Below are 60,948 nucleotides of genomic sequence, written 5' to 3'. Positions count from 1 at the left end.
TTAAATAATTTTTAACTGATTAAACTCCCACCAGTGAATGATACAAAGGCATCCTATGTAGCAAGGAAGCCAGCCAGCCTGGGGTTCAAAAGTGGCCTGGGATTATATACAAAGTGAACGATGAATATATTTATAGCGCTAAGTTAACAAGAAAAGCCATCGTTGTGTGCATTTTTTTTTTCCATATGCTGTAACGTATAATGTATTTTATGGGGAGACTGGAGGAGACAGAGGGGAGAGAGAGAGAGAATGAGAAGAGGGTTGTGAGTTGGGTGGCTACTGAAATACCTCTTTGCTTTTTTCCTACATTCTCTGAAGTGGCCTGTCTTAGTCCCAACCAAGCCTGAACTATTGGCCTCCTTCAGCCATTATGCTGTCTGTAAAAGCACTGATTTACAGTAAGCAACAAAAAACTGGCTACACAGGAAAAAGAGTTTTAGGGAGACTATCCTTTGCTCCTCTCTGCCCTTAAGCCTCAGCAGGTTGGAATCACTGGTGTAGGTTCATTCTGCTTTCATTGGCATACCACCAATGCCTGCTGCAAATCTGCTAAGGACTTCTCCTCAAGAGTTTATGACATTATTTCTACCTTCAGGGCTGAGAATCAGGCTGAATTATCTCCAATTTAGGGCTTACCATAGTTTAGGAATTTAATAGATTCAAGTATCACAGAATTTATAACCCAGGGAATGATTTGACATAGAATGTGCTTTGCAGAATTATAAATATATTTTATAGATAAGATTAGAATATATTATAGAGAATTATAAATACATAAAATATGTATTTTAAGAATGATGCTATATAAAATATGCTCCCTGTTCACTTCATTGTTGTGATGTGTGTTCTGGTTTGTTCATTTACTTTTTTTTTAAATCACTGTCTCAACTGTGTTTCAGTGTTTCCTTTTCCCTTTAGACCATATCAACCTGTTCATTTCTATATGCCAGAAGAGAGACGAGACACAGAGAGAAAAAAAACTAAGTAAGTTCATAGAGTTTCATGTATGCTCTAATATTGAAAGTGAGTGGGCTTAATAGAAGCTTGAACAAACTTTCCAGTTTAGTATATTTTTTCTCTCTAGGTTCAAAATCAGGTTGACCTCTACTTATGTTTTGTTAGATTTTATAGTTATTATATTATCAATATAATACCTTCAAATACCTGGTATTTTACTATTGTTTGCCTCCCTAATTTTTAAAGAAAAATTCCATTCCTGTAGGAAATTAATACATTTATAAAATATCAATATCCAAAACTAGTTTCCAAGATAACTTTTTCAATGTGACCTATTGCATAAAGTGTAATAAAAACACTGAGTTTTTTTAGAGATTTGAGCTGTGGTTCACACTTAAAAGTTAGACATTCATTTTATGGAGCTGCTCATCAAATTAAATTTTATTTGATCCATCAACATTTTATACTATTAAATTGTTATTAGTTGAAATGAATACGTTATTAGCACATAAAACTTGTTCCCCGGCAAGAAAGATTCATTTGTATCACTTTTAATTTCAGGACACTTAGAAAAGTATGGATTAACTAGAACTGTACAGGACTGGATTCCTCCAGAAAGAAAGTATGGTATCTTTTCCCAAGAGCTTAGAATGTATACTTTTTGCCCTTTTCTCCCCCACTGTGGGGGGCTGGGGAGAAGTATAGATTATTAGCTAAAAAACAAACAAACAAACAAAAATGACAAACTCTGTCAAGTAGCTGTGTGTCTTGGTAATTTGCTCAGCCTGTTATATAGTGGTAAACACCCTACTTTGAGGTGCTTACTTGAGGGGGATATTTAGACTTTGACTTACTACCTTCCAGGGTTCCAATGGGTATTAAATAAAAATAGTACTCATTCTGTATTATGACTCCTCCGATATCAGCCTACTTTTACTCACAATTTTCATGGTGATAACTTTCCAAAGGATTAAAAGCATCATCTGTACGATAAGTTTATAAGACAGTTTAAAACAAAGAGAGTAAAAACCATTTATTTAAATGTGAAAAAAAGGGCATAAAAGACAGACACTAGGGGACTCTGGAGAAAATGGTTGTAGCAATTGAGGGGCAACTGATTTGCTTCCTTAAATATCCATTTAATCTGTATTTCCTGGCCACACTGCTCAGTTCCCAAAATGGATTCTAGTAATGACTGTTAGGGAAATACAATACACACACACACACACACACACACACACACACACACACACACAGAGGTTACAATTTTTGATATATCAATGTCTCCTCCACATCTTTGGGGCTGTTACTCTACTTGTAGGTACATTCTATAAAACACTTTGTTAGAGCTATGCCTTGGCTTTAGATGCAGTAGAGCTGAGTTTCTAAGCTTTTTGTAGATAATCTGAGTGTCCTAATATTTTCATGAATTGTTTAATATCCTGACACTATCAATTACTTTATGTCTACTCACGTAGAGATCTGTCACTCTCCTTAATTTTAACTTTTAGTAGATGAGAAACAGCTTTGATAACGCAAACATTTCTTTTTCCCTGAATTAGTTGGTAAAACATATACTTTTCACATCTCATTTTGTATGCCTGTGTATTTCATCCGTGAATAACATTTATTCCTTACCTTGAAACAGGTCAGACTGAAATTGGGCCTTCTACCACTAGACTGAAAAGACCTAGAATTCATCGACAGCACAGATACAATAGCCTTCATGGAATACAAAAACTCCAATTTTCATAGGATATCTTTGACCTCAGTGATGAATCATGAGGGCGTAGAGGGTTGAGAAAAAAGTAGGCACATCACTACTGTTTCTAACCAGATATCTCAAAGCTATTTCAGTTCCAGGAATTCTGTCTGCTCCTGTTTTTACTTCATTAGCAATTCAACATGTCTGATTTGCCCACACAATACTTTCCAGCTACTCTACCCATTTGACCTGGAACAAAGTGAAAGCACATTTTGCCCAGTTGAAAGGTCTCCTGGCAAGTTGGTTAGCAACAGGCTTGCCAGTCTGGGTTCTGTTAGCAAAGAATAAACACAGTGCATTAGACAATGACTAGTGGACTGACTTCCTCACTATGAAGTTGTTTTTTTTTTTTCTATTTTATTTTTTTCAGCCATTCCCCCTCGCCCACTTGTTATTCAACTTTTACTTGTAATTCTTGCCTCAACACGATTTCCAATTTCTTGACGGCAGACATTTCCACATGTCTTTGTGGCTGTGATTAAAGCAGTTTAATTGCCAAGAACAGGTATCGAGTAAAAGTCTATTTGAAGGAAAGAAAAGCGACACAGCAGTCTTACATCGTCCCTCGGTAGTTTAAAGTTGTGGCTACATACGTATCAATTAACGAATCAAGCTGAGGCATCTGCAAGTACCAATTTTACTGTAATGCTCTAAAATTTGGTCACTTGGGGAAGTCTTTACTTGTAACAGTGTAAGTACACAAGGGACAGGAGAGTTTTGCGAGAAAGACAGGCGCTCTGCCCTGTTCCGCCCGTGACATGATGACGTAAGAACGACTCCCAGAAACTGCCTGAATTGCTCGCGTCCCCAGTTCCCCGATGTGCACCTGGGCGCGGGACGCCGCAGGACGGAGCGAGAGCGCTCCTCGGTCCCGCTCCCCTGCGCACGGGCCGGCGAGGACCCGGGCGTCTTCACCCCCACAGGAAGGAGCAGAGAGAGACACCCCAAGTCGGCCTCGAGTCATCCGTGTCCCCGGGTGCCCTGCCTCTCCAGGATACCTGCGTTAACTCGCAGCAGCCAAGCCCCACTACGTTCAAAAGTGTGTTTGTGGTTGTCACAGTGCACACCGAAAAGCTCGCTCCGCACCCGCAGAGTGCGCGGGGCCTCTGAGCCTGGAAACAAGCCCCTCCCAGCGCAGCTGTCGCCGCCGCCTGCGGGCTCCTTTCACTTTCTCACGGCCAAGTCACCCAGAGGGGCGCCGCTGCTGCCACCACCGCTGCGCCCGAGGACTCCGCCCCGCCCCGCTTCGCTCCGGGCCCCCGCCCGCCCGAGCCCCGCCCACCCCAACAGTTGCTGCCTGCGATTGGAACGCGCGGGAGGGCAGCTACGGCTCGCCACCCCCATTGGCTGGGCCCTCTTGTCAGTCCGACGACTGCCCGCCACCCCCTCCGCCTTCCCGAAGAGCCGCCTTCCCATTGGAGGAGTCTGAGGGCTGGGGGCGGGCGGGGAGCGCCGGTCCAGCCGCTTTCGGTCAATCGCAGAAGCCCAACGCCCGGAGGGAGGGAGGCAGGGGAAGGAGAGGGGCGGACTGAGGGTGGGGGGAACATCTGGCCGGCGCCGCCGCGTGCGTGCGTGGTGCGTCCTCCCGCCCCCTCCCCTCCCCCTCCCCCGCGCCCGCCCCCCCCGCCCCCGCCCCCCCACCCGGCCCGGTGGCTCCGCGCTCGCTCCCTCGCTCGCTCCCTCGCTGTGTCTGGCAGGCTGCGGCCGCCGCTGGGCTGCTGCCATGGGGAGCCGTTGAGAGTGGGGCCCTCTTCGCTCCGCCGCGCTCCTCCGGCTGCCAGCGGGGGTGGGCGGGAGGGAGGGGCGGGGGGGAGCGGGCGACGGAGCCGGGATTGGGGGGTGGGGGGGCCGGGAGGGAGGGGGGCAAGAGCCAGAGGAAGCCCACCAAGTCCGGCGGCGGCGGCGGCGGCCGGGAGGAGGAGGAGGAGGAGGCGGAGGACGCGGCGGCGGCGGCGGGGACGCGGTGACTTAGGGCCGCTCCGTGTGAGTCCCGGTGCCGGCCCCTGGCCCCTGACCCGGCGCCCCCTCCGCGCCCCGGCACCCCGGCGGGCGGGGTGCGCCAGCTGTGCGGCCCCGGCCCGCTGGGCGGCTGGGCGGCGCGGGCGGAGGGCCGGCCGGGCCGGGGACGCCCCCGCGAGTGGAGTTAGTTTGTGTGGTTGGAGCTGTTGGGGCGGCGGGGGGCGGCGCAGCTGCGGGAGGCCCGGGCGCGGGGACGGGGCCGCTGCAGCTGCGGGGTCGGGCGGGGTGCGGGTTCCCGGCTCCGCGCCGCGCCCCCGCGGGCCGGTGCAGCTGCGGCGCGGGGCGGGCTCCCGGCCGGTGCAGCTGCGGTGGCGCCTCTCGGGTGCGGAGGGCGGCGGGCTGGGGGAGGGGGCTTGGGAGCCGCCGCAGCTGCAGTGGCGCCCGGGACGGCCGCGGCTCCGGGGACCGGTGCAGCTGCAGTGGCGCCCGGGGGAGGGGGCCGGCGGGGGAGGGGGCCCTCCCGGGCTGGTGCAGTTGCCCGGAGGCCCCGGGGGCTCGCGCGTCGCGGCGTCGGGGAAGCGGTAGCAACCACTCTCCTCCCGCTGGCTGCTTCTTATGACTTTTCTTTTGTTGTTGCTGTGACCCGGGTCTGTTTTCTCCTCTGTTGTTTAAGGTGTTTTCCTGCTGCACCGGCTCTACGCCCTCCACCTCCTTCCCTGTGGTTTTAACCTTCCTCTTTCCCCGTGTGTTTTATGCACGGCGAACTACGTAAAGATTTGCATTGCTTCCCCACTCGGCACCCCCGCCCCCACCTCTCTGAAAAACCAAACCCCAACCTCACAAAACCTCTATGGATCCGCGGTAGCGAGACGTGAAGGGGTTGATTTGTGGAGTGGGAGTCGCTGGCCCATTGCGGTGCTTGGGACTCATTAAACTGTCACTCACCCCCCACCCCACTGGGTAAATGGGGTGATTAATGTCTGATATATTGGAATGGGTCGAGGGCATTTGTGGAGAATAGGTGGTGTGGCTGGGAGGAAATTGATCTCCCAAAGATGTCTCCTGGACTAAGCGTTCATAATTATGTCACTCACCGCGAAGTTGGAGAAAGTTAGGTTTGTGACTTTGGGAAAGCGAGAAGGACAGGACGGAGTCGTCGGGTTTTGTTACTCTTTAACTCTCCGCCACGGCTTTCTAATGGGAACGAAGTGGTTATCACCAGGGCTGGGACGCTGGCACCTCAGGCCCGAGTTCCTTTTCTACCCCTCGCCCTCCCAAGAGTCTGAGGAGATGTATTTGACATTCAGAGATGTCGCAGCACCCTGCCCGGCACCGGTCAGCCCAGCCTGGGTCGCATTACAGTTTCATCAGCTATTAGAAAAGACCCACAAACTGGCTGAAAAGTTCTCAAACTTACTAGACCTGGCTTCCCCCCACACACAGATTTTCTTGTGATCATAAACATTACAGAGTGACCCCCCCCCCCCAAAAAAAAGATTGTTAAGGGACACAGATCAAGGGGAAGGCAAGGTTCTGCTTTTTCTGAGCAGAAAGATCAGATATGCAGGTGCAGCATTCATTTTAAGTGACTGTAGCAGGTTGTATCAGTTTATTAATTGGTCTCGTTGAACTGAAGTACTTTCCAGGATTTCAGAAAGTGCAGTTTCAGCTTGTTGGTACCGAGAATTGAAATTTGCATTGACTGTGGCAGTGTAAGAAATTTTTCTGAGAAGGTAGTTGTAGATAAGTAATTAAATAAGAGTGAAATAATAAGGTGAACCAGTCTGAAGTAATAGTTTTGAACAAGTCTGCCAACATTTGAGACATGTATACCATTATCTCAGCAGAAAAAAATTAAAAAGTGCGGTAATAATGTTGAAATGGGACTGGAGATGTCAAATGGGTTGGTTTAAAAATATCCCTAAACTGCCTTAGAAACTAAACGTTGGAGTTGAATAAAAGTGAATCTGGATTTCCTGAATAGCACCGTGGCTTGAGTGTGCTGTCAGTATGTAAGCCAGTCCACCAACTTAAGACAGAAGTGTTGCTATTCCATAAATACAGTAGAACTCCATATGCTGAGTTTTTCAATTTCTTCTGTTAGAAAGTTTGGAAAAAAAGGAAGACTTTGAAGTATTTTGTTTATACTAACAGAAGAGAAAAGTTCTCCTAAGAAAAAGCTGGTGGCAGGAGTGTAGAGGAGTAGCATATGGCATTAAAAGGAGCACAGCTGGAGGTAGCATTTCCATCTGAACATGATGTCAGAGCAGCTGACAGCCTGCCATCCCTCAGCCTTTTATTCTAACACACAGACAGGGAGTTAGTGTGTGCGGATCTGTGGTGGAGAAGGTATCTCATTCCTCTCTAACATCATCTCCACTTTGCATCTGTCTCTCTTAGTCTGCTTTTTTTCCACCGATGTAACAGACCTGGAGCCAGCAGGACTCAGAGGAAAGGACTTAATCAGGTTTATGTGTCCTAAAGGTAGGAGTAGCAAGAGATTAGATTGAGCATATTTCTGTTTTGGTGTTTTGTTTATTTAATTTTAAAAATCACATTACTTTTCTAACCCAGTTAAGGAATAATATATGAAATTGAGTATTAAATGAACATCTTACTGGAGTTGAAAGTCTTGAGCTTGTTTAGTTTTAATTTTTTATCCCTTTTATTTGAGCGAGTAAATAACTTTAATACACAGAAATATTTCAAGTTTTGAAACGTTAAAAAAGGCTTTAAAATGCTGCTTTTGGAAATCACGTTGGATTAAAATGCTTTTTTGTTGTTCACTGCTATTTAGATTTGATTGGGGTGGTGGTGGTGGGGAAATAGTAAACTGGAATCCAGCATTCAAACTTATATGAGAAGATTATTCTAGTTAAGAAGCTAGATTGTTGTGTAATTAATTCCACTGTGAAACTTTATTCTTCAAAACATTGAGCAGCACTACTGAAACATACAGCTGTAGTGCTTTTGAAACTGCAGGTTTTTAAGAAGAAAAAAAAAACCAAACTTTTGTCCCCAGGAGAATAGTTTGACTGGTTTCCTCATTTCTCTTTCAAATATATATTTAAGAGATCTTTTATTTCAGCATAACAATAATTATTTGCAGGAGTTTTTGTGTTAGCGACTAATTTAGAACTTGTAGATTTGAGCTGCCTGAATTGGCCAGACAGCTGTAATCGCACTCCTCTATTCTTAATCTCTTTATCTGGGCAGCAGCTGCCATATGGCCACAGTCAGCTGGATCAGATGTTTATAAGCTTCCTTCTTCGTCCCTCTCTGTCCTCTCAGCCTCCTAATTTGATCACGGCTACCTTGTGAGCTGCCCTCCAATCTTTATTTTTAGCCTTCTCAAGGATTAGGATTGATGTTAGCTGTGGGGCACTTAAAGTGATTGTATTGTAAATCTTAGTTTATTCTAGCAGTGGCATCTTGCAGAATGTGTTTGGGGTTAGGATAAAGTTTTAGTCTGTCTTGGGCAAAGTGTAGAAGAACAAGAAGAAGGGAAGTAATTTCTGAATATTAAATTAAGTGTATCTATTCCCAAAATGCACTTGCTGAGATGGGTGGTGTGGAGCCTTGCTTCTGGTCACAAGTAAGGGGAAGTCGGGTCTTCTTTATTTTTCAGGAGTTTACCCACTGCAGTTGAATTCTGACCCTTTGTACATCTTTGCCTTTCCCCTCCCTCCATTTCACTTTCCCTCATCAGAAAACAAGGGCAATGATGAATATTTGCAAGAATAGAAGCTAGTGGGAAAACAAAAATATATCAAATTATATTGAAACAAAGTATTTTCTGTTGGCTGAGGTAAGGCAGAACCAGGAAAAAAAAAAAGTTTCTCTTTTTCTAAAAAGGCTTAAAAAAAATGTTGAACCTGTAAAGCTTTTGAGTTTTATTTAAGCGTTGTATGCCTTTATTTTTAAAAGTTTCAATTAATTTTAATATGAAACTCATTTTGCCTTGCAACGGATCAAACTTTAGATGAGAATTTTCAGAGTTAAATAAAGCCCCTCTGGTTCCTAATATTCTAAAAGTACAGTTTCTACAAAGAAATATAACTATTTTTTTCTCAGTTCGTTTTGAAAAATCTTTGGATTTGTTCATAGTAAAGATGATCTTTTCCATCTGTTGGTGCAGCTCCTTCTGATCTCGTACATGTGTGCTATACCTGCAAATCTGAAGGCATTAACATCTGTTTTTATACACAGGGCTTTTGTTGTAACACCCTGACTTTAAAAGTAAGTTGTTTGCTAATTTCTGGACTAATTATGCAATTTCATTTTTTTTTCTTGATTCAGCCAAATGTGTGTGTGTGTGTTTAAACTGTGCTTTCTAAGTACAGTCAAGTAGCAAAAGTAATAAAAAGGATGGTTGAACAAGTTTTCTTGTATGTTCCAGGATATGTTTGGGATTTTTCTTTGTTTATTATATGAGTTATTCCCTTTGAAATTAAAGCTATTTTGTAGGTTTTGTGGGACGTAATTTGATAAGTAGAGTTAATTAAATTTCTTCTGAAAGAGATCTAAATTCTTATTCTTAGTGAGAGACTGTAGTTAAAGGAAGGCTTTTAGAACTTGGGTTCAAGGAAGATGGAGATGCGTCGGAAACTGTTTGGCGGGGATGAGGAAGTTCAGAAAGTGTGCATTTTCCTTCTGGCATTTAGGTCTTGTCCGTGTGATTTGGTGGTGCTTGGGTCATAAGCCTGATTAAAATTCAGGGACATGTACCATGGCGGCCAAAGCGGAATTAATTTTTTTATATGGGGACTAGAGCGCTGAAAAGTTGTTCCTGACCAGGCTCTAATGAGAAATTCCTCTCTCCCCAGGTTATGAAGACAGTATGGAGTTTCCAGACCATAGTAGACATTTGCTGCAGTGTCTGAGCGAGCAGAGACACCAGGGTTTTCTTTGTGACTGCACTGTTCTGGTGGGAGATGCCCAGTTCCGAGCGCACCGAGCTGTACTGGCTTCATGCAGCATGTATTTCCACCTCTTTTACAAGGACCAGCTGGACAAAAGAGACATTGTTCATCTGAACAGCGACATTGTTACAGCCCCCGCTTTCGCTCTCCTGCTTGAATTCATGTATGAAGGGAAACTCCAGTTCAAAGACTTGCCCATTGAAGACGTGCTAGCAGCTGCCAGTTATCTCCACATGTATGACATTGTCAAAGTCTGCAAAAAGAAGCTGAAAGAGAAAGCCAGCACGGAGGCAGACAGCACCAAAAAGGAAGAAGATGCTTCAAGTTGTTCGGACAAAGTCGAGAGTCTGTCCGATGGCAGCAGCCACATGGCAGGCGATCTGCCCAGTGATGAAGATGAAGGAGAAGATGAAAAATTGAACATCCTGCCCAGCAAAAGGGACTTGGCGGCCGAGCCTGGGAACATGTGGATGCGATTGCCCTCAGACTCAGCAGGCATCCCCCAGGCTGGCGGAGAGGCAGAGCCACACGCCACAGCAGCTGGAAAAACAGTAGCCAGCCCCTGCAGCTCAACAGAGTCTTTGTCCCAGAGGTCTGTCACCTCCGTGAGGGATTCGGCAGATGTTGACTGTGTGCTGGACCTGTCTGTCAAGTCCAGCCTTTCAGGAGTTGAAAATCTGAACAGCTCTTATTTCTCTTCACAGGACGTGCTGAGAAGCAAGCTGGTGCAGGTGAAGGTGGAGAAAGAGGCTTCCTGTGATGAGAGTGATGTTGGCACTAATGACTATGACATGGAACATAGCACTGTGAAAGAAAGTGTGAGCACTAATAACAGGGTACAGTATGAGCCGGCCCATCTGGCTCCCCTGAGGGAGGACTCGGTCTTGAGGGAGCTGGACCGGGAGGACAAAGCCAGCGATGATGAGATGATGACCCCAGAAAGCGAGCGTGTCCAGGTGGAGGGAGGCATGGAGAGCAGTCTGCTCCCCTACGTCTCCAATATCCTGAGCCCCGCGGGCCAGATCTTCATGTGCCCCCTGTGCAACAAGGTCTTCCCCAGCCCCCACATCCTGCAGATCCACCTGAGCACGCACTTCCGCGAGCAGGACGGCATCCGCAGCAAGCCTGCCGCCGATGTCAACGTGCCCACGTGCTCGCTGTGTGGGAAGACTTTCTCTTGCATGTACACCCTCAAGCGCCACGAGAGGACTCACTCGGGGGAGAAGCCCTACACATGCACCCAGTGCGGCAAGAGCTTCCAGTACTCGCACAACCTGAGCCGCCACGCCGTGGTGCACACCCGCGAGAAGCCGCACGCCTGCAAGTGGTGCGAGCGCAGGTTCACGCAGTCCGGGGACCTGTACAGACACATCCGCAAGTTCCACTGTGAGTTGGTGAACTCCTTGTCGGTCAAAAGCGAAGCACTGAGCTTGCCTACTGTCAGAGACTGGACCTTAGAAGATAGCTCTCAAGAACTTTGGAAATAATTTTATATATATATAAATAATATATATATATATATATATACATATATATAAATAGATCTCTATATAGTTGTGGTACGGTCTAAAAGCAGTCTTGTTTCCTGGAAATAAAAAGTTGGGATATTAACTTGTTTTTGCACTTTAGAATAGCATGAGAATCTCACTAATTTAGCATTCTGATAAAAGAAACTTTAGAGCAAGTCAGAATAGAGAGGTGTTTTTCCTTTGAGGGGGTAGGGGAAGTAAGCCAATAATAACCTTTTAAACAAATCGTCCTGTCACAAAATGCTTTCATATGGCTTAATTTTGTCAACACTGCATTGTCTTTTGAGCTCTTTTTTTCCCCCCCAACAAAGTTTTTTTTTTTTTTTTAAAGTAGAAATTCCCTCCAGTTTTATTAGCCTCTTTATATGTCTCAAATTGCATGAATTTTTTCTGGCTGTTGGAAACCTGAATGCTTTTAGACCCAAATGGAAAATTTCTGAAATGCTGGATTATCTATTTTTAAACAAGCAGTTGACTTAAAACTTTCTGTGGCAACTTCTGGTTTTCTGACGGTTCCCAGTGAGAGAAATGCTGAAAGTACACTGGGATCACTGGGACACTGTCTTATGAAGGTTTGCTTGGGATGAAAAAGGATATTGCAGCTTCAGCAGTGTTGAACTGTGTTTAAAATGTGAATTACTGTTATTGTATACTGTAATTGATTACATGGGCTGGGGGGGTGTCAAAGAACTTGACAGGTTGTGTTGATGCTCTTAGTTGAGTCTTGAAAAGTAAATATTAACGCTACAGAAATGCATGAGTTTCAATATATTTTTTGTCTTTGTTTGCATTGTATAACTTTAACGAGTGAGTTTAAAATTATTTAATTTCCTTAGAAAAATAGCACCATTTGGAAAAAAAACTGGTGTTATGAAGAACGTAAATGCACTGTTTTTATTTTTATTTTATATAATTTAAATTGACTTTCCCACTGTCTTTAAGTTGAAACTGTTAAGCTGAATAAAAACTTAAGCTGCAAATTGATAACTTCGCTACATAACAAGGAAAATATAAATGTTTACAAACAGCTTAAAGATTGCATGTGCAGTGTGCATTTATAACAAACTTCTAATTGCACAAAACCCATGCCAGCTCAGAGTTTAGGTGTACACATTTACCCAGTTGAGCATTTTTAGAATAACTACTGCACAAGTTGACAATAGGTCATTCTCTCTTTTTTTTTGTTTGCTCCCTTTTTCTTTTTCTCCCCTTCTTCCTTACCCTCCCTCCCTTACTCTCCCCCCCACCACCCTCCACCCCCAACTCATGAAAAGATTCTATGGACTGAAAAAGCCCCAGGCTGAAAGGACTGGACTGCCTTGATTGACATGGGGAAGGGGGTTAGTAGACTATGTGGATTGCGGCAGCAGAGGCTGCAGCCTAACGTGTGGTTTTAATGACCAGCACGCAAGGCAAAAGCATTTTGCACAGTGTTTGTTTTCCTGTCTTGCACTTACAAATAAGGTCTATGGGAGTAGCATGGAAAACGTTTGCTGTTTTTCCCTTTTTTTTTTTTAATTGCTTTTGTTTAAAATTTGATCGCCTTAACTACTGTAAACATAGCCTATTTTTGTGCTTAAGATACTGAATGGAAAACTCCATTGTGTGTTGCTGGACTGTTTTGGAAATATTTGGTTAAATGTGTGTTAATTTGGCTGTAATGGCATTTAAAGCAAACAAACAAACAAAAAAAGCTGTGAAAATGGCCTTGGAGCATTATCTTTAGTTACTTGAAGAGTTTCTAGTTTTTTTAAAATACAGTTTATGTTAAAATAATTTTTATTAATTTAGAGAAGACAATCAATGTCTGTGAGAAAACGGACTTTCTTTTGGATTTTCTTTTTGTGGTCATTGTGAGTGATTGCTTTTTCCTTTTCTTAGTTTCACATTCTTCCTTTGTTCTAAAACTTAGACTGACATCTAGCTTTGACAATCATAGTATGTTTTATTTTCCTGAGGGGGGAATAACTTATAATGCTGTTTAGTTTTGTACTATTGGTGTGTTGGTGAATTTTTAAACTGTGTGCTAACTGCAATAAATTATATGAACTGAGAATTTCTTGTGTGTATTTTTTATTGTGATTATGTAGTGTATAGATTCTAAATGTGTATCGTACCTGGCATCTTTAATATCAATTCTATTCGGAGTTTATGAAATTATTAGAATGCCTTAAATCACTCGAATGGAAAATGTGTAAACATTCTAGTCACTTAAGAAGATACTAAATGCACATTTAAAAACTGACCCGTTTTCACAATCTACATCAAGAATGTTGAGGTAATTCCCTAGAAACTCATGAATCATGAAACTATGTGGCAGCATAGGTTTTTAAAAACACACTGTACAACTACTAATCATATACCGTAAGTCACTTTTCATGTGTAATTTTATCCTAAGTTGATTGGTCAAATCTATTCTCCTGTGTTCTGGTTTAAGTGGAAAATTGAAGGAGACCGGATGTTTTAATTTGGAAGACTGCTTGGCTAATGACTGGAATTCTAGGCAATTGAATTAGCAGGCATGCAATTGTTCACGATTAGCTATATACATCCTTTTTGTTGCTGGGAGAACTCAAAAGTTTCCAGGTTTTAATTCTCAAATTTTAATTTAAACACGTAATTAAATACATGGACCATTAAAAGAACTGTGTTCCCTACTTTTTGTGATTGTCCCAACTTTATGCTATCTAGTTGGGTACACGTCAGGGTGAGAAACATTGCTGGTTGACCTGGGTAGGGAATTGACAACACTCACACACGCGGATGATACTGTAGAGGAATTGTCACGAACGACCCTGAGCTCAAGCAGTCAGGTGCAGGCACGGAGAGGTTTTGTAAATCCATGCTTGTCTCTAACTTCCAACCTTAAATAGAAATATGACTATGAAATTTTACATTATTACTGTCAAAAGTAAACTATGTTTATATTCAATGGCCTATAGTAAGGTCACTATTTTTAACCTACAGAAGTGGGATATAAGGTCTGAAGTCTGAAAATGGACCATTTACCAGCTACCTGGTAGCTTTGGGTAGGAGGCCACAGGAGTTTTGTCATGAAGTATAATAACAGAATTTGGAATCCTAATTTCCATCCCCCTGCCTTTTTTTTCTTTTCTAAAACAGAATTTTTAAAGTATGTGACTCACCCTTGGTTTTAACCAGCCAAATACTGTTTCACATGAAAGGGGAATGTACATTTGACCCCCATAGAATAATTTCTTGAGCAGTTACAAGCTTATAAAAAAGGGAGGGAGGGGGACTTCTTATTTTCAGTTCCTATAGTAACTGGTCAAAGTATCTCAAAGCTTCCTGAAGATGTTGAGCGTTTACTTGACAATTTAGTTCTGTGGACTAACATCTAATTTTAAGTGAGGAACATTATCTTAACAATCTTAACTGGATATACTTATAAAAATAATATTTTGACATGATTTGGAAGAAATAACCTCTTAAAACATTCTTTGCAAAACTAGAACAGAATATTAATTACCCAAACTGCCACATTTGATAAGTGAAATGAAGGAATCATTTATTTGCCACATTTAAAAAAGGAAATTAATTTGTCATGTGATCATGTTGGAAACCATTAAAACTGATCCCTTCTTTGACATCTGGCTGATACATAAGTATATTTTAAATATGTAGTTTTATTTACTTTTGAAAACTTCTTTAGATAATCAGTTATGCACTGGATTGATGTGGGTTCAGCATTGTGTGCTAGGGGTACCCTAGGGAAGATCCAAGAAGTATAAAGTGTTAAGGATACTAGTTTTGGATTTCCTTTCTGGTTAATCATGCTATCAGATTAATAGGTGAATCAAATAGAGTTTTTCTTTAACATTTGTTATGAATATCTACAAATAGGTTATTGAAAGTTTGGAAAAAAGGGAATACTATATTAACATTTTAGAACGGTTAAAATGGCAAAAATAATCATTTTCCAAGTAAATCTTTTAAACTACCATCAAAATTTTTTTTTTTTTTTTTTTTTTTTTACCAAGAAGTGGCACTACTTAAAAAATCTCGAACTTCCAAGTGTTACGTATAAAACACACACCGACTCACTGACTCCGTGAAGCCTTGACTCAAGAAATCCCATTGTACAGATAAGATTTTTTTTTTTTAATGGTCTTAAGACCTCAAAATTTCCTACATGGCATGACTATTTTATTCCTATAAAGCTTAAAACATTCTTTGATTTCCACTATAACGAGGGAAAGTTTCACATGCTCTGACTAGGAAACTGAGATAATTTTATATTTTAATTTGTAGACACTGACCTAAATTTTTGTTATAATTGTTTGTTGCAATGCTTGAATTTGCTGATAAGGGACAGTGAATTGAGTGTGAATTTGAAATGCAGCAAAGAAAAGCTCCGTCCTTTTCACTGAAATTACTTGACATTAAAATGCTAAAGATACCATCTTTAAAAATAAAGGAATAGTTTTATTTTTTAAAAGCGAATAGCTTTTAGGAGTTTCATTTTGGCTGTAGTCCAAGTTTATTATACTGACAGGATTTTGTCCCTTATGTTAAAATTTTTGTACCTTTGCCTACAAAAACACGGTAAAATATCTTTGTATATAATCCCTTGGTTTAAAATGTAGAACCACTTATCTTTTGACTCCGAGTAGGTTTACTTCCATAAAAAAGAAACATTTTATGTTTCTAGGATCTCCACCCTTGCTTACATTTCCTTATTATTATAAAAGGATAGCTAAAGTAATCAGATCTCATTGATGACACGGGAGGTTTTTAGAAATATTCACTTTCAGAGGCGCTTTAGAAATTAGACTTTCAGTATTTTTGCGAACCAACCCCTTAAAAAAATCTTTACTAATTAACTTTTGTAATTTCTTGTGAAAGAAGCTAAACTCCAAATTTAAAACACTGTAATCAGAAAGGATGAGGTCATATAAATGAAACAATGGCATGAAAAGTTGGTTTTTTTAAGTCTAAATACTTTATAATGTATCTGCTTACACTAAATAAATTGTTGAATTAATCATCCAGGTAATTCAGGCTTATAGGATAGTATTTGTCTAAAAATATTCAAGTACTTGAAATAAATCAGCGTTTTTTTTGAGAGGGATGAATTATCCAGGTAACTTTCCTGATTCGATTCTAACATTTACTAATTTACGGTGCATCATAATTCCTGGGTTTATGTGATCATGGTACTTTTCTTAACTGTAGGTACTTCACAAAAAATGTATATATATATTCTTTGAAAACCAAAATTTGTCTTGACTTTTGGGGCACATATGGCCAAATAAGGTATCTCCCTTTTCTAATCTTTGGAAATGGGTTTGCAGTTAAGCTTGCAATTTGCTATAGGAGGCATTCTCTAGTTAGTTTGGCAGGAAAGGAGTGAAAACCCAATTTGGCTTTAAAATGTAGCACATTAGTCAGTAACAGTTTCAGTGAGGATATTTAGAGTGGCTTTGAGAGGCCGTGTGACACCCAGAGAGAGTCCATTCACGGAAATGACTTATTTACAGTTTGTTATAATCTCTTTAGTTAATCATTAAATCAAGTAGTTTTTATTAAATGTCAATATGTATGGTTAATATGACTACATAGGAATTTTAAAAAGTCATATTGCCCCAAATATTCATGTTTGTAAAGGGTGTATTTGTAGTTAATATGAAGAGGAGCTTGGAAAATGTATTTGAACATTGGTAAACATTTATAGGACAGATTAAATGTGTTGTTTCAATACATAATGCATCTGCAGTGGTATGAACCTGAAAGAATAGCATAACCTTATTTATGGATGCTATATGCCAAACCAGAGCTAACTTTTGATATGTGGCAGCTTAAAAGGATGGATCTTTATCGTGTATGATTTATAAATATATATTACTTAAAACTGTAAAACAGGACACATTCATCTTATCTTAAAAATCATATTTAATGCAGTTTACCTTTGAGAGGATTTTAAAGACCCAAACATTTTTGTATGTCTAATGCTCTGAAATGATCTTTCATCAAAGTAAGAGCGTTTAGATTTTTCATCTGACTCTCTTAAAATTTGTTTTTGAAAACAGCCTCAAAATATAAACATACCTTTTCTGTGGACCATGTCTTTGGAACTATATCATGTAAATTAGCTGTTTGGTAATATTGAAATGCCAATTGCATGTTTACTAGGCAGCAATGCCTCCTAAGGATGTCTATTTGGATAATTTTTGGAAAAGCACAATAGTACACTAATAGATAATTAAAACATTTAAGAAAAGTAGTCATTGTTTGTGAACCATAGTTACCATAGACGTTGGTGCCAACGATTTTTTAGTGTATAAAAAAAAATCAATTTTTTTCTAATTATAATGGTTTCTGAGTGTCACTTAAAAGCTTTATGAAGTAGAAGAAATTTGAGCATAGAACCATAGCTCAAGGAAACCTAATTTATAAAAGTTATTTTTATAACTACCTGTTTTTGAGAAAGAAGGTCTCATGCTTATGCATGTGATGAGGGAGAATGGGACAGGTTTATATTCAAAGCATAGTCATTATCCACGAGCCCTTAGCATAAAATTTGTTTAAGATCTCTTCAAAATCTCCGAGATTTTGCAACTGAATAAACCGAAAGAAACTGAAGTCTGGCAGATGGAATATTCCTTTAGGTTCTGATTTTTGTTGAGATGCAAACTAAAATTCATACTTTATAGTCGGTTCTCTCTGTTTCTCAATGTCCTTTTATTTACTATAGGAGGGTAAATTTTATGCATCGAGTGATTATAACACCATTGCACAACTGAATTTTCAAGCCAAGTTTGTTTTTGTGTCTGACTTTCTACCATTCTGAAAAAATCGAAACAAATTTAAAATGAACACTGTATTTGAAATGGGCCCTATTTACCACTGGGTACCAGCAAACTGCATATTCCCACTGAGGGAGGGCTGAGCATGCAGATGAAAGAGCTGAGGCATTTTCCAGGGGCTCATGACAATAAACGACATCGAATTGGATGAAATCCTTAGGTTAAAGGAAAAAAATAAATTAGGGAATATGTTGGGTCACAATGAAGTTTTGCTTTTCATAGTAAGTGTGAAGTCTAGAAAATGTGGTGATTTCTCACATTCTATTTATATGTTATTTTACTTGAGGGATGCCTCAAAGCAGTACTAGAATCACTTCAGTGCAAAAGGGGGAGGAAAGGAGGGTTTGTCATCATGTATTCACTTTGCTTTGTAAAGGTGCTTATCTTGCAGTAAAAATAATATTTTAGTCAAAGTATGACAGGCGGTTTGTAGGCTTGACCAGGATGGAAGGATTTTAAATGATTGGAGTGTTTCTGTTTAAAAGTCAGTCAAGTAACACCCTCAAAGACTAAGGCGATCAATCCTCCTATTGTTATTCTTATTTAGTAGTACGTATATGCTTTTTTTCTCCCTCCTAACATAACAGGACGTTTAAGCCTTCTAACCAAAAACAATTCCAAGCTTACATCTGTATCCTGAATTTTAAAATTTGCATTCTGGCCTGGTCCCTTTTGAAATAATGAACTAATTCTGTTATTAAAATTATAAAAATCCAGTGGCCAGAATGGCCCAATTGTTTTCCATTATTTGTAGACCTACAGTATATGTCTGATCATCCCCGCTTACAGACTGCTGCATCACATGCTTTTCCACAGAGAGTGATTGAAAATCACAAAAACTTACAGCTGGAAGGGGCAACAGTGACTTCCGGTTCATTCATCCTGAAAGTGGAGGAGCAGGCATGGGGAGGTGAAGCAGCTCAAAGCTCTTTACAAACATTTCGTACCTTCCCCAAACCTTTGGTATCTATCATTTTATAGATGAATTTTTCTCTGTTTAGAGGCACACAAAGGCTGAATTCCTTGCTCTGGGCACATCTTTGATCAAGTCTGAATCTGAAATCAACATTCTGGTTATGCCTAAGTGATAAAATTTGCATTATGCAAATATCTATTTACCATGATTACATGTACCATTGTCTGTGATCTATGTTTACCAATGGAATCTAAGATTGGAATGATACTATTTCTTTTCCTGACTTTGACCCTATCAACTGTTGAAAAAATACATACAGCAGAACGTTCTCTGATGGTGTCAAAGAGGACATGTTTTGGCCCATCTCCTTCCGGCTCACCAAGAGCTAAAACCCTGTCAGGATCCTCCTGACCGACACGCTCTCCCTCTCTGCTTCCAGCTACGAAAGGGTTGCTTGGGTTTCCAAAACATGTTATTTGTTCAACCACAACGAGGCACTGCTCCTTGCAGCTAGTCACTGCAGGGTTGTCAGAGCTGTTGCTGGACGTGCAGAAGGGAGAGATGAAACATGGACCGAGGGCGGCAGCCAAACGGGATCCTCAAAACTTGTTTGCTGCTGAAATGGGAGAATTGAATATTTTTCCACTTAATCTAAAAATTGGCCTTGGTTTCTTGGACTGTTTCTCACCTCCTCTCAGCATCATCTACTGGAAAGAAGGCTCAAGAGAAAGTTGGGGAAGATCTATCAATGCAACACCCGAGGAAACCCACCCTGATACCTTCATTTCTCCATTTGTAAGACCAGCATAGTCATACCCGTGTCACGTTTTTCTTTAGAATAACATGAAAATGAATATGCAAAAGCATTAAGCTTTCAGAGGAAAGATGCTATGCAAATTTGAGGTGACCTCACTATTACAATAATAATTTTTTTTTTTGCACTAAGGTGAAATTTTTCCTTATCCTAAAGCCTTCCTAGCAAGGTGGACTTTTTTCAATGTGGGTTTTTGTGATTTAAATTCACCAAGCACTGATAGTTTCAAGTTTATTTCAGTATTAAGCAGGAAAGCAGTTTCTGCATGGAATGTGAAAATTAAAATACCATAGTAATGAAAAAGATTCCGCATCCTCAGGTGGGTTTTGTAGGTATGTACATGTTTAGCTATGCACATCTCATATCACTTACATTGTACTTGTGATTCTTTTCTCAAATCCCAAATCTCTCAAAGCCCTTTCAAATCTCTATCTGATTAACTAGTCCAAAGGCTAAGTTGGATACAGATATTTTTTCCCTTCAGGCTGAAGAAATCAAGACTGAAAGCTTTGGTTCCTGTTTACTCTTGTATCATAAGTATTTTTAAAAGTATGATTAATATATATAATAACAAACAGGCACAGCTCCCCGGGGAGGCACACATATTAAAATGATTTACCCGGAGATTTAAATGATTTACTCCACTCTCACCATGAGAAGGTGGCCCATGCCATAGCCCAGCTCAGAGCATCTGAATCTCAGGCCTCGCCTCATCTATGTGCTCTTTTATGTGCAGGTGCAGCCCACGTTGTGGTGTAATGAAAATCTATGGCTATACTGTATCACAGCGAATAAATCCATTTGGAGAAAAAGGCACCTGGTGAAAGGCCACAGTGCACTGGAATGCAATGCTGCTATGTGCAATGCTGCTTACAAGAAAACTTTGGGTAAATATTGCACGGGTCAAACTTACGATCCAACTTTTTCACGTAACAGGGCCACGTACTGGATGCCTTCAGAATCCGCATTCAGCGTGTCCACTTTGCTCTTTGATGCAATGCCACCTCACACAAGCATTCGAGCCACCGTCATCTAGTTTTCTCTTTCTTTCTCCCCTTGCTATAATGACCCAAATCTCCCTTTTTATTTTGTAATTTTCGTAAGTTTTTTAAGGCAATGACTATAATAATTCATGTTTGGTGAAATAATTCTTTTGGTTGATATATTTCATAGTTTGGTCTCTAAAAAAAGTTAAAAAACAACAACAAGAACCAAAAACAAACAACCCCCCGCCCCAAGCTTCCCTCTGCTTGATGCCATAGACAAGAGTCCAAAGGACATTAGCTGCTCCATTGCACACATTGGAAGGGAGAGTTTGCTGTGAGCTCAGTCCTTCTAATAGACTGGCAATTTTGTAAAAGGTTTAGAGAATTTTGTTTAACCATTTCTGCATGTGTTTTTAATGAGCTCATGATGGTTTCTAACAAAGGCCAGGTTGTGTGTTTTCCAGCACTTTCTGACCTGATTCCTCCCTGCTGACTTGGGGAGTGGGCACCTGTGCTTCTCTCCTGGCTCACCTATGGGAGTCGGGGTGGTGGGGCCATCTCCGGGCCTGTCTTCACGCCAGGGATGAATCATGTAGTAGGCAGAGTGGAAGGAGTCTCTTTATTGACAGCTTTCCATCTGGACTTTGGATACGGCTGATCGTTCATGTAGAGCCGCGGTTAGCTGGAAGGGGCTAGGCAAGTCAGCTCCTCCTTAAGGGATCAAGGGTGTGTAAGACATCAGGAAAGAACTGCCCGGGATTTCATTGGCAAAGCTTAGAGAAGCATTTTATCCTCTGAGTTTCAGGTAGCCAGGGTTGTGAATGTGTATGACTGCAGCTTTGACAGGTCGGTCTTTAATAGTCAATAGGATCATTTATAGCCTTGTTCAGATAATCCAACTGGAGTACACCTGAATAAATACATCAAGCTCAGGTGGCTAAAAGCTAACCCCTTTTGAGTTTAATAATTAAAATAAACAGAGCTATGAAGATGAATTTCAGTTTGTCATGCATAAATGTAAGAAGCTCCATAAAGGATGGTGTTCTGTGATTCATATAGGAGTATGATGGATGTATGATACGTTTTCCACAGCTATTTAAGAAAAAACGATTATCTTAGTCATGGGGTAAAGTTATGTGAAGCATTGCACCATCCAGGCTGTGTCTGGGCCAGTACAGATTTTTTTTTCTTTTTCTTTTTCTTTCTTTTTTTTTTTTTTTGTGAAAGATTACTTCTTGGCAAACTAGATATGCAAACGCCAGAATACAGTAAAACCACATTTAATTGGACCTACTTGCCAACTTCTTGAACACAGCTTGGATTATTCCACTGGAGGCTGCTTCTGTTAAAAGCTGGGGGAGGAGGAAGTGGCATATTGACAAGACTTCAGATAATTTTTTTTTCACTCGAAGTACAATTATGCAATGAGCCAAGTTTGGAAGTATTTTACTATGTTTAATAATTATTATTAAAGATATTGTAAAACATATGCATTTGTTAAGTGGAATGTAATGGGAGTAAAATCATGTCATCAATTTTCCTTTGGATTTATTTTCCCATTTTGTGTTTTATTTGACAGCCTTCCAAATTGATTCTAGCCAAAACCATGCACTCTAATATATATCATACTTGATATTAAAGTGAGAATGCGAGTAATTTATAGAATCTGAGTGAGAACAGTTTTCTTCTCTTAGCCAGCCTATATGGAGCTGCCACCTCTGCTCAGGTAGCAACCGACACATGCCTTGTACACAGAAAGGAAAATAATAGGGGTCGAGAAATCCTCCACACATCCTTCCTGATAGACACTCCAAAACCCACATATCCCAGGCATTGTTCAGTGGGAGATCAGGGCCAAGGAAAAGGATAACTATTTCTTTATGTGTGTGTGAATCTAGAGGAACCAGACTCGTCTCTGGAAATGCAAGTGGGAAGTGGGATTCACTGAGAAGCCATCATTCTGCTCAGGTGAGTCCTGACTTCAGGCGAGGGATCCTAAAGGTGACACTGCAATCCTTCACCTGGAAAGCCAAGGAGACATGACATCAGTGTGTTTCACATCCTAAGCTTAAACAAATGTATATTGTTTTTACTGCCTCTTTCTCAAGGGGGAACACTGCCCCTGAAACTGCAGTCCTTGAAACCGAACAAAGGTGCCATTGCTAATGATTAGCAAGACGCTCCGGATGGTTTGCATCGAACTCCACCTGCTATGTGAAAACCCCATGCTTTTCTCACTTTCCCACTTAAGCTGCTTAGCAGTTGGGTCCTCTCCTCTGAGTGTGGTTATGTGTCTGTTTGACTTCTGTGTGCCCTGCGATTTCACTGTTTTCTTCTGCCCTGCCACAGCAAATGACCAGTGGAGGCAACCCGCGGACGGAGGAAAAGGGCAGGTCCCTGCATCCATCTCAGCGCCTTGCAGCGGGCAGCCTGTCCTTTCAGGCGGGAGTTCCCAGCGGCGTTCCTAGGTGTTCTGAATGTGTGCCCCGGGGCTGAGGGAAGCCTCGTGCAGCTCTGCTGCTGTGGGAGGCAGGGGGGACTGGAGGGGACGGGAGCAGTGTGAGGCTTTCATGTGCAGAGGGGACATGAGGACATCTGGACGGCATCCCTGTGAGCAGGGCTCCCGCTGCAGGCCTTTGAAAACCCTGCTGCCCTGGCTCCCCAGCGCCTTGGAACTTTCTCCCTAGAGAATGCAGAAAAGCCAGTGCCCTTGATTTCTTAGACATCTAAAGCTTCTACACCTGCAGGGTTGTCCAGGAGCAATGAGGTTTGGGTTGAGGGCCTGAGCACTTTCTGAAAAGTGCTTGTTTCTAAGAACCTGGAACTAGGAGTGAGGAGTGACATGAGTTCTGCCCTCAAGTTCTCTGATAACCAGCTGTGCAGTCTTGAACAAGTGAGTTCATCTCTTCATCTTTAAAATAAAACTTTTGGGCCAAATGACTCGAATGTTTTTCCAAGTCTATTTTTTTTTTTTTTTTTTTTTTTTTTGCCGTTTAACAGAAATGCTGATTGAACTTGGGCTGGGAACAAAGAAATCTTTTCTAATTAGAGTAGAAATGATGACTAATATACTGCTCAAGCTTCTGAGGCTCATTGGGATCAAAGGCACACTCACTCTGATAAGGGAGGGCACGGACCGGGCTGCTGTTTCCACCAGCCTTTGGGTTTTAATATCTAACTACAGTTATGCCCACGCATGCTGGCCATGTGCTAGACACACGCTTCCTTGTCTTCGCTCAAGTCTAGTGGCTTTTGCGTTATTTGTATTTTTTAATAGGAGAAATCTGAGAGATCCTAAGTAGATATTAGGCAAGAGCTTGTCTAGTTCCATGTTTTGTTTTGTGTGTTTTGTTTTGAGATAGGGTCTTGCTCTGTCACCTAGGTTGGAGCTCAGTGGTGCAATTGTAGCTCACTGCAGCCTTGAACTCCCAGCCCAAGTCATCCTCCCATCTCAGCCTCCTGAGTAGCTGGGACAACAGGCGTGCGCTTCTTGGCTAATTTTTTTTTTTTTTTTTGTAGAAACAGAGTTTTGCCATGTTGCCCAGGCTGGTCTCAAACTCCTGGGCTCAAGCGATTTGCCCTCCTCGTTCTCCAAATGTGCTAGGATTACAGGCATGAGCCACCAAACCCAGCCCAGTTCCATGGATTTTAAAAATGTTAAACACCTACCTTTAAGAAAGATGATGAGGCAATATCACCTTTGTTTTTGCTGCTGTCGATTAGAAAGAATGACTCCTAAGGAGTCATTCCTATGAGTCTTGCAGAGTGGTTTTCTCTTTGTTCAGCTGCTTCACAGCGTCTTGGTTGGACAGCTCCCCGTCACCTTCCCTGACAGGGCCTTGCCTTTGAAAAGGCTAATTCTGGTAGACAGGCAGCTTCAACAGGAAGTGGCACACCAAGGACCATCGCTTTTGGATGTGGTTCATGGGATGTGGAGTGTCCAAGGGGATGCTGATAGGCCTAAAGATCAGAGATCATTTGACTTCGGTACGTTGTCAAAAGAGAACACAACACAATTGCAAATGGACTTTAAAATGAGAGAAAATCAAATTTCTAGTGACAATCATAAAAATGCCACAATCCACCATGGACAGCCACACCACCAACCTAGTCATTTTTTATATTTCTAGCTTGTACTTAATCCATTCCAGCATGGAGCAAAACGCTACCAGTGTTCTGTGAAGAAACAGTCCAAGAGAATGATTGCAGTCTAATTTGCATAAGAGTCTAACTCAAATATTTTCACTTTTTTTTTTTCATTTTGAAGTCACAAAGTAAAATGGTTGAGGAATTTAAGATTAGCATGTAAGCGAGACTGAAATAGGACTATGTTCTCATATTAGTTAAAACTCTTTGGTTGCAAGGAAGAGAACTCCAACTTAAGTGAGTTTAAGCCAAAAAAGAATTTTATTATAAGGCTACTTGGATTCAATGGAATCCAAAAGAGGAATATGGCTAGGCCTTGCAAGCAGCTAGAACTAGAAGCTCAAATGCCGTCTGGATTTGCTCTCCTCTCCTTGCCTCTGATTCTCTTTCTGCTGATTGGCATTTTCTATTCCTCAGTCCACATGGTGGAACAGGGCTGCCAACTGCTTCTGCATTTACATGCCTTCATTTTCAGACACCCAGAGAGAGACTGACTTCTTTTGTCAGTTGCAGTTCCCAAATCCTGGGGGGAGGGCTCTGATTGGCCCGTTTGGATCAGGTGCCCACCTCTTGACCAATGGTCGGTGCCAAGGGCGAGGCCTGTTGTAGCAAAAGTTAGTCTCCCATGGTGCCATATCAAAGGCACCGCATATGCACAGGGGGCACGGGAGCAGGGGAGACAGTTCCCCAGAATGCGGCTGGTGCTGAGCTGACGAAGCAATGGGGGCTCTTTACATTTCTCAACGAAAATTAAAGGGAAATGAGGAGAAAATATTATTTCTTTGGAAGTGAGAATAGTATATTCTCCCTTTTGGTGTTTCCAGAGTTCATTTCTAACCCATGGCCAAATGGTTAAGTGAAATAAAAAGTACAGTAAAATATTAATTACTTTTCACTCAACTTGGCTTATCTCATCTTCTTCCCTTATGACCTTACAGTCTTGGAGCATGTTCACATACATTTTTCTGAAACCCTTACTTGATCCATGCTGCGGAGGCCATGGGGACTCAATTGCTGAGCTGACCCTTCAGCTATTTAATACTGATCCAGATGCCCGTGTTCGGGACGGAGGAAGGAGACTTGTGTCGCTGAAGAGCTCTGTATTCACAGCAGGTGTGGAATGTGTGTTCTCCACCTAGAAACACCGGAATCTAGAAGGCGAGGGCATGGAGGAGTTGAGAGCATCAGTGCAGGTTAATGGGAACCAGGCCTTCTGAGACTGAGCACCCGGGAGCATCAGCCAGGGTACCGGCTACTGACACCGTCACACTCCCCTTCTCCTGTGCTTTCAGTGCCACTGTCTGAAAATGAAGCTGTCCCTTAGAAGGTCCCTCCTTGCAGCCGCTGGGAGACCTGGCTTTCCTGAACCAAGAGCAGAGAACCGCTGTTTCGTTTTTTATTTATTTAAATTTTTTTTAACTTTTGTTTTGTATTTTTAGAAATGGACTCTTGTTCTGTCACCGAGGCTGGAGTGCAGTGGTGTGATCATAGTTCACTGTAACCTTGAACTCCTGGGCTCAAGTGATCCTCCTGCCTCAGCCTCCTGAGTAGATGGGATTACAAGTGCATGCCACCATGCCCAGTCGCACACAGTTTTTTGTTTTTGTTTTTTCTTGAGATGGAATTTTTGCTCTTGTTGCCCAGGCTGGAGTGCAATGGTGCAATCTTGGCTCACCGCAACCTCCGCCTCCTGGGTTCAAGTGATTCTCCTGCCTCAGCCTCCCTAGTAGCTGGGATTACAGGCATACACCTCCACGCCTGGCTAATTTTGTATTTTTAATAGAGACGGGGTTTCTCCAAGGGATTTCTCCATGTTGGTCACGCTGGTCTTGAACTCCCAACCTCAGGTGATCTGCCCGCCTCGGCCTCCCAAAGTGCTAGGATTACAGGCGTGAGCCACTACACCTGGCCCACAGTTTGTTTTAAATGGCAGACACAGGCTGGGCTGTGTGGCTTATGCCTGTAATCTCAGCACTTTGGGAGGCTGAGGCAGGAGGATCATTTGAGCCCAGGAGCTCAAGACCAACCTGGGTAACATAGTGAAACTTCGTCTTTACAAAAAAAAGCCAAAAGCCAAAAAACAAAATTAGACAGGTGTGGTGGTGTGCACCTGTAGTCCCAGCTACTCAGCAGGTTGAGGTGGGAGGATCGCTTGAACCTGGGATGTTGAGGCTGCAGTGAGCTGAGTTGGAGCCACTGCACTCCAGCCTGGGCGACAGAGCAAGACCCTGTCTCCAAAAATAAAATAAATAAATAAATAAATAAATAAATAAATGCTAAACACAGATTGTCTGGACGTGTGGCTCATCACTCTTTAAGTACTCATGGTCCCATCACTAAGGATGCAAAATAATCAGAATCAGACTTTTAAGAGATTGAACGAAGCTCCTGATTAGAATTAAGTCCTCAAGGTCAACGTGGAGACACATTGATTCAGTGTGTCACGGACTCTGGAGGAAACAAAGGGGGACATTTCAGGCACCATGGGTTTTGTTGTTGTGCTGTTTGTACTCCATTTTTTTTTTTTTTTTTTTTTGATGGAGTCTTGCTCTGTCACCCAGGCTGGAGTGCCATGGTGCGATCTTGGCTCACTGCAACCTCCACCTCCCGGGTTCAAGCGATTCTCCTGTCTCAGCCTCCTGAGTGGCTGGGATTACAGGTTCGTGCCACCACGCCCAGCTAATTTTTGTATTTTTAGTAGAGACGGGGTTTCACCATGTTGGCCAGGCTGGTCTTGAACTCCTGACCTCATGATCTACCCACCTCGACCTCCCAAAGTGCTGGGATTGCAGACGTGAGCCACTGTGCCTGGCCTGCACTCCAATTCTTGTGATTTGTATTTGGAGGGCTTTCGGGCCTGACATTGGGCTGCTGCCTCTCTTCAGGCCTTTGTTGATCTTCCTGCCTGCCTGCTGCATGGATGGGGTGCAGATCCAGGCTTACCCACTTCACGATAGTGAGAGCTTGGGCACATGACAGGGTCCCTCGAACCCCAGTTCCTCCCTAACATAGGGATTTCAGCAACTCTCTCTTAGAAAGGCCATGGGGACGTGTGAGTTGGTACCTTTCAAGCAGCGGAAGCATCGTCTCTGCTAGGATCCTTTCAGTCACTGTTTTCAGTGACCGAAAACAGACACAGACTAGTGTGAAGAAAGAATAGACTTTATTAACTCACACGGCTAGGAAGCCCAGGAGCAGCGCTGGCCTCGGGGGTGACTGGGCACAGGGCTGAAGATGACACTAAGTTCTTTCATTCTCTGTTTGCCCTCCTCACCCCATTTTCATGGGTTCGCTCCTGTATTTCCGGCTGAAAAATGGGCTTTCCTCACATAATGGGGGAAGCTTGCCAGAGGTGGAAATAGAACTAAGGTAGAGGGAAAACGTTGATGAAGCGGCTACTGCACACTTGGGCCTGGGGATACAGCAGTTCCTGCCGTCATGGAACTTACTTACCAGCCAATGAAACAATGAAACCAAAAATGACTGTAAAGTATCACGAGTGTTATAAAAGTGAAGTGCAGCGCAAGTGGGACCGCACTGTAAGTGGAGTCCAACCTGGCTGATGTGCCAGAGAAGATTCTTCAGAATGTGGCAGGGGAAGAGGAATCAGCCTGTAAATAAGGGGGTGGAACAGTGTTTTCGGCAGAGATTAGCACGTGCAAAGGACCAGACAGAGAACTGGGCAAATCTGAGGAAACTGTCAGATCTTTCTCAGTCCAGTGGGTCTGACTAGAGCACTATGGGAAAGGTGTATCAATTTCCCAGGGCTGCCAAACAAATCACCAGCAACTGGGTGGCTTCTAACAACAGTCCTTTATTCTCTCATTGTTCTGGAAGCAAGAAGCCCAGAATTAAGGAGTTGGCAGGGCCATGCTCCCACCAGAGGCTCCGTGCGGGAATTCTCCCTTGCCCCAGAAGTTCCAGTGTCCGGTGGCTCCAGGCGTTCTTGGTGGCTGCACCATTCCAATCTCTGCTTCCATCTTCATGTGGTCTCCTACTCTCTGTGTCTTCTCTTCTGCCTCTTTTTTTTTTTTTTTTTTGTGATGGAGTCTCACTCTATCGCCCAGGCTGGAGTGCAGTGACACGATCTCGGCTCACTGTAGCCTCTGCCTCCTGGGTTCAAGCAATTCTGCCTCAGCCTCCCGAGTAGCTGGGATTACAAGCACCCACCATCACACCCAGCTAATTTTTGTATTTTTAGTAGAGGCGAGGTTTCACCATGTTGGCCAGTCTGGTTTCGAACTGCTGACCTCAAGTGATCCTCCCGCCTCGGCCTCCCAAAGTGCTAGGATTTCAGGTGAGAGCCACCGCGCCAGGTCTCTCTCTGCCTCTTAAAGGACACTTGTCATTGGATTTAGGGCTCACCTGGGTAATCTAGGATGATCTCCTCATCACAAGATCTTTAACTTAATGGCATCTGCAAAGACCCTTTTTCCAAATGAGGTCACATTCAGAGGGTCCAGTTGTTAGGTGTGGACATATCTTTTGGGGGATCACCATCCAATTAAGAGAGATGCTACTGGGCTGGTCAGCCAGGCCAGGACCTAGGGAATCTGGGCCTCATCCTAGAGCAGGAGAAAAACATTTCATTTTGCACTCCAGAAAGAACACTATGGCTGTGGATGTGCCATGTGAGATGCAAGCAGGGTGTCTGGCCTGTCAGGAGAGGACCGCTGTGGTCCAGGTGAGAGGTGATGGAGGAATGGGCTGAGGCAGCAGCCCAGCCAGGGATGGAAAGAAGGGTTTGGGTCCCAGGCAAACTTAGAAAAACAAGTCAACAGGACTTGGGGACTGATGGGGCTGGGTGGCTGGCGGCAGGGTGGAGGCAGGGTATCATTGGATGATGTGTATCATTGTGATACGTATCCCTCACATTAATTTTTCCCAGGAGACAGTGCTAGGAGGATAGAAAGACTATTGGCTTTGAAATTGGCAAAACCTTGGTTGAATTCCCAACGCTCTTCCACTTTCCAGCTTCTTGACCTTGGTTGTGTTTCTTATTATTTCTGAGCCTCAGTTTTCTCCTGCATAAAATTGAGATAATAATACTGAATTCATAGGGCTCTTGAAAGAATTAAATGACAGCCTATGTGGCATAGTGGGCTCTGGGTGGCCACGTGGGCACCACAGATGTGCTCTTTCCTCCTCCTTCCTCCTGCCTGACCAACGTCCCTTCCTGCAGGGGCTTCCCCGGGCGCTCAGCTGCACCCACCTCCTACTTCTCTCCCACTTGCTTCCTGCACGGCTGGCTCCACCCCACCTGCAGCATTTTTTTTCTCCTGGGACCTGCCCACACATTGCCCTCTCCACTGTCATGGAACCTTCAACAGATATTTTCTCACCTGTTACCCCTAAGTAGCCCAGGCTGTGAAAGCAACAAGCTGCAAAATGGGTAGTCTTAGCGCCTTTAAAGGGAACCTGAAGGGCTTGCTGAGTTTACTGCCGGCTGCGATGTGTTCGTTCACTAGTTTATTCCTGCATCTATGCATCCACTGCCTCAACAAACACTTAGAGTGGGTGAGGCATTGTCTCGCACTGTGAACACTGAGCTGAATGGAAATGTGGTTCTCACCTCATGAAGTTTACTAATTCTTCCAGGCAACCAGCCCTCTCTGAGCTCACGAATTTTCTGGTTGCACTGATTTAATGGCTTCACTCTCTGGCTTTGACACCCCCACAGGCAAAGCGAGAGAGAGCCGGGAGGAGCATGAATTTGATTCTCCAGTCTCATCCGGGCTAGGTGGACATTAGGACACACAGGCAGGTTCCCAGGAGGTGGAACAGAAGCTGGAGCTTCCCTGAGAAAGCAGATACCCCCGTCCTACCTCTCTCAGACACATTTCTGTCTTCACTGGTGACGTTTTTCTCCACCCTGTTTCTTGCCACTTGCCATTCATAATCATTGCTCTTGGTCTGGTAAGCAGAGAGGGCAGGACAAAAATTTGATTTACTTATGACAATGTTTTAAGAGCTTGAGCATAAAAACGTGTGGTTTCCTGGGACTGGCCATCCCAGGAAGTTGGCTGGGACATTAAGGAGTTGGCTGGCACTAAGTGTAAGTGCCTACCACTTCCTACCCTCCTGGGGGAGGCTTGCCTTGCTCTTCTGAGCACTTTCTACCTTCAGGCTGTCTGGAGCCTCAAGGTTCTCCAAGGAGACACGTATGCAAATGCTTGTGTTCTGACACAAGATGCAAATGTCAGGAATCCTCTTTTGAAAGAGCCAGTCTCTAAGACTTGCAAAAAAGGCGACCAGAGACTGACTTAAACCTACCACCTGGAAGAGATGTTGGCTGTGAGGAAGGGAGAAACAATGAAGTGTGAGATGGTGTGAACTCTGGAAGGCAGAACCTTAGAGAAAAATGAAAGAGTAATTTTGTTCGTTGATGAATTCATTTATTTTACTAAGTATTGTGCAGAGCACTATAGGGTTTACCAAGAATGACAATTGTCCCTATCTTGGAGGACCTAAAAGAGACCAGAACCTTAGGGAAAAACAAAAGAGTAATTTCGTTCATTGATGAATTCATTTATTCTACTAAGCATTGCGCAAAGCACTACAGGGTTTACCAAGAACAAAAATTTTCCCTGTCCTGGAGGACCTAAAAGAGACCAGAGAGAAAAAGGCAAGTACACATGAACATGTGTTTTGCTTTGAGGATCGTGCAAAAAAGCTGATATGAGGCGAGAACCTCATGTTTAACGTACTCTGCTTCACTCGACATAAATTCCTGCTAGCTTCCCTAACAAAGTTTCGAGGTAGGCACTAACACCATTTTACAGGTGAGGAAACTGAAGTTCAGAGAGTAATTTTTCCAGGAACCAGGGTTCCAACCTAGATCAGCTGACTCTGAAGCTTATTAAATCCACCTGTGGAAAATCAAGTTAAGAAACAGATGAAAGGGGCCAGGTGCAGCACTTTGGGAGGCTGAGGTGGGCGGATCACCTGAGGTCAGGAGCTCGAGACCAGCTTGGCTAACATGGTGAAACCCTGTCTCTACTGAAAATAAAAAATTAGCTGGGTGTGGTGGCGTGCTCCTGTAATGCCAGCTACTCAGGAGACTGAGGCAGGAGAATAGCTGGAACCCGGGAGGTGGAGGTTGCAGTGAGCTGAGATCGGGCCACTGCATTCCAGCCTGGGCGACAGAGTGAGACTTCTATAACTTTTATGATACAGTTTTCAATCAGCTGATTTACCTCTACGATTTCAGGAACACCCCGGCATGTTGCACGAGGCTTTGCCTGCTGGGGTGTCTGTTGTTCAGTCTAGACCAGCATGCAGCCACGGCTTCTTTGGCCTCCGTGGCCGATTCCAAAAGTTCATGTGAGAAGGAGTGAAGAGGGATTTTAGAGCCAGAAGGGAATTGAGCTTCCCTCAGCCTTATAAAAGCATGGAAATTGAGACCCAGAGAGGTTAAGTGCCTGGCCTAAGGTCACACAGCTAGTTAGTGGTGGGGAGACGAGACTTGGTTTTGCCCAGCTCTCCTTCTGCCATCTGTCCCTACTCAGCACAGTAAAGGAGATGGTGCAAGTCATCTGTGGCTCACAGAAGTGCTAGGAACAATCCCATTCATGTATTTGATGGTACCTACTGGAGCCCCATTATTTCCAATTATTTACATGCTCCGGGCACCCGCAGCTAATCTGCACGTGCCCTTTCCTAGGGGTCAGACTTCCCTGGTGCCACGTGGACTCAATGCAGCATGCAGCCTCAGCCCTATTTCGTCTCTTCTGTGCATTAAGGGATCCGTTTACATTTAATTGAAGCTTGGCATACTCTGAGCTGAGGTGGCCTTGCTTTGGCCTTCTGAAAAAAGCATGCAGTTTTGGCCTATGAGTTTGAGTTTCATAGAGTAGCTTCCAGTACCAGAGGGAAGCTGGCCTGTTACTCTCTGGAGTCTTTCTGAATCGCACAAAAACTCTGTGTATGCCTTCTTTGTTGTTCTTTTCCCAGAAGCGTGAAGTCCCTCAGATTCCAAGGCGATGTGGCTGGGAGAGCCCTGGTCCGGTGCGGGCCAGGGATCCCTCCACGCCAGCATGTGAGCAGCCCCTCTGCGGTCTCCCGTCCTCACGGAGAGGCTATTATAGCAGAAGCTCCCTCGGCCCCCTCCCCACCCCCTTGGAGTTGAGGAGGAAGTGAGAAAGGGGTTGGCTTGGTGCCTGGCACACAGCAACCCTCCATAAAAATGCCAGCTATTACTATTGCTATTGTTGCTATTATTCTCACGACTTCTCCATCTTCTGCACCACCCACAGGCTGCTTTGCTGTGAACACGGGGATGTGGAGAAGAGTGAATGAGCTAGTGGGATGGGAGCGACTGAGTGTGAAGGTTAGGGAGGGAAATAAAGCAGCCCACAGCCCTGCTGCACTCAGCACCTTCTCCCTGCCTGCAAAGTCCTTTCTGGCATCTCTGGAAATCCTGACTGCCCCACGAGACTCCCACCTTCTCCCTTGTTTCTGCACAGCCACTTGGATTGGTACTTGCAACTTGAATGGCTCTTCTTGTGTGCTGCCTTCTCCAGGGCCCACTCATGCCTTTGGCTGTTGCGACCCTACTATTTGTCATGCATTTGACATTGAACATCTTATTTATTCATTTATTTATTTATGGCAGGGTCTCACATTGTCTCCCAGGCTGGAGTACAGTGGCATGAACACAACTCACTGCAGCCTTGACTTCCTGGCCTCAAGCAATCCTCCCACCTTAGCCTCCCAACTAGCTGGGACTACAGGAACACACCACCATGGTCAGCTAATTAAAAAAATGTTTTTTGTAGAGATGGGGACTCTTGCTATGTTGCCCTGGCTGGCCTCGAACTCCTAGGCTCAAGCGATTCTCCTGCCTCGGCCTCCCAAATTGCTGGGATTCATCTCTTTTAAATTCTCACATCAACCTTAGGAAGGAGATGTTTCCCATTAACCATGACAGATAAAGACACAGGGCTCAGGGCAGTTAAGTGACTTGTCTGAGGTCACCATAGAGTGACAGGGCAGAGAGGCAGGCTTGGGTCTGTCCAGCTCCAAAGCCCATGCTCTGTCCATGCATCTCAACACTCGCTGTTGCTGCAGCTGTTGTTGGCTAGCCCTAAGGTGAGCCACAGTGACAGACCTTCGACTCACAGCACAGTCGGGGGATATGGGCGATTTTCTTTTCTTTTCTTTTCTTTTTTCTTTTTTTCTTTTTTTTTTGAGACAGAGTCTCACTCCATCACCCAGGCTGGAGTGTGGTGGCGACATCTCAGCTCACTGCAATCTCCACCTTCTGGGTTCAGGCGATTCTTGTGCCTCAGTTCCCTCCAGTAGCTGGGATTACAGGTGTGCGACACACATCCGGCTAATTGTTGTATTTTGTAGAGATGGGGTTTCACCATGTTGGCCAGGCTGGTCTCGGACTCCTGGCCTCAAGTGATCCACCTGCCTCAGCCTCCCAAAGTGCTGGGATTACAGGTGTGAGCCACCATGCCCGGGCTCGACTTTCTTATTTATGCATTTCTGTGTTGACCGTATCTTTTTCAATGAGCTTGCATTACTTGTGTGCTGTAATTGGAAATAATATTAATAATCACTGACAGCACCCCGGACAAGTGTCAGCTCATTGATTCCTCACATCCTGGGTGAGGATCTTGTGATTATCATCCTTGTTTTCTAGAGGAGAAAAGCAAGTTGTAGAAATGTTAGATAATTCACCTGCTGTCATCCAGTCCATAGTGGCAGAGCTGGGGCTTAGACCCTGGTGGGCCTGATTCCCAAGATCTACTGTTGACTGCGGAGCTTACTGCTTCCACGTGGAAGAGAAGGGTTTTGTCTTAAGAATACAGGAAGCATTTTGTTTATATGAAATATCCATAATCAGCAAATCCACAGATATAGAAAGCAGATTTGCAGTTGCCAGGGTGTGGGGTGGATGGTGGGAGATGCAGAGTGACTGTTAATGGGTACAGCGTTTCCTTTTTTCTTTTATTTTTTTGAGACAGAGTCTCGCACTGTCACCCAGGCTGGAGCACAGTGGCACGATCTCAGCTCACTGCAACCCCTGCCTCCCGGGTTCAAGCAATTCTCCTGCCTCAGCCTCCTGAGTAGCTGGGACTACAGGCATGCGCCACCACCCCCAGCTAATTTGTGTATTTTTAGTAGAGAGGGGGTTTCACCATGTTGGCTAGGCTTGTCTCCATCTCTTGACCTCGTGATTTGCCCACGTTACTAAGCTGTAACTGAGTATTTCTGGAGGCAGGTATATTTTGAAAGCTCTTTTATTTTATTTTCTTTTTTTTGAGATGGGATCTCGCTATGTAGCCAGGCTGGATTACAGTGGTGTGATCTTGGCTAAACTTCCACCCCCAAGGTTCAAGCGATTCTTCTGCCTCAGCCTCCTGAGTAGCTGGGATTACAGGCATGTGCAACTACACCTGGCTAATTTTTGTATTTTTAGTAGGACGGGGTTTCACCATGTTGGCCAGGCTGGTCTCGAACTCCTGACCTCAAGTGATCTGCCCACCTTGGCCTCCCAAAGTGCTGGGATTACAAGTGTGAGCCCCCGCGCCTGGCAGGAAGCTCTTTTCAAGAGAGAAAAAAAATCTCATGAATGCAGAAAAAGCAGCAGCAGCAGCCCATGCGGATGGGAAACTCTAAAAACAGCGTAGGAACAGGTGACCATTGGAATTATTTACTCTACCAAAGGGGTCTGGAGGTTGAAAAATCACACTAGCTAAGGGCCACAGTCTGCTAAACGCTAAGTTCTTTATGTTGATTATTTCAATGAATGTTCATCAGAACCCTGGGAATAGTTATTTTTATCATATCCATTTCACACATGAGGAAACTGAGCTGTAGAGGGGTTAAGTGGTTATCATGACACTAGTAAGTGGCCGAGCTGGGCTTTGATTCCAGGTGGTCTGACCTCCAGGTCCACACTGTCACTTGTGTGTCCTGATCCATTACCTGTGAGTGCAGCACCCACAGGCAAGTCCCACTTCACTTCGGGAAAACATTCCCATTTTTATTCTTCCTGCTTTCATCAGTAACTGCTTGTCCAGCAGGGGTAAGTGCTTCAGAAATACTGAGCTCGGTGAAGCTGCTGAACACAGGAACCCCGGTGAGACTGCCGCATGATGACAAATCGTGTTCACATTAACCTTGTGCCCTGAAGGTTGCCTTTGGTGGGAAGCGGCAGAGAAGACGTGAGTTTCTTGCCAATTCCACCTGGTGGAGAGCCTGCCAGGCCTCCTGACTGGTGGTCCTGTCTCTGGCCGGCACGGTGGCTGCTTTTCCTAGGCAAGTGTGGCGTAATGTCCCTTCGTGTGATGGCCGGTGCAGCTGCCCAGGACAGGTGTGCAAAGACACAGCTCCACCGAGGCAGGGTGAGAAGAGACTTTTGAAGATTGAAGAACAAAATAAAAAGCCAAACCCATAACCTTCTGCCATAGATATTCTTTAAAGTCCTGGGGGGGTGAGGTTGGAGTTATTATGCTCTGTGTGTGTGATGAGATACCAGGGCAAGCCACTGTTAATTTTATAATTCAAATTCTGTTTGAATAAATAACCATAAAAACAACAATAATTACTCCATGCTCTGCAAATATTTGCTCTCCACGTAAGGGTTTATGGCAGAAGCATGAAGTCTTGGGTCCTCAAACTTCAGAAAACAAAGAGTACAGATCTTAGGGAAGCTCCAGGCAGAAACTGAGGGGGCTCCTGGAAAGTCTCAGAGTGTAAATGATACAAAGGCCGTCCCTCTGTTGGTTGGCAGTAGGGGAATAATCGTATCCTGGCCATTCCAGATTTATTTATTTATTTTATTTTATTTATTTATTTTGAGACAGAGTCTCCCTCTGTTGCCCAGGCTGAACTGCGGTGGTGTGATCCTGGCTCACTGCAACCTCCGTCTCCTGGGTTTCAGTGATTCTCCGGCCTCAGCCTCCCGAGTAGCTGAGATTACAGGCGTGCGCCACCACACCGGGGTAATTTTTGTATTTTTAGTAGAGATGGAGTTTCACCATGTTGGCCAGGCTGGTCTTGAACTCCTGACCTCAGGTGATCCTCCCACCTCAGCCTCCCAAAGTGCTGGGATTACAGGCATGAGCCACCACGTCTGGCCCCATTTTAGATTTAAATTCCAGAGCCATCCACAACCATTTCCCCTGCTCTGTGCATGCCCCCCATTCCCCCCGCCCCAAATCTAATCAGTTGATGGGATCCATCAATGTGATTTCTGCATTGCTTCTCCTCTGTCTGCCTTCTACCTGCCTGTGTATAGTGCAGTGCCTCATTACCTCCTGCGTGGACCATTGCAAGAGTCTCCTACCTCGTTCTTCTAGAAACCAGAGTAAACTTTCAAAAGCATGGGTGAGGTCAACTCATTCCCTCGTTCCAAATTCTGTAGTAGCTCCATTTTACTTACAGAATAAAACACAAACTCCCCAGCCTGGCATATAATGCATGGGGTGATCTAGCTCCATCCAATCTTTCACTCACTACTTAGTCAACACGTATTCACCGAATTCCTCCACGCGCCAGGCATTGGCATCCCCTCTGTGCGCACAGTGCTGCCAACAAAGTCCTTGTGCCTTCTCTCAAGGACCCCAAAAGGAGGTGGGAGTCACACCAGTGTGCTAAGGACTTGCCCAGCTGGAGCCCCTGTGAGGTCAGGGAAGGCTTCCTGGAAAAGGTGACTTATCTAAAGTCACTTGAAGTCACCCAAAGAAGGCATAGGAGGGAGGCAAGAAAAGATGGAGTGGGTGTGGGATGGGAAGGCAAATGGAGCAGGTGCAAGGCCCAGGGGTAAGGGGGTGTGGGCAGTTCAATATAGACATCCCTGTGAGAGGGAATGTGAAGACAGGAGGAAGTGGGTCTCTATTACAACAGACTGGAAGAACCTGTCTGGGAGTTCAGGCTTAATCTTGAGCAGTGAGAGGCCATAGAAGTGTTTAAGCAGGAGAGCGCTATGAATAGATTTGCATTTTAGAAAGATCATTCCATCTGGAGTTTGGAGAAAAGATTGGAGAGAGGGAGAAGAGAGGCAGGGAGGTGGTTATGAAGCCCCTTCAGGAGCTCAGGCAGAGGGGGATTGCGGCATTGGGGATGGTGGCATGAAGAGTTGACAGAAGTAAGAGGCATTGAGGTGCTGAGGGAGGAGGTCTTGGCAATTATTTGATGTGAAGGGTGAGGGAGAAGGAGGTGACAAGCCCACGTCACGGGTCTCTGGCTTGGTTACGCGTGCAGGTGGTGGTGCTGTTTTCTGGGATGGGAGCATAGGACAAGCAGGTCTCAGTTCTGGGTGAGGGCGGGGAAGCATGAGAGGGTGAGCTCAGGTTTGGACATATTAAGAGTCAGTGCCTGTGAGACACACGAGGAGAAATACTGATTAAGATAGACAGAAACAGAAAGGTTGAGACAAAGGCCAAAGGACACCAGCGTCGAAGGAAAGTCTTCCACAGAGACGGAGAAGGAAGAGTCACAGACGCAGGAGGAAAACCCAGGGAAGTGGGTAATCCAAGGCACGACACCAAGTAAAATCAGGACAGAAAAGCACTTCTTGGTTGTCCTGAGTCAGAAGGTTGTTAACGACCTTGACAAGAGCAGTGTCCCAGGAGTCGGTGCCGGTGTGGGGAGGATCCAGGGACCTTGACAAGAGCCGTGTCCCAGGAGTCGGTGCCAGTGTGGGGAGGATCCAGGGACCTTGACAAGAGCCGTGTCCCAGGAGTCGGTGCTGGTGTGGGGAGGATCCAGGTTGGGTTGACAAGTTGTTCAAGGTGAGAATGTGGAAGCAGGAAGTGAAGACCAGGTCTGTCAAGAACTTCAGCCATTAATAGTGGAGGAAAAGAAGAGGATTGAATCTGGGGAGGGACAATCTTCAAAAGAGGTTCCCGCTCCCATTCCGCCCCTCCCTCTCTCCTTCCCTTCCTCCCTCCCCTCCCTCCCCACTTCTTTCTCTTTCAACAGGGGGATCAAGGAAGGGGCCAGAGGAGCTGAAGCAGGTGGAGCTCCAGATTCAGGCAGGAGAGGGAATGATTCATAGGGAAAGTTGTAGGGGAGGGGCTCCCAACATGGGTGGAGAGGTTGGCCGTGCAGGAGGAGGGATCCCTCTTTCACTGTTGCCAAGACGTGGAAAGGAGAGGGCAGATGCAGATGAGCCTGGTGGTTGGGGCCAGGAGTTGGGAAAGTCATCTCCTCATCCTTTCTAGCCTTGAATTGCTCCTGTGCATCGGGGCCACACGCACTCCTCCCAACGTGTGCTGACCTTTCTCCGTGTCACCCTCTACATCTGCTCAGTGAGTTCCCCTTTTTCTGCACGTGCTTCATTCCATCTTTAAATGCAAAGGCATATCCAGATTCTGTGGGACCTGAAGTGTACACAATTCGGGACAGTCTCTTTAAGAAAAAGAATGCTAAAATAGATCACTTTGGCAAATCTTACAAAAATCCACAGAGATGTGAACGCAGCTCTGCAGCCCTTCCTGGGACCTTGAAATGAATCCTTGTAAGCTAGGACGCCTGAAGGTTAAGCTTCATTGGCTTTATGTTAAGTCTTCCTCCATTTAAATGTGAAAATCCTACCCAAACCTCAAACTTGAACAACAGCAAACAAAATAAAATAAAGAAAGAAACCCCAACACAACCAAAAAACTTCCTCCTTGAAGTTCCTCCCATTTGAACTAAATAAGGAGAGCCTTAGCTTCCCCATCTGGAGAATGGAGCTAAGAGCCTCTATCTCCAAGTCCTGAGGATTCAATGAGGCAGCATATGGACAGAACCTGGCATAGTTCCCTTCCCATAATTGATGCATACAAAATGATTGCTGAAGAAATAAAGGGGTGTATGAACCTAACTCTCTTTTCTCATTTATCACTTTTTTTTTTTTTTTTGAGACAGGGTCTCATTGTGTCACCCAGCTGCAGTACAGTGGTGCAATCGTAGCTCACTGCAGCCTCAAACTCCTGGGTCGAAATGATCCTCCGTCATTGGACTCTCGAGTAGCTGGCACTACAGGTGCACATCACCACATCTGGCTAACTTTTGTATTTTTTTTGTAGTGACGGGGTTTCACCATATTGCCCAGGCTGGTCTCAAACTCCTAGCTCAAGTGATCCTCCCGCCTCAGCCTCCCAAAATGCTGAAACTACAGGAGTGAACCACCACACCTGGCCTCACTTATCACTTTGACCTACATGTTAGTTATCTGCATGCTCATCTTATCTTTCCCATTAGACTCCAAATACCTTGAGCATGTCTTGTTATTGTTGAGTCCTTCATGAGGTCTAGCAGTGTGTCTTGTATACAGTGGGTATTCAATCAATTTATTGAATGAATGGATGGATGAATGAACGGAGAGTATGAATCACTTCATTAAGAAGGAAGTTCATTGTTAGGAGAGTTGCTTAGAAATTCGCGTAAATGAGTTTTCCAGTTGAGGATATCAATTCTTGGTGTCCACGTTGGCGGGGATCGGTTAACAAAAGAACAGGAAGGACTGGAGCTGTGTCTTAACAGATAACACACATTTGGTTGAGGAGGCAGAATGTGGAGAAGTCAGGGCTGGAGATTTCAAAAGCATTCAGAGTTTAGTTGGTGATATTAGGAACCTTCAGCATAAGACAGTCTTTGGAGTGCTGCTTGGGTTAAACATGATAAATTGGAGTACCCCTAAACTAGGCAAAAGCTGTCAAATGCAATTCAGGAAGACAAGTGTAATGAATATGTAGTATAATATGGGTAGATTTCTTACTGGATGCATTTTGAATATATTGCTGCTTAGGGAGAGCTTGTTTCCCAGAGGTACCCACATGGGAGAAACTGCTTTTCTGTTTACTTCTCAAAGGGCTATTGTGAAGATTAGATGAAAAAAAATGTAAAAGTGCTTTGTAGACTGTAAATGCCAGATAAATATTCTTTATTATCACTGTTATTATTGCGTTCCTGGCCTTATCTCTCTCCTTCCCCTCTCTTCTCAGACTCTATATCCCACCAATTTCCTTGAAGTATCATCATTCCCCAAACACATGAGTGTGTTGCTAGACCCCAGGGTAGACTGTACCAAGTGGTATGAGACATATATGTGTGTCTGCCTATTCCTCAGATTCATTTTTACCCCTCAGTCCTGAGCACAATTCCTGGCACAAAATAGGAGCTTGGTAAATGTTTGCTGGATAGAAAATGCTCTCAGGTGATGGGAAAATAGTTCTTGGATCATTTTATCTGGCCCCTTTGGTTTCATCTGACTTTGGTTGTGTGGTCTTCCTAAGAAAGGCGAGTCTAGTTTCCAAGACACTAGACCTCTTTATTATTTCTAGGACATCAAGGCCATACAAATTCCTTGTTACTCTACAAGTCTTGACAAAAATGACCCTTCTGGAAATTCCAGAAAGCCAAGAAACCAGAATATTCCTGTTCTAATATAACTTCTAAACAATTCATAGTATCAAATTAAGAAAGACAGCCTTTTTTGTTCCTTTCTTCCTTTCCTTTTTTTAGTGGAAAAAGCCCCAACAAAATATCCAAGAATGTGGGTTTAGAGCCATGTGATCTTATCCAGAGCAATTGACTACTTGGAGTCTCCATTTCCTCTTGTGTAAAACGAAGATAATAATTCTGTCTTAGCTTCCTTATGGGGACGTTTTCAAGATGAATAGGATAATGCATGTATCTCCCATAGCCCCGCAGCCTTCTGCTTCATCCTGTCAGTGCAATCTTTTTAGGCAGGGCCTTTGGTAGACACAAAAGAGATGTATTGATAAACATTAGCAAAGGGTCACAAAAGGGAAATACTAGGAAAATACAGAATAACAGCTCTCCCTGGGGGCAGATCAGTTGGTAGCTGTTACGAGGTGGATTTCATTCTAAGACTGGCAATGGGGACCATTTGGCAGGAAGAATGGGGATGTAAAGCACAGAGGGGAGAATTCTGGGGCCTACACCCGTCCACTCCTCCTTCCTCCTCTTACAGAGATGCCTGGTCCCAGGAACCCACCCTCTCCTGTCTTATTGTGTCATAGAACCCTGCACTACGCTTGCTACCTCTGTATTCGACATCCCTCTCAAAACTGGCTCCTTTCCACTAATACACTCAATCTCCAATCTCCACCATCTTAAAAAATATCCTCCCTCAACCCTGTAAACCTTTGCCTCGATTTCTCCCTTTCACTGCCCAGCAACTTAATGGAGTTGAATACTCACTGTTTCTAAATCCAATGAACACTTTCCTGTCTTCACCTTATTTATTTATTTATTTTATTTATTTATTTTTTGAGACAGGGTCTTACTCTGTTACATATGCTAGAGTGCAGTGGTGTGATCCTGGCTCACTGCAGCCTTGAGTTCCTGGGCTCAAGCAATCCTCCCAGCTCAGCCTCCTGAGTAGCTGGGACTACAGGTGTGTGTGGCCATGGTTGGCTAATTTTTAAAAATTTTTTGTAGAGATGGAGTCTCACTATGTTGCCCAGGCTGGTCTCAAACTCCTGGACTCAAGCGATCCTTCCACCTCGGCCCTCCCAAAGTGCTGAGAGTCACTGCGCCTGGCCTCTTTATCTTATTTATGATGCTCACTCCTTCCTTGAAGTGCTGCTTTCCTGGGGGCATCCAGTGCATTACACTCTCCTGACTTTCCTCCCATCTGTGGCTGCTGCTTCTCCATCTCTGTTACAGGTTGAATTAGATTCCCTCCAAAAGATAAGTTCACGTCCTAACTCCTGGCACCTGTGAATGTGATCTTCTTTGGAAACAGGATCTTTGCAGATGTAATCAAGTTAAATGGAGGTCCTGTTGGATCGGGGTGGGCCCTCATCTGATGACTGGTGTCTTTATAAGCAGAGGAAAATTTAGACACAGACACACACAGAGGGCAGACGGCCATGTGGTGAAGAGGCCGAGATTGGAGTGATGTGTCCACAAAACAAGGAATACCAACGATTGCGGGGAACCACCAGAAGCTAGAGTGAGGCCAGGAAGGATCTTCCCCTAGAGCCATTGGAAGAAGCACGTCCCTGCCAACACCTTGATTTCTGACTTCTGGCCTCCAGAAATGTCAGAGAATAAATTTCTGTTGTTTTCTGCCACGGAGTTTGCGGTACTTTGTTACTACAGCCCTAGCCTCCTTTCAGGCTCAACCTACGTTACATGTGGATTTTCCTAAATGCTTAGTTCCAGACTTCTATTCATTTCTCTATGTATCTTCCCTCCTAGGCGACCTCCTCCACATCGACCCTTCAGCTGGGACTTCTCTCACCTGTGCATCCTACCCATCTTTTAGAGCACAACTCAGACCTTCCTCCCACAGGGAAGCCTTCTGTGGCAGATGCTGCTGGTGCCCACCCACATCTCCTTGGCACGCCTCACTCCCAGTTCAGCTTCTTACTGCAAGCTGCTCCTCTCTGCCCGAGTGCTTTCTCTGGCTGCAGGAGTGCGTGGGGGCAGAACAGAACAGCAGAGAACTGACACCTCCAGGATCAGCCTCCAACAACAATGGATGGGAGTTGGAGAATATATAACCCAGCTTCCTCGCCCCCTACCGGGGACCTAGCCTGTCTCCTGGAGGCCCCAGGGGACTAAGCCTCCCTTGTCCATGGGTAACCTGCTGATTAACTCCCCCCATATTGGTTTTCTTCTTTGTCTCACTTCTCTACCCTCCTAACTTGCTCCTGAGATTAGCCTGCTCATCCTCAAATCCTTATCTCAGTGTCTGCTTCTGGGGAAATCTAACCAAGACACCTTAACTGAATTACCAGCCTGGGGCAGGTTTTCTGATCATTCTTTCTAACAGCACGAGGAGCCTTGGCTGCTCAGATGCGATTGCAGTTTACATGCACACATTTCTTTCTGTGATTATTTGAGTAATGTCTGTTTTTTGTGCTAGGGAGGGCAGGGGTCGGCAAAACAACAGCCATCAGGCCAAATCCAGCTGCAACGGCTCATTTCTGTATTGGCTATGGCTCCTTTTGAGCTGCAATAGCAGAGCTGAGTAGTTTCAACAAAGATCGTATGGCTTGCAAAGCAGAAATATTTACTACCCAGTCCCTTACAGAAAACATTTATTGGCCCTTGTGGTAGGCTATACATTTGTATCAGTTAGCTTGGCTGGGTAAGAAACTACCCAAAACTAAATTTTTTGGAGCAACCACCATTTATGTAGCTCACAATTCTATGAGCCGACTGGGTAGCTTTTCTGGTCTAAGCCCGGTCAGCTGATTTCTGCTGAGTTCTCTAAAGTGTCTGTGGTCAGCTGTTGGGTCAAGCCGCAGCAGTGGTCCTAGGATGGCCTCACCCACATTTTAGAAGGTGGTAGCTGTTGGCCAGTGAGACACTGGCAATTAGGCCGTGTGTCTCTCCCCATCCATCGGGCTGCCTTGGGTTTCTTCATACAGCAGTGGCAACAGGGGTTCTATGAGTGGCCAGACAGGACAGAGCACAAACATTATTCAAGCCTGTGCTTGCGTATGTTGTCTAACATCCCGTTGCTCAAAGCCAGTCACATGGCTGAGTTCAGCGTCAAAGTGGGGTGGCACCGAAAGGGAACCCACTAAACCTATGGCTATTTTTACAATTCATCATGAAGCTCTACGGGGGCACAGACCCTGCACGTACTTGCTCACCATTCTATGTCAATGAGTAAAGCACAGTGACTGGCATAAGAGTGGGTGCTGAATAAATGTTCATTAAGTAAATGAATACAATTTAACTGTTTGAATAACAACGACCTTTTATTGAGCCTTTGCTATATAGTTGGAGTGGTTTTAGATACTTCACATGCATTAGCTAATGCTTACCTAAGAGGCAGACACCAGTACCACTTTACAGACAAGACAGCCGAGGCTCACCATCAGGAACTTGCCCTGTGTAGCAAAGGCAGTCTGAGGAATCAGAATTTTAAACTAGTTTGTTTAATTCCAAAGCCTGCTCTGTTAACCATTACCCCTTCCTTTTTTTTTCACTAAAAGCTTTAAATTTCTTATAGTTTCAAATTTCTTCCTTTATTTTACCATTTTATTTTATTTCTTTATTTTACTAATTTCATTTTAAAATTGGGAGCAGGGTGTTTCTCTTGGCTTCCCCAGCCCTTTTTCCTTGGTGGCCCAGAGGTCCTGTTAACACCTCATAACCAACCTCCATTTCAGTGCTGGGTGGTAATTTTGACTTAAAAAGTTAGCTTGTGGGACAATCAACAGCCACACACCTAAAATCACTGCTTTTGACAGCTCAGCAAAATTGAAGGCCAACATTTCACTCAAGAAGGCAATAAATCCAGCCCCCAAGGCAGCTGCTGAGAGGCACTGAAACAGCACTGTTATCTTATCTCTCAGACCATTCAGGCCATACATGAGGGAATCCATGGATCAAAATCAAAAAAGTCTCCAGAGAACATAGTCCTCAAAATGGCCATTGTTTATTCAGAGTTCAATAATTAATCAACCCCACAAACCTTTCTTCAGCACTTACGGTATTCCAGGCATTATGCTACTCACAATGGGAGAACATAAGTGAACAAGAGCCCCTGCCATCAAGATGCTCGTCTAAGCAGACAATGATTTGGCAATGCATTGAGTGTTCTGGTGGAGACGTGCCCAAAGAGTACACAAGGGGGGCCGTGAGCTTGGTTTGAGTGAGCTCGGTTTGGGTGGGAAGCTGAAGAGGAGAATAGGAAAGTTTCTTATACAACCTTGGGAATCTAATTCAGGTTCAAACAAGGTTGGGCTTCCAAAATGGTACAATGGAGAAGTCAAGTTCATGGACTGAGATGTCTATTTGCAGATTTTTTATTTCTGCCACTTGTTTTTTGCGCAATTTTGGAAGAGATGACTTCTCTAAGCCTTAGTTTACTCATTCATGAAATGGGTGAAAATATTATCTGCTTTAGAAGGTTTTTGAGGATTAAATTAAAAAACAAATATATATATATGTGTCTTGTGCTTAGCATTATTTTGGGCACTTAGTCAATGTTCAATAAGTGACAGGTATTATTAGTGGTTGTTAGTATTGCTGGTAGTAGCATTCTCACCTATATTGACCATTCCTTCATTCATTTAACAAATATTTGTTAAGTGTCTGCCATATCTCAGACTCTATGGGGGACATAAAAATGACAAGATGCACATGAAGCCTTTCAAAAGGCTTACAGCTTAGTGTAGAGAAGACACATGTATAAGTAGCTACCCTCCCGTCCAGAGCTAGGTTCGTATCCAGTAAGATTGGGCCTGGAAGCCTCCTGCACGTCAGGACTGTTTTTCCTGGGATACACACATATGCTATCTTGGACCACTTCAAATCTGTTTGATTTCGATTTATCTCTGGTTTTTCATTTGTAGTTTCACTTTTGTCTCTTTGTCTTGGTGCTTGATACAACTCTATTGGTACTGACCTCTGGCTTTCATTTTTGGCTAGGGCTGATATTTTCCCTTTGGATTATGTGATCTAGGGCCACTTTAGGCAAACATCTTACCTGACCTAGCCTGAGCAGGAGCCTGATCCGAGCTTAGTCCTTAGGGGTCCACCAGATGGCAAATTGAAGGTGGCGATTGAAAAGCATCTCCAAGAAAAAAATGGAAAAGTGCTGTGGAGAGCCCAAGGGGGAGCCAGCCTGGCCTAGACTCTATGATAGTGGCTTGGTGGACAGAAAGCAGCCAACTCCTGTGTTTTCATTCATTTCTGTGCAACACAGAGCTTATCTTTGCAGCCTCATAGCTGACTTCATGTGACTCTGCATATATACACCTCTTGTTAATTCATCCAGTGCTGTGAGTTGCTTGACTGTAACTTGACATCTCTAACAATCCATCAGTTTATTTATTAATTATAGCAAACTGGTTTCAGCCACAGAAAATTAGAAATGAGTTTTTCAATAAGCCACGTCTCCAGGGATAGTTCACAAAATCAAAAGGAAGAATACCTGGCCAATCTAATTCATTATCACAATCAAATAGTGCTAAATGGTTCTTTGTGGGATAAGCTTAAATTAAGAAATTGTATTAGCAGCTCTAATCATTGCTGATTATTTAATTATAGGCCATTTAAAAATCATCTCCAGTTTTGAGATTATGGATCAGATTGAGATTTATAACATCCTTCTTTAGTTCACTCTACCCTCTAACAAGATGTATTGCAATGTTGTTGAGTTAGCACTGATTTTACCTCAATCCCCACCATGGTTCCTTCATTCCATGGCAACCTGGAGCAAAGATAATAATAGCAAACATTTATGGAGTGCTTATTATGTACTAGGAACGTGTTTGAGTTCATAAATAACTCATCAATGAGAACTCATACATGCTCCTAGCACACATTGCGATTGATTATATTTATTAACTTATTTAATCTTCATAAAACCCTACAAAGTAATTATTATTACTCCCATTTTATAAATAAGAAAACTGAGGCACCAGGACATTTGATTGAAGTGTTCACAATGAATAAGCAGGAGAGCGAAACTTTGAGCCCAGCTAATCTGGCTCCAGGGCACTAGAATCCATGCCTAACCACTAGGTCACTTTGCCTCTAATGCCTCCTAGCTTAGTGTTCATTGCATGGCAGGTGCTCAACCCAGCCAACCATTGGAGTCCCCACCAGATTGTAGGCTCTTTTGAAGACAGCGTGGTGTCTTATTTACCTCTGTATCTATCCTTTACCATTGCTAGCACTGAGCTTTGAATAATAGAAACTTAACTCGTGTGCGTGCGTGTGTGTGCGTGTAATTGGAAGGGTAAGATTGAGGGAGGGAGGTAGTAAAAAGAGTAAGATAAAGATTTTACTAATTCCAAAAGTAGCCTGAAGTCTAAACATGTTACAATCTCTACTCAGAATCTTTGGGGGTAAACATCTTTAACACACACGAGTATATCAGAGCCAGGCTAAACCCTGACTAGATGACCCTAGGTCTGAGAAATCAGGGCCTGGACATACTCTGAGAAATGTTAATAGGTAACAAAGAAAGTCGGAACGGTTGGTGAGTTAATATCTGAAATGCAATTCAGATGAAGTCATATCCAGACTCTGCCAACTTTCAATTGCTTCCAGCATCTTCAAACACCACATGCCAAAATCTTCACTCTACCTCACTCACCAACACTTCTTCTTCCCAGTCACTGCAGTGCAGAATCCTGCCTTTGAATTCTCCTTCTCCCTGTGCCTCTCTCCCCTACCTCCATCTACCCAGTCTCCAAGACCACAGACTCAACCTTCTCCTTATCATGCCTACAGGTCCCCAACTCCTCCTTCCCTGCCAAGTCTCCTGACCAGCCTCTCTGCCTGTTCTCATCTTTCCTCTAGCATCTATGCACCACTGTTGCTGTTATCTTTTTCTAATTGCAGTTTTAGTATATCCTTCTCCTCCTGGAAGATATGTGGTAAATCCCCACTCCTGCTGGAGTACATAGTCCTTTACCTTGAATTCATGGGGCTTTTATCATATCACTCAATTGAGTAATGTAGGTTTTATTCCTGCCTCCCATCCCACATTCAAGTTCACACTCTCCACTCTAACCCAAGTGTACTATTTCTAGACCCGCACGTGTTACCTGCTCTCCCCTCCTGCCAGGTCTTTATGGACTGCCGCTCCTTCAGCCGAAACCTCCTCTTTCCTGCCTGCCTTTCAATTCACATAAGCTTATTGCTTTTTACCAGCCAAACCCAAAGAGACACGTCATTGAGGGTGGTGAGGCTCTTTTAATTTCTCTTCTCAAAAGACACATTGTCTAGCAGATTATATTCATCAGCCGTCAGGACACATGCCTAGCTTCTTTATTACCTGCTGTGCTTTTATGTCGGCCTCGTCAATGGGTTGTCTGTCAAATCTGAACTTTGTGTTTCTCAGGGGCAGGTCTCTCTGAGCCTTACTTGTTTACCTCATAGTCTGTGCCGATTATTTCTGAAGACGGCCACTTTGGAAGAAACCTACCTAGCTATGGGAGACGCCTCCATGGAGGGAAGGCAGAGCCAGCAGCCAGGACCATGAACCTGGAGGTGGATGACCTGAGATGGGATGGGAGGAACAATTGTGTCCAGGTGCCAGGTGCTCATTCCTTTTGACTCCTTTTGACACACCTGTTATTCCTCAAATGCCTTGAATAAAACAACCAAGTCAAATTCTCTTCTTCCTAAAGGGGATCGTGATAGACCTCAGCAGGTTTTGGACTCAGCCAACAGAGAATAGACATTTTTCCTCTTTAGAAAATAGGCTCACCAGCCAGGTGTGGTGGCTCACGCTTGTAATTCCAGCACTTTGGAAGGCTGAGGCAGGTGGATTGCTTGAGCACAGAAGTTTGAGACCAGCCTGGGCAACATAGTAAAACCTCATCTCTAAAAAAAAAAAGAAAAGAAAATATGCTCACCTGTGGCTCACCTATGATTAGAATGGACATGAGCATCATCCTAGTGACAACTGAGAAAACTCATTTCATCCATTTCTGCGTTTTGCAGATGCTGGATCACTCCTGGTTTGGGATCCCATAATCCCATCTGCTTTAGATAGATGCTAAGTAGGTTATTTATTCTAGAAGTTTTTAACTCCTATCCTAAGTAGTGGATGCCATTTCTCACCAGGCTATTTATACCATGTGACCCTTATAAATAGTTCATTCAAGAGGAACTCAGAGTAGATGCTCTCCCCTACCCAGAATTTTCCTCAAGATACAGACCCCTTAGTTTGCTATGGATCCCGTTAGAACTCTATGACAATTCTCTCCTTAACACGTTTCAAGTCTGGGTCTTCAATATTTTGTCTTAGGACTATAAAGAATCTAGGTGCATTTGTCCATGACCATTTCCTGCTCTACTTTTTCATTTCAACAAGGGAAAAACTGAGAGTACCCTATAAGTTTTGCACAATAGCCTTTCAAATATCCACAGTTTCACAAAGGGAACGTGATGTAGTATGAAACAAACCATACAATCTCGGAATCAACAAGCAACTGTTAATATTTCCTCAAAGACAGAATCGTCACTTACTGCAGATAACTGTTCTGAATACCAGTATATTCATAGCCCTCTCCTAGGCGCCGAGAAGACGGCCAAGGCGACAATGGGAAGGTGAGACAATAAATAAAATGGGTCATCAACCTTAAGGGAGTTACAGGCAATTCCTGTTATTCGTGATAGTAATGCTCTATAAAGTCTCTGTGAACACTGAATCAAGTGAATACTGAACTATTCTTCTAGGGAAAACACAGGGTTGTGTTCCTGTGAGCCTCTGGTCACAACATTTTTGTCCACTGATCAATACATACCTTGTCTTCGTGTGTGTGTCTGTTTACAGACATGATATTTAACACATATTGTTAACTCATTAACATTGAGCTCATGGCCAACAGCATCAGAACTCATGGGTGAACAAAGCATATCTACACATGTATTTTCTCCATAAGGCCCATCACAGCCTTCGTGTACTTCGGAATGCTAGACGCACTGCAGCACTACCCTTGGGGGCCATTTTAAGCAACAATAGCATCAAAAAAAGCACAAAGGTGCAAAAAATGTGTCATTAAATGTACCACAAAAAGGACACTTATTTACAGGTTGAAAATTAAAATAAGCAGGCAGAGCATCCCCTTGTTTGACCTCACGTGGGAACGTGTGTGGGGGGCGATTCATTTTTCTCCACTCTGCACACATCTGCGCTTGTTCGTGAAAGTGCCACGGTATTGATTTGGGGGTTACATAAATTCAGCAAGTGGGCAAAGTCACAGTTCTGGAATTCATGAATAATGAGGACAAATTGTGTATTCTAAAAGGCATGTCAACAACAAATTACACAATTTCTAAGACAGAATTGGGGCAAAAATGAAATATTGTAACCTGGACCAGCTACATAATTTGCAGGGCCCGGTGCCAAGTGAAAATACAAGGTCCCTTGATCCAAAAGACAGCAGAGCAGGAAGCCAAATGTGGGCCTTTGTGAGTGAGGGCTCTTTACCACAGCACAATTCGTGTGCCCATGAAGCTGGTCCCAACCTAAATGAGTTACATTGTGAGGTTACAACCTAATGAGTTACAACCTAAATGAGTACATCGTGGGGAGCAGGCTTGGGGACTGGATCAAGAAAGGTTTTCTGGAGGTGGTAGCATTTGAACAAAGCCTTGGATGGCTTGAGAAAGTAGCTGAAATGAATGGCTGAACACCACCAATTCACGTAATGCCCACCATATTTACAAACAACAGTCTGGAGGCCTGCTCTGAACTCCATGGTACACAGGTTGGGTAGCACTTACTGACTTGACCACGAGCCAGGTCCTGGGACAAATGGTTAACATGCGTTCTCTCATTTAATCGTTACAATAACCCTAAGAAGGCCAGTGTCATGGCCACCCCCATTTTACAGTTGAGGAAATGGAGGCTTATTGAGGTTAAGTAACTTGCCCAATGTCACACAGCCAGGGGCAGAGGAATGGTTTAAACCCTGACCCTCTGGCCCCCAAACTCTTACTTAGAACCTCACCAGACCATATTTCCCTTTTTAATAGGCAATACATATTGCCCTATTTTTTAATGGAGCCATCCTTGGTAGTCTCACTATCAGTGGGGCCAGGTAAGCACACCTGTATCTCAGAGGGGATAGGTGAGGCTGAGAGGGTACCTCCATCCCTAACTTACTTCCCAATCCTATTGGTTCATGAGGAAGGAGACGGTCATGCCACTGAGACATGGCCAGGGCCCTTAGACTTGTGTGGTTCCTTAGAGTTTGCAAAGTGCTTCCACCTTCATTATCTCACAGGTCCTTGCAACAGTTCCGTGAGTTCCTGACACATTTTACAGATGGGAAGCCGATGGTGAGGGAAGACAAGTGACTAGGCCAAGGGGCAGGCAGGCAGGCAGGCAAGGAGTGAAGGCGGGAACCGGAGCCCAGACTTGCAAGCTCCTGGCCACTGTTCTTCTGGCTCGGCCCCTCGGCCTTCACCAGGACCATGTGGTGGCAAGTGGTTTAAAACCACGGTACAGAAATGTGTCAGCTCCGCATCTTCTCCTGCCGAACGCCTCTCACTGATACAGTGCAGGTGCGTGTGTCGGGGTTTGCTTAGCAAACGCGTTCTCCTTTGGATTTTGGTTCTTTAAGAGTGGGGCAGGAACACAGAGTATTTGATAGGATAATTAATACTCTGAATAGTATACATGACAGGAATCTGCTGGCAGTTGAGGCTCGATTTGTGGACTATTCAGCTGAAGGGGTTTTCTAGCTTCTCTGAACAGGTTAATTAAGCAAAATTGCTGGAGGGAGCTCCCCTTGGTATGGGACAGGAGGAGCAGAGCAACATTTGAAGACTCGCGCACCGACTGGCATCTTTATCCAGCACCGGGAGGCTCTTTGGATCGAAGAGAGGAGCCTTTCCTTGCTTTCTGCTTGCCTTGGCTCTGGTCACTGGTCTCTGTCTTGCAGCCAGTGTGCTGAGGCCCTCTTGGGCCCCCTGTCCTGCAGCAGACGTGAGGGGACGGAGGGCTCTTTCTCCTTCCAGCAGTGGCACAAGGAGGAGAGCAAGGTCCTTTCTCTTCCATGTTGAGATGGGCTGTGGTGGGAGAGAGGGAATAAAAAGAGATGCTGGCTCTGTGTTCCAGAATTAATGGTTAGCGTCTGCTGAGGCTATTTGCACTGTAATAGAAATTAAACAACAAAAAGCAGGGAAGAAGCAAAACAACCCAAATGATCAAAAACCATTCTGGTGGTGGGTGTAAAACTCGCTTTCTCTCAGCAGCAGAGGTCCAAGTATACATACCCACTGGAAAGCTGAAGTGCTGAACAGAATACCTTTGTAGTCACTTTTGCTCAGAGACACATGCACACGCATACATTTAAGGAGGAACGTGCCATTCGCTGCCCTACGAAGTATCACACGTCCGCATAGTAAGCAGTACATTTCACACATGAATGAGGGGTCTGAATCTCAAATGTAAGCCACTGGAGATCTGTGAAAATTATCAAAAGGGGTGAGTAGAAATTCAGCAATTTTATTCTGTTCAGTAAGGAATAAGTCTGTGGTCGCTAACCATCCTTCTGTCTCATCAAGAAATTTTGTGGTAGACTCATTCTATGGAAAGTTTGTCTACAGTTTTCCATCTGCTGTGATAATCGTTATTAATCAAGCTGCTGTCATACCATCTTGGGCTGTGGTTTTGTTAACTCCTCCATGCTAAGTAGGGTTTGTCCTGGGGAAGGAAGATGTACCTGAGGGGCCCGGATGGTGCATGCTCCCTGCATCACGTGACAAGTCTCTGGGCGGTTAAATGCCATTTTCTAAAAGAAGCATAAAATGAGGACTGTGAGCATCTATCTGTTCTAAGACTCACCCATCAGATTTCCCTGAGATCCTGTTTGAGGTGGGGAGTCAGTTTCCTAGCCCACAGTTTTTCCATGCAGTTCATGTCAGTCTCTGATTTCATCAGAAAACTTCTTATTCGCTGTCTGCCCCACAACTTCCCGTTTCTTGGCCCCTGTTGAGTATGCACATGCCAAACTCCATTCCCAGGCAGTAGGGAGAGGGGACTCCTGGGTCCCTAGGAAGCTGACCCTGAGTTAGTGTCTGGAACTGCCCCTGAGTCGGTGGTCCATGAAAATCAGTGCTTTCGAGTTTTTTTGGTTTGTTTACTTTGCTTTTGTATTATTTTTAGAAAGTAATTTAAGGCTAAACAATGTTTTAAAAATAATCTAAAAATCTCATCCACCGCCAGAGATAATTAGTTGCATGTGGAGTTAATTTAGAAACTAGAACCCCAGCGTTGGGAGACAGAAAACAGAAGGTAGTGGTGGATTTCCATTTTATGATTAGTGCAATCGCAGAAAATTCACAAATATGACTTTGTGCATAAATACCTAATAATTCATCAGACTGGTGATATCAACAAAAATGAACTGTGGCTCACCTTTCTGGAATCTTCAGTTGGTAAAATTCCCTATCCTCTCCTGGCCTGCCTAATCCGTCTCCCAATATATCTTATTTTAAAGGCAGAGAGAATTGAGCCTGAGAAAACAAAGGTATGATTCCAAGAGGTGATATGATAAACATATTCAGGCTAATGAACAGATCTTTTCTAGCTCCTAATATAGAATAGGAGATTGTGATAATAATAAAACAATGAAGATTTATTGAGTGCTAATGTGTGCCAGACACTGTGCTAATTGACTTATATCCATTATCTCAGTCCATCCTCACAAGATCTTATGAATAAGTTGCTATTACTGTCCTACAACTGGTAAAGAGCAGAGCTAGCATTTGCATTCAGGTTCACTCCAGAGCCCATGCTCTTCAACACTGTGCTCAGTTGAGAAAACAGGCATCCAGCAAAACTAAGAATTGAAATTCACGATGACTTCACATCAAGGAGAATTCCTCAGTCTTTAAGGAAAGAGTTAACTATATTCAGTCCTCTGTATTTACCAGGACAGTCAGGAGTTTCCAGGTAAACCTGGAATTATCCAGAAGTTCAGGTAGCCTGGAGACAATACTGCGAACAATTTAGATCAATTAAGATTTAAATTTCTTTTGATGGCTTTTCTTATTGTCCCTGGACTTTCAGGTCTATAACATGTAGATATCTAGGTTCCCCTTCCTGTTATGGTGTTTCCCTGCTGCACCGCAAACGTTCTGACTTTTGTGCACCTCAGATTTTTGTCTCACTGCCACAGTGCCTCTTTTCTCTGCTTGGATGATTTTTTTTTCTTCATACTTCTCGGTTACCATTTTTAAAATGTTTTCGGAATAAACCCCGGATCTCTACTGGAGAAGGCAGATACTATTCTCATTGCCTATTGACTACCCTCTTGCTCTGCACTAGCCCAACTCCAATGTTTTAAACTTTCCTTCCTTTGCATCCCTGCTGCCTTTATTTACACTACTCCTTTCCCAGTTTTCTCTCATCTTCTATCCTAAATGTTTAACGCTGTTCTTCCCACTGAGGAAAGTAGCCCCCTCCAGGAAAGAGGAGGTTTGGCTTTCCAAGCTGCTAATTCAGCATGGCAGTCGGGAAGGCAACAGAGAAGCATACATTTAAACTTGCTGATAGGCATAGAAAACCCTGTAGGGCAGTGGAAAACGGTGGAATCCAGGATTTTTCCGGGGCTGTTCATTACTCACGGAACTTTGGCAGGTTGAAGCCTGCTCACCTCTCCCCGAGGATGAATGCTCCCGCTAATGGAATTCTTCTGTTTTCCTACGGCTCTAGTTTTGTTATCTTTAGGTACCGAGTCAAGCGGCATGTGCCAGTGGGGGTGGCAGCTGCCCCTGCTGTCACTGTCCTGGCATGGCGATGACCCTTCTCTCTGTATCAGCGTCAAGAGGATGCTGTCATCCCAAGGCGCCCAGCAAAGCCTCCACCCCACCTAGCAGGGCACCAGGTTGTCTCCAAATCCCTTCCTTTCACCGTTAACCGTGAAATACCCAGCACAGGAAACGAAGGTGAAAAGACCAGGTTTCTGCATCCTGATCATACAATTTCTTTTATGTGAGGTTCTTCTTTTGCTGACTATGGTTTCAAATTCTAACGATACTGTAACTAATTCCTGGAAGATGATGGGATTTTTTAAAGCACAATTAAATTAAAGCAGACTTTTCTTTTGGTAAACTATTTTTAGTAAAATGTATAGGATTAAAAAAAAAAAAAACCCAACCCAACACTAGCATCATGCTCAATCTGGATGTGAAGGCACACTTTTAAGCTAAAACTCCTTACACGTATTTTATTAATATCATTTAAGAAATGCACTGCTTTATTAGTCTAATAGAAATTTAACCTTGTATGAGTAAGTAGGAATACACAGCAAAACATCTGAAAAATCTAATTTATAGATACTCAAGTGAAATAATTTAAACTATTAAAAATGCTAATATGCCTGTCGACCTACTATTTAATTTGCATAAAATACCATACAGGGAGTCACTGCATAAGAGGACAGAAATGCCAGGATGGAAAATCTGAAATATTCAGGCTCAGAAAACATCTAAGGACTCACAGAGCAGGCGTCTCCGATTTTAAAGTCAACCTTAAGTCCTATAAACAACTGTACACCCATTATCTAACCTCTGTATTGTGGTTAGGAATTCAAGTGCCTAATTACATGCTTAGCAAAGAAGAAAAAACACAAGGTCCTTCATGACAGGTCAGCTTTAAAATGGGAAGCGTTTTTATTCAGTCTGATCCCCTTATAATACAAATGATCCTAAAGTTTCCCCCTTTCCTTTCTCTTTTCCACTGAAGAGAATTATGAGTGAGAAAATGCAACCCACTGGGAAGCAAATCCTCACTGCAGACCCGATGGTTGAAATTCCTGACTTGATTGATTGCCCTGACGCACTCCCTTCCCCTGCCAGGAGCATCCTCACCCCTGCCCAGGACCACAGAGCCATCTCCTCCGCGCTGCTCACCAGACCCGCCATCCATTACCCCCTCCACTCAACAGCTGTTTCCTGCTTGCTCCGTGCAACGTGAGGCTTTTTTAAGCCTTAAAAAAAAGAGATGTTTATATAGTTTTCATGATTTCCTTTTGGGCTCTAACTAAATGACTGCTCTTCTTCTCTCCTCCCCCATGTCTATATTTGACACCACCAAACCAAGAGGCTGGCAGTCCCGGGGTTAACATCTCAGTGAATTGGACAGGTAGACCGGAGTCACAGGAGGTCACGGCCCTAGCGGCCTTCACTGAGGTGCCAGTGCCTCCGAAGCCTCGCTGGAGGGTGAGAGTCACAAAGCCTGCGTCTTCCCTGAGCTCTCTCTCGGTACCCAGGAACCACACAGATCGCACCAGGCTCCAACTGGAAAACAGGCTGCTGCCTTCCTTTCCTTCCAGGCAATAACGTAATGGGAACTGGAGGATTCTTAAAAGGAAAATGAACAGCAGAAAGATTGGTGCCTCTGCTATTTCCAGCAGACTGGACAGCCTACACAGAGAATCGTCAGAATGGGCAAACGTACATAGCCCAAATGTAACGTTCACATCCGCAGTACATTTTCCCTTATGCAGAAAAGCAATTCTCAGTATCCTGTAGCTAGATCTTCCTATCGCATAAAGAGTCCTTTCCATTAAAAAAAAAAAAAATCTTTCCACAGTTTACCCAAAGGGCAAATAATGGACTCTTGCAATTGTCATTTTATGCCCAGCAAATTTAGGAGACAGAGGAGGAAAATAACTTGCTATTAGTCAGGAGTCACTCAGTGGAAGAATCTAAATTAAAATGAAATGTCTTTTTGAGTCCTCAACTTTCATTTCATCCATTGAGTCACACAAACAATAATATTCAACAGACTAGAAAACACGCCCCGTCACGGTGTAATTGCTACAATCTTGTAAATCTTTCAGAAAATTCTTGAGACATCATAAGCCATTCAGAAACATTTTGAGTGGTTTTCCACCAGATCTTCCAGATGAGGTATTTTCTTCGTTTTCTTGTAGCCTATTTGTCCTATTTTAGTTCTTTGAGAAATAATTTTTAATTTGTGTTTGCCAAAAAAAACCCACCCTACAGTGACAACATGTGTAATAGGTGCAGCTCTGGGGATGTGTGCTTTTTTTGTCTTCGGATGAGAACTGTCAAAAACCAAATCCTAACCCTGCTTAGTTGACAAATACATTTTATAGCTGTCTGAAGATTTAAAGCAATACAGATTGTCTGAGCCAATAAGTTGATTTGGTGAGAGCGGGATGCTAATGAGTCTTTGATCCGTGCAGAGGCCAGTGAGCCCGTAGCACAGCCTCCGCCTGCACCCCTCACCCCGCCAGCTGTCTCGCAAATGCCTGCCATTGGTCACAGGGGGGACCAGGCAAGCTGGGAGTGCGGATGGATCAGCGCAAATCCATCATCTCTCCAAACGCATCACTCAAGTGCTGGTCCTCCACATGACAAACCAGCAGCATTCTCCTTCTGCACAGAGATGGCACGTTGCAATAAAGAAAGGTTCTTTAAAAATATTGGTGTTGGTTTTTAAAGGAGAGCTTTTTTTTTTTTTTTTTGCCTTGTGCTGAAAATAAATGTCGACTGGTATCTATTTTATGACTTGAGCTTTTTAAAGGTAGTGCGTGTGGTGAGGTCGGGGTTGGGGAGGAGGAAGCTTCAAGCCCTCAGAAAAGCCGGCTGGGTCCTGGGGACTGACCATGAGGGTGAGAGATGGCAGGCACGCGATGGCAGCGTGAGGCAGCTGGCCTGCAGCGGGGAGGCCGAAACAACCCGCAGCAGCTGCACAAACGCAAGAGGTCAGGCCGTGTTTGTGGACGCTGACTTCTCCCTAGGCACCCCTGGATGGTGGGATACATCAAAGCCCCACACCCAGGAATAACACCCAGGGGATGGTCTGTGTACAAACCCCATCCCAAGATGCTGACCCAGGAGTTAGCTGCAAGCCCTCCGAGGGTGGAGTCACCTTCCTCCTGCACATACTATTTCTGGAAGTAGGTTGTGTGATGGAGGAGGAAATAACCCACATTCCAATAGTATTGAGAAGGTAAAATTCAAATTAGTTTTCCTATGCTATGTGGCCACTTTCTTCTTCTGATGGAAGAGCCTTTTAACAGTCAACAGATTTTGATGAAGCCCCTGCAATACACCAGCCACTGAGGCTAAGGGGAGATGACAGAGATCCTCAGGTTGAGGTGAGTCAGGAAGTGTTTCCCTGTGGGTTCCATATTATACCTCTTTTCTTATAACTATCATACTTCAGGTTGTGGAATATCTTTTTAGCCAAAGGCCTATTATGAGAAAAACTATTTTTTTTCAAAAAGACAGGAAAATACAGTCTCTAAGATCTAGGAGCTAAGATGACGATGATTTTTAATTGTTGCTTGTTGAAATGGTTGGAGATGTCTAAGAAAGACAATTTTATATGGCAAGAGGAGGAGACCATGATACACTGAGGAAAACCATGACAAAAGTAAAAGGGCCATTTTGAACAAGAGAATGTTCCAATTGTGTGTGTAGTAAAGTGCTTGACAGTGCTTGACCCCCAAGACGGGACAGTGAGATTTCTGGACTATTTTGTATTGAAAGCTTCGGCTGTCCCAGCCACACTGACTCACTGTGCCTTGATCTTGCAAAGCTGCTCCTGCCTCAGGACTTTGCACTGGTTCCCTCTGGCTGGAATGCCAGTCCCTGATCAATCTCTGAGTGGCTCACTGCTTCCGTCCCTCCAGGGAGGTCTTCTCTGACCACAGTTATCCCAACCCTCCACGCTCTGACTCACCCACGGCTGCTTCATTTTTCTCCCTAACCCTTTCACCTTCTTAACTATTATGCAAAAGGCACTCATTTTATTTATTGTTGATCTCTCCCACCAGCAGGCAGAACCCCCATGGGCAGGAATTTTGTCTATGTTATTCCCTGCTCATTCTTGTTACCTAGAACAGTGCCCGACACAAAGTCAATGCCCAGGACATATTTGTCAGATGAATGTGATTGTTAAAAAGATACTTTAGTGACCACTTTGCAGCAGTGGACTCAGACTTTAGAAGCCCAGCTGTGTGACCGTGAGCAAACGGCTCACCCCAAGTCTATTTACTCACCTGGGAAGCATGCTTTCTCCGTTCACCTCACAGCACTGCTGCGATGAACAAACGCAGCCCTGCTTGTAAAGTGATTTGACACGTTCCCTCTCTAAGCTGTGGTTTTCATCTGTAAATTCAGAGTGCTGTATTAGCTATACTTTAAGATCATTTCGCCCTCTTACAGTCCACGGTAATGATGGAGACAAAAATCTGAGCCTCCTTCATGTTGCCTGGTACCGGCTGTGATGACTCCTTACACCTGACGACAGATGCGCTGCCTGGCACTTCCATTCTGAAGCCCCCAGCTCTTGTGCCTGATGGCAACATAATTCTGACCCATGTTGCCTGTGTTCCTTTAGGGGATCCCTGCTGCCCACCCAGAGCTTCCTGGGTATGCGGTGGGGTTAACTTTGGTGTCTGCTATGCTCATGTCTTCCTTCTGACCTGTTACGATGTGATTGAGGGACCTCTCCGATCCTCCCAAAGAAGGACCGAGGCATCCTGCCATCTACAGCTACTGTGAGGTTTTGCCATAGGTAGAGGCGGGGATGGATTTTGTGATGATGGATTCCCCAAGGGCTGGGGAACAGAACGCATTGGAATACCATGGAGCCATCTTAGCTCCATGGCAAATCTTCTGCCATAGCCTCAAAGCAGAATTGTCCCGGTAAGCCTGAGCACGAATATTCCCCTTTGAATCCCTCCTGCTTCATGGCTGAGCCATCCTCGGAAAGAAAGAAAGGCCTTCTTCCCCTGAGTTACCTGGAATGACCTTTACATGCCAGCCAGTTCGCTCTCTAACTTCTGGGTGTCTCTCAGTTTTCACGTCTGCAGTGTAGCTTTGGCATATACTGAAATTTAAATTTCTAAGATCTATTTTAAATTTCCTTTTTGTATGTTAGGCAGACTTTCCTTTATCCATCCTGAAATCACCTTTGAAATTTTAGACTAGGGCAGATGTCACTTAACGTGACCGGCAAGTATTCCACTTGCCATTTGTTGTGTGTGGTGGTTGTTTTTCCTTTTTGCTTCTTTTCTCTTTCTTTCTTTTTTTTTAATCACCATCATACTATAAAACCAATTAAAACAAACTTTCCAAAGACTCTTATTTTCTGGCTGAGCTATTCCAACCTCTGACTTTTTCTGAAGCACAAGATAAGACTTTCTGATTATTGGGAGTGGGATGTTTATTCAATCTGTTCATTTTATACATTACGGAGACTGCTTTTTAATTTTTATGCCATGTCAGTGGCATATACTTTCTGAAATTAATAAATACAATACATACCACCAATGTGTGAAATTTTTAAAACCCCGTATTTCCATAGTTTGACATACAAAAATGTACTCACACACTTTTGAAATCTACTGTCAAATCATTTCACATCTGTACCTAAAGCAAACAGACATAATGCTAACAGCTTGTTAGAATTCAGAAATGCCACCCGCTAATCAGCCCACCTGTGGCATTCTCAGTCCATCTTGCAAGCTGCATAGCCTGCTGCCAAGAAGCTTGACAAGAAAATGTATATTAAATTATTGAATAAGATGGGAAATATTGTACAGTGTGGGATAAAGAGAATGCGCAACGTGTGGCCAATGAACATACTGTACCTTTTCATTATAATGCCTGCCTGGAGGTGACCTAGCTTCATCCCCGTGTGCCATAAATGATGAAGCTACTGCTAAGGCTCTGG

General features: G+C 44.0%; 2 protein-coding genes across 9 annotated transcripts; both read left to right on the top strand.

Moving 5' to 3' along the window:
- Positions 1-4,571: 4,571 nt before the first annotated feature.
- Positions 4,572-13,188, top strand: ZBTB18 (zinc finger and BTB domain containing 18). 8 transcript variants are annotated; one of them, XM_063670604.1, is made up of 3 exons: positions 4,578-4,705; positions 8,891-8,920; positions 9,508-13,188. In XM_063670604.1, the coding sequence occupies exon 3, from the start codon at positions 9,522-9,524 to the stop codon at positions 11,088-11,090; it is 1,569 nt and encodes a 522-aa protein (XP_063526674.1). In that variant the 5' UTR covers positions 4,578-4,705; positions 8,891-8,920; positions 9,508-9,521; the 3' UTR covers positions 11,091-13,188. The 8 variants fall into 8 exon arrangements, with proteins under 8 accessions (XP_054302457.1, XP_063526674.1, XP_054302446.1 ...); XM_054446471.2 differs by lacking the exon at positions 8,891-8,920 and adding an exon at positions 7,082-7,165; XM_063670605.1 differs by lacking the exons at positions 4,578-4,705; positions 8,891-8,920 and adding an exon at positions 5,207-7,165 and having other exon boundaries at positions 9,508-10,195; positions 10,308-13,188.
- A 6,180-nt stretch (positions 13,189-19,368) lies between these two features.
- Positions 19,369-23,615, top strand: LOC134739949 (uncharacterized). Its single transcript, XM_063668475.1, has 2 exons — positions 19,369-19,670; positions 20,426-23,615. Exons 1-2 carry the CDS (start codon positions 19,437-19,439, stop codon positions 20,723-20,725), a joined length of 534 nt encoding a protein of 177 aa, XP_063524545.1. The 5' UTR covers positions 19,369-19,436; the 3' UTR covers positions 20,726-23,615.
- Positions 23,616-60,948: the final 37,333 nt, after the last annotated feature.

Source organism: Pongo pygmaeus, chromosome 1 (assembly GCF_028885625.2).
Source record: "Pongo pygmaeus isolate AG05252 chromosome 1, NHGRI_mPonPyg2-v2.0_pri, whole genome shotgun sequence".
NCBI classification, from domain to species: Eukaryota; Metazoa; Chordata; class Mammalia; order Primates; family Hominidae; genus Pongo; species Pongo pygmaeus.
Note: the sequence above shows the minus strand (reverse complement) of the source record. Positions and strands in the feature narration are given on the sequence as shown.

What these genes read in the sequence shown, in the direction of transcription:
- LOC134739949 (XM_063668475.1), top strand. Translation starts at nt 19,437, where the DNA reads ATGAAACATGGACCGAGGGCGGCAGCCAAACGGGATCCTCAAAACTTG. An exon ending in ATACCTTCATTTCTCCATTT is followed by an intron (nt 19,671 to 20,425) that starts GTAAGACCAGCA and finishes TTTTATGTGCAG; the next exon opens with GTGCAGCCCACGTTGTGGTG.